Source organism: Tasmannia lanceolata, unplaced genomic scaffold (genome assembly GCF_043159265.1).
Source record: "Tasmannia lanceolata isolate RefF3 unplaced genomic scaffold, GAP_Taslan_0.1 ptg000013l, whole genome shotgun sequence".
Classification (NCBI taxonomy): domain Eukaryota; kingdom Viridiplantae; phylum Streptophyta; class Magnoliopsida; order Canellales; family Winteraceae; genus Tasmannia; species Tasmannia lanceolata.
Window position 1 is genome coordinate 3106690 of NW_027518690.1, and position 71656 is coordinate 3178345.

Genomic DNA, 71656 nt, shown 5'->3' on the forward strand with positions numbered 1-71656 from the left:
CCAAACCTTTTCGGAAAAATCCTGCAATCCAAACAGGGCCTAAGAGACTGAACAGTTTAAAAAATCTAATCATTCAGATCCTTTCAAAAATCTAATTTTAAAGTTATCAAGTATAATCCATCTATTACAGTTACTCCCTGTTAAAAAATTGCTATGCTTCTTCTCTCCCTTTTCGCCTTTTGAGGTAGGGAAAGCGTTTGATGGTATCACCCAAGAAAAGTTCTATAGTACCTAGTCTCTGAGGGTTCTACTTGACTTCTTTCAGTTTGCTTAGGCCCTCTTTGTTTTGGATTTTGATAATTGATTTCGAGTTCCAATAATCAATTTTGGACTTGAAAATCAATTCTCAAAATCCAAAAGAAACAGAGCCTACGAAAAGCAAAGTTTTACATTTTATAGTGGACTTGTTATACATGTGATTAAATGTTCTTCCCTCGAGCTCTATATTTGCTTGAGGAATAAATAATATAATGTAGTTTGTATGCTTTCTTGACTTTAAAAAACTAATTTATCATATTTATCCATCCTAATAGTAAGTTTTTTTTATGTGGAATACAATATTACATCTACTTAGCCTATTAGAATTCCAAGTATATTACCAGCTATACCTATATTATTAAGCAAAATTATTTAGTTTTTATAATTGATCAAAATATATTCCCAAATCAACAAATCCTTTTTCTTGAGTTTTATCAAATTTGACACTCCGTACCTGTGGGATTCCACACTTAAGCCCCATGCTTCATAGTTCAAATGATAAAAGTCATATTATGGCTATTCAGAGATAAACAAAATTATTTGAATATTTTAAACGCCTTGATCATCAATCATCATGGGTTTAGTAATCTCCATGAGATGGTCATCAAAGCTAATCTGAAATGCCTTTGGACGAAGGTCGGCACAGTTTATAAATCTTAGCAAAATAACTTGTTTTGGCCTTTTAAAAATAAAGAAACCAATGTTTCTTTTGTCATACCATGGAGGATTGCAATTGCTTTGAATTTTTAGGAACTGATCATGATGATCAAGTATACAAGTACTTTTCATATGTTTATATGTGTTGTTGATTCACAGAAGCAAATATGATATTCTAAGAGAAATTGTAGCCTTGTGTAGTAAATGTATGCCCAGCATATTCTGCACTTTTTTTCATTAATTGTGTCCTTTCAGAGGAAATCAGCATTAGTTTCAATGGCATTCATCGTATGGGTCTGATAAGTTTGAGATTATGAAAAATGAGTTGACTCAGAGGAGTGAGTCAACGAGTTGAATGTGAAGAAAACTTCCCAGGCAGTGTATCAGGTTTATGATGAAGACTTGATAGGTATTTTTGTGAACTCTGTTTCCTCGATTGAACTCCATTTCTCGCCGGTGACATCAATGAACCTAGCCATCACAAAAGCATACCCCCTGGGTTTTAGACAACCGGTCTGATATTTCAGCAGTGGCAACTTGTGAAAAATAACGAGAGGAAATTGATTGTCACTTCTGAAGAAATACAACCAGTCTTAAACGTAGTGATCCTAGTTTTCTTCATGCCTAAAGTATATGATATAAATCCTTTCCTAGTGTTTCTTATCTTGTATTTTATAGCTCTCTTGTACCTCAGGTTGCAGGCCCTTTTTTGTGTGCCTCACCACTATTTCATTGACAAGTTATTTCGGAATGGATGATAGAATTTTTCTTCCTTCTTCATGAAAATTTTCTACAGGATTCATTAGCCGACCCCAACTAGTTTGAGACAACGGCTTAGTTGAGTTGAAATTTGGGTCCAGCCCATTTGTTGTTATGGAAAGATGACTCTATTGTCCTGTAGTCTAGTCTTGCTTTCCAGTCCTCCGGTCCTGGAGGCTTGAAGGTTAGACTGGAATAATTGGGTTTTTCATACAATGGGGAATCAAGAAGCATCTCATCAAGATTAGGCTTATTTTCTTTCACACTGTTAAAAACAGTAGTAACCATTATTTTGGTTGGATTTCTAAACTCTTGTTTGCAAAATGTTTGCGGTTTGACACCTTTTATTTCTTTATTGTGTCCAATTTTCTGATTTCTTTTTTATTTTTCTTTTTCACGTTTTGCTACCTTGTTTGGGTGAAAGATCTATTAGTTGCTTGTGACTTCGCTTTCTTAATAACATTTCTACATTATTTAGAAAAAAAGTGTTGAGAAAATCCGCCAGGCAAATGCAATCCGATCGTGCACAAATTAAATGGAAAAGTAAAATACACAAAAGCAAGCCACAAGATGAACACCAAGATTTTACGTGGTTTGGCTAAGCCTACTTAATGGGCGAAAAACACGATCTTCCACTATGAGAAAAACAATTTACAAGTATTACAATGGATTAAACCAAAACCCACAAACCCACAACTCTTTCCTTGCTTTTCAAACCCAAGACCGTACACGAGATTAACCAGAGAAAACCAAGAGAAAGCTCCAAGAGGAACCCAAGAAAAATAAACCCGATGAAGAAAACCACTCTCTTGTTCTCCTCTCTCTCTCTCTCTCTCTCTCTCTCTCTCTCTCTCTCTCTCTCGTGTTTGCCACACCCCTCTTTTTGGCCCACACACAAACAGACTCTCCCGTTCCTACTCTTGTCGTGCTCATCAAATGTTGCTAAAGAGGAGATATTTTACTATATTGATATTTCCAAAAGCTAAAATACCCTTCTTGTTTTGGTTTCCCACTACAACCCACTTTCCTAACCAATAGAGGAAAAACTAATGGTTGGTAATAAGGCAACTTTCCCAACAATCTCTACCTTTGGCTTATTTCCAAGCCACATGAAGATTTTCCGTTGATGTCGCCACGGATCCGCTATTGCCGCAAACCACTATTGGCCTTCTGAAGTACTAGCTACACACCCTTGAATCATCCTGGTTCTAACTCCTCCCGATTCGATCAACACAATCAATGCACATGTGTAGCTGCCAACCCATTGACTCATCTAGTCAATCCTGGAGAGGGATCTTGATCCATCTTCCCCAACGCAGGTATTGTTTAACTCTCACCATCGTCTGCAACCTGAAAATCCGTCTCTGCACAACTGCAAAAGAGACCCTACACGTGCACGCACTACCACTCTGTTCCAACAAGCCATCGAGATCTTAAGAACATAGTCACCGTGGTCCCGACAGATGATATAAACAGCCACACTTCTCTCCTTTCATCAAAACTATACAGCCGTGTGTGATTTTCATGGATCTACTTGCAGCTGAAAACTTGCAACTCGTGGAGTCCAACCAGCCAAGAGATACTAGATTCTTCCATAGCTTTGGGACATATTACACCACCCAAAGTACGAACCACTCCATCAAATATTTTGATCTTCACCGTCCAAACTCCTGTGACGTCAGCCGTGTGTGATTTTCATGGATCCACATGCAGCTGAAAACCTGCAACTCATGGAGTCCAACCAGCCAAGAGATACTAGATTCTTCCATAGCTTTGAGACATATGCCACACCACCCAAAGTACGAACCACTTCATCAAAATTTTGATCTTCACCGTCCAAACTCCTGTGACGTCACAAGTGTACCCCGTCACCCTAGGACACTACACCCCCCTTTTTCTCCTGAAACGTATCAAAATATTCCCTCTTGGAGCATACATGAACATAACACCCTGAATCTAAAATCCACTCATCACGAGGAGAAGTGTGATTACCTGTGGAGACTGTGAGAACATTTCCAAACTCTTCACCTTGCTCATCCGTTACTGCCACCACAAAATTTGTAGTACCATTGTCCGCACGGTCAGCTCGCTTTGGACAATCTAGCTTGATATGGTCATATTCCTTGCAACGATAATATTGCACACTCTTTCCGTTGACCCTGGATCTTGACCTGCCTTTTTCTGATCCCCTATCAGAAGACCTTCTTCTTTGATTCCGACTATGAACAACCAACTGTAGACACCCGATTTTGACCAAGCACTAAAACTCCCTAAGTTGAGTTGAATAAAGGTCCTGAAGTTGAATAAACTCCCGAAAGAGTGGACCCAAAATGAGGGTACAAATCCCTCAAAAGGTTGACAATAGCCTCAAGGATACGCCTGCAAAATTGCATGGCAATTGGACGAAAAATGGAAAATAAGACAAGCTGAGTTTGTGCCGTTATCAAAACTGGGTTTGGGCCAATAACAGTTCCTAAATGAAGGAGATATGAGAGTGACTTTGGAAAACATGGGTGTGCTGATATCAACAACCTTTCCATTTCAAAAGACAAGTCAAGTTTATGCCATTATCAATGTTGCATTATGTTGCATTATGTTGTCTTTGTTAAAGGAAGCCGAAGGGGAGCCAATGAATGAATTAAACACACAGAGGTGTACATGTACCAATCTCCTGACCCACCTAAACCCTCGTCTATTTTCCCTCCTCATCTTCTACCTAGACTACCCCTTATGGTGTAAACAGAGTATTCACTAATGCATGAGGGGGCTGTCCAGGAGAAGTAATAGGAGGGCGAAAATATCATTTCCTCTTCAAAGAGGATCGAATTAGGGCTTCTAAAGCGGGCGAGGGGGAGGTCTTCATTTTGATGGCAAGGAAAAGATCAGAAAAAGAGCAGAGGAGAGAAGGGAGGGATTTGCGGCCACTTCTCCATCACCATCGACTACCCGATCCTGTAGCCACCATCGCCGCTCGGCCCCACCTCGTCTCGGACCTCATCAACCCACCATCACCATCACTACCGCTAAACCCTCATCTCCTCCTTTTCGAACCCATCTCAATTTTCTTCCCACCCACCATTAAAAACTACCTCTAACAGATCCAAGCTCACCTTCTTCTTCCCCAATATCCATCTCCACCATCTACAGACCCCAAGGCCTCCACCTCACCTTCAACATCAGCACAAACCTCTTTCATTTTACTAAGCCTCTCGCTCTCTTTCTATCATTCTCTGGGCAGATTCTAAGAGGAAGAAGAAAGAATAGAAGAAGGGGGTTGCGAAGAAGTAGAAAGAAGAATAAGAGGATTGGGTTTTAGGGCTTGAGTAGGGTGAAATTGCAACAGATCTGAGTTACAAAAAGGGATTTAGGGCTCTCATTTTTAGAGAATTGCAGAGGATAGAAAGAGAGGGAGAGCCACTGCCCGTCACCCCCATCGTACCCCTTCTCTGGCCGCTATCTCCATGGATTCCGGCCTCCACCACAAGCCACCGCCACCACTTCCATTTTTACAGACCTCTACAATTTTCTAACTCATTTAATCATCTCCATAAGCTCTACCTCCTCCATGTCCATCTTCTCCATCATACCCCTTTCTAATTGCCTCCATTTGCAGCCACTTCCATTGCCGCTACTCGCTATTGCTGTTGCCACAACCCATCTCTGCCTTGAAACCCATCTCTTCCACCCCCACGCCCACCTTGCCGATACCTTCGCAACCAACTCCAATCCATATCTCCTAAACCATGACTCATTTCCATGTTGAATTACCCAATCAGATCCGAGCCACCTTCCTTGTTCAACCTTACCAGAACACACATCCTAAAGCTGCAAATAAAGAGTTAGGTGTGGGCCTTCGAAGAAGAGGCGCTTGTTGGCTACTCAAAGAAGAAGAAGAAGCACGTGGGTCGCTCTCATTAACCTCCCCTGTAAGTACTTTTCAATTTGTTTTTCCTTCTTTTTCTGGGTGGAATTTTCAGTTGAGATGTTTGTTTCTTGCAATTTGGAACTGAACTGGTCATTTGATCCCATTGGATTTCTTAAAAGCCAAAATTGGCTTCTCTTGAATGGTTGAAATGCTTAGTGTGTAGGGATTCCTTGTGTGTAGGGATTTATTTTCTTACATATAGAGAGCTTACTAATCTATGAGATCTTGAAAACCAGATAAATTTATGATTTACAAAGTTTCACAATGCTCTAAAAATCATTAAAATCCTTGTTAGAAAAGGGGGTTTCTCTGTATGTTGCTGGTAGGATACAGTTTGTCCGTGAAGATTTGCTGAATTTCTAAATGTCCTGAATCAATTCCAAAAAGAGTTTCCAATATATGTTTCAAGTTACAAGTTATGGAGGCATTTGTTGATCACTTTGATGAAATTAGATATACGAATGTAAGAGGCACTAATGCTAACCATCATCTACATGCTAAGTCCATTAGGGGTCATCATTAATTAAAGGATTCCGTTGTAAAATTAATAACCATCAGTTAGGTGGCATGTGTCTTATCCTGGATTCATGCCTTGTTCTTCTAATCTTCATTTGGTATTGATTTTTGCTCAAAATTTATGGAGCAAAGAAGAGCATTAGATATGTCTGTGAAACCGAATCGAGATGGTTGATTTGTTGTGTGGATAGGAGTATTCCTTCTTGCAATATTTCTATCAGAGCAATTACTTTCTATCTGAAACTTGCTAAAATTTGGGCTTGGTTATTTCATTGTAGCCGTAGAGGTCATTTTAATAGATAATGGGTAATAATGTTGATCACCTCAGTTCTTCAGATTTAATGATGTTCACATAGCAAGACGTGTGTGTACTTAATACTCATTCAAGGTGAGTTGAAGAGAAATGGGCAAATGCACAAGGATTTAATCAAGCTTAGTTCAGCTTCATTTTTTTGGATATCATCATGGGTAGCTTATTCTTTAGAGAACCACTGAAGGACCGGGAAGTGTGGTTTATGATTAGATTGCTTAGAGTACTTCATCCCCGGTTCTCCTTTTCCCCTCCTGGATCATGTAGCTAAATTTTGTTTCTGGGTTTCTTTGATTGATTATAGGATTTTCATTGAGGCTTGTGATTGTCTTCATCGCTTGATCTTCTCTGTATAGTTAGAAACATCTCTCGGGTTCAAGGTTATGACGGAATGCTTCTTGAGCCAACCCTTCCCTTCCTGCCTTAGAGCTTTCGCAGGTTAAGGGAGTTTCTTCCTTTTTAGGGTCCTTCATAAAGTCATAGGATGCTTTCTTACTTTCATAGTCATAGGATTCTGTCCTACCGTCATAGAGTCATAGGAGTCGGTCCTACTGTCCTTAGTGTCATAGGAGTCTGTCCTACCATCATAGACTTTAGGGTTCTGCTCTATTATTATAGAGTTTAGGATTCTGTCCTACCTTCATAGAGTTTAGAATTCTGTTCACTTGTCTAGGAAGCTGTCCATTAGTCTAAGAGTTTGTCCTCTTGAGTCAAAACTCTTTTTTTAAGCAAAAATAACAAAAGAGTAGTTAGGAAATCTGTTTTCGAACTACGTTGGCTTGATCCTCTTCCACGAGGTACGTAGGCAGCTTGGGATCGTCGTCCCAAGTCCAGTCAAACCTTTTAAATAAAACATTTTCAAACCTTTCAAAACAATAAAAAATAAAAAAATACAAAACTAAAAATGGGCAAGGATGGTGATTCCTGTCCTCGGAGGCAAACCGGGGTTACCACGCCCTGAGCTCTGATACCACTTATAAGGAATTTAACCGGGTAGAACTCACCCCTAAAAGCTAGTCGTTAGAGGGAGGGTGCCCATTCCCTTATAACCCATCCCCATCCACTTCACTTATCCGATGTGGGACTATTTGCTTTTGCATGGAACCCCAACAAAAAGAAACAAGAAAAGAAAAGAAAAGAAAATTCTGGTGAATGCTGTTATATATTCAAAATTTGAATAAACTAAACTTAGGCTCAGGTCTGATTTGTGTATATTTCATTCAGAAGCTTCTTCAAGCAAGCAAAGTCCAAGAAATGTTTTGTTACTCACATAGTTATGTGGGTGTTTTTTTTTTTGAAATATGACAAATTTCATTAATATTTGAAGTGCAATCGGGACCAGAGGTCCCAGCTTGCTTATACAAATATTAAATATAAGACATCGGACACAACTGATGATTTACAAAGACCTACTTCCAGAAGAACGGATACAAGTATCCTTCGCATAAAGGAATGTGCACATTACAAATATGAAGTATTTCAAAATCCTCCCGTTTTGCCCCCGCTTTAGCCAAAGTGTCGGCCATTTCATTTGCTGATCTTCTTCGATGTTCAAGCCGCGGGTTAAGTACTCGCATTAGATCCAGTATTTCCGCTATAAGCTCTTGCAACCTCCAGGGACCCTTTGATGATTCAGAAGCCCAAGTCATCACATTTGAGGAATCACCTTCTACTATAAGAGGGTGCTGGTCGTGTTCAGATGCCCATTGTAGACCAAAGGGTAAAGTTCTAACCTCAGCCTCGTTAGAGTCACATATTCCATAGGGCCCCGAGTATGACATAACCACTGATCCAGAAGAGTTCCTAATAACTCCTCCAATCCCTGCTCTTCCAGGATTACCCAGAGAGCTGCCATCAAAGTTCAGTTTCAACCATCCCGTTGGCGGGCATGACCATTTTGGTTTAGGCTTGGAACGACTAGTTTTGTTCCATATTATTGACCACCAATTTCTTATGAGGTCACCTATTACGTAAGGAGTTTGTTTCTTGACCTTTGTCAATGAAATCATTTCAATTTTGGCATCCGAAGCAACACGAGTCACCGTTCTACTTTTCTCTTAGAAGATGCGTCTATTGTGTTCTTTCCAGATGTTCCATACTATGGCATATGGAGTTGTTGTCTAGAGATATCTGCCCATTTCTCCAAAAGGTCCTGAGCGTCATCCAGAGAAAAGGGAGCAGATCGACTAAGGCAGACCCAAGAGACCCCAAAGGCTCCGATTTCTTTTGTCCAAATATGATAAGCGAAGGGACAGTGCAGCATTAGATGGTCCAGGGTTTCTTCATTTTGGTGGCAAAGAACACACATACTGGCCATACTAAAGTTTCTTCTCTTGAGGCGATCACATGTATTGATCTTCCTGTGGATCATTGTTTATCCAAAAGCTACTACCCTTGGTGGAGCCAGCGATTTCCAAATACGCCTTACAAAGAAAGGATGACCCTCATTTAACAAAGAGAAGAAAGATTTGGCAGAAAAGTCCCCACTCGAAGAAGGGATCCAAATTCTTTCATCCTCCTTATGTTGCGAGCAATATGTCGCTTCCAGGCAAAGTAGCAGTCTCTAGAAATCTTGAATTTCATCGTCCTTGAGATCTCAATGCAGGCGAATATCGCAAAACCTTCTTCCACCCTGACCCTCTCTCACCAAATAATCCGCAACAGTCGCGTCTCGATTCGAAGCAATTCTAAAAAGCCCCGAGAATTCCAAGCAGAGTTTAGATTGGCCGCACCAGAGGTCCAGCCAAAATCTTACATTGGTACCCTTTCCCACTTTATAGCGAATTGATAGATCGAATTCCTCTTTAACAGAACAGATGGATTTCCAAGCGCCTGAGCCCTTTCCTCCCGTAGGTTTTTTGAAACTCCAATCCCCCCATTCTGAACCATATTTTAATCCTGTAACCCGATGCCATAAAGCAGTTTTCTCTTTACCATATCAAGGATTTATTGCGTAATCTAATCTTACCAATACACAGGCCTTCATTTGCCTTTGACTGCGGGACCTTGTCCCAGCTAATTAAGTGCCTTACCTTCTTCGATGTTCCGTTTCCATCCCATAAGAAGTTTCTTTACAACCTCTCAATTCTCAAAGCCACCTTAACTGGTATCTTGTACTAGGACATGAAATATACGGGTAAGTTGGAGAGGGCTGCTATGATTAATGTGATCCTCCCCCCAAAAGGAATTTACTTTTTCTTCCAGGTGGCCAATTTTCTTTCAATTCTTTCAACTACCAGATCCCATTGGGATGCCGATGGGATACCAAAACCTAGGGGCAGGCCCAAGTAGGAGATCGGGAAGGACTCTGCAGAACACCCAATAGACGCTGCCAATTGATGCACCTCTCGTTGGTCCAGATTGATGCCCAGGAGCATGCTTTTACTTAAGTTGATTTTGAGTCCAGATGCAACCTCAAACCACCTAAGGATTGTCATAACATTAGAGATAGCCTGGGGAGTATATTGAATGAATACCAGTGTATCATCTGCAAATTGGAGATGTGTTATCTCTTCTGCCAGCGATCCCACTTGAAATCCCCTAATCAGCCCCATTCTGTTAGCCCTTGTCAACAGTAGACTAAGTGCCTCCACTACCATGATAAACAAATAAGGAGCCAGTGGATCCCCCAATCGAATCCCTCTTGATGCTTTAAAGAAGCCCTCCGTTGAATCATTTGTGATGATTGAGAACGAATTTTCTGATATCAATGCTCTGACCCAATTCCTCTAGGATGGCCCGAAGCCTATTTTTTCTTGAATGAAATCAAGGACATCCCAATCGACATGATCATAAACTTATTCTATATCAATTTTGAACAGGAGACCCGGACACCCTCTTCTTTTTGCTGAATCAATAAGTTCGTTAGCTATTAAAACACCATCAAGGATCTGCCTCGAGTAAACAAAAGCACCCTGAAATTGTGAAATGATCTCCCCCATGTAGTTTTTCACTCTTCGGGCTAATAATTTGGCGACTATTTTGGGGACACTGTGCATCAGGCTAATGCGGCGGAAATCTCTTATCCTAATAAGTCCTCCTTCCTTCTTTGGGATTAGGGCCATGAAAGTCGCCTTCGCAACTTCACTAATGATTCCCCTCTCGGCAAATTCCAGAAAGAAGGCCATAATGTCCTTCAAGATCCTCCAAAAGAACTGGAAAAAAGCCATAGGATAGCCATCCGGCCTTAGGGCTTTGTCCCCATCCATGGAGAAAATAGCCTATTTGACCTCCTCCTCTGTGAAGATTCGGTCCAAATTAAGTCTCTGATCACTCGAGATTTTCTTGAAATTAAAACCCTCCATCTTCGGCTGCCACTCCACAGTTTTTGGATAGAGCCTAGAATTGAATTCCACAATTAAGGATTTAATAAGATTGGGGTCTTCAACTACTGACTCACCTTCCTTTAAGCAGTTGATCAGGTTTATCCTTCTCCTAGAGTTGGCTGATCGATGAAAGAATTTGGAATTTTTATCCCCACCCTTGAGCCACAATGCACGGGATTTCTGTCTCCATCGAATTTCTTCTCTACGCAGAATCATCTCGTTTTCAGCCAGTAGGTCCAACTGAGCTATCTGATCCTCCTCTTTGATTTCTAAGGAGGCCAGCCTATTTGAGATAACTTCTCTTCTCTAATTCGACTCTTCATCAAAGGTTTTTTGCCATTCCTTGATCTTGAATTTAAGCCTTTTCAATTTTTGACAAATAACATATCCTTTCCAACCCGGTTCCTCCCACCAGTGCTCTACCTTTTCCGCGAAGCCTAATACTTCCAAAAGGTCTAAATCAAATCTGAACGGACGAGGACCACCAGAGAAATTTGAAATTTCCAGAACGATCTGGTTGTGATCCGATTCCGTTCGAGGTAGCGCTTTCTGGGAAATGAGTGGGAAGCGTTCCTCCCATTCACGAGTAAGGAGGACACAGTCAATCCTTGTCATAACAAGGCGGGCCTGATTGTTAGACCAAGTGAACTTTGCTCCGTTGAGTGGGATATCCAGTAGTTGATGGTTCTGGATAAAGTTGGAAAAGTTCCGCATGCTGATTGTGATTCTCGATAATGTGTTCTTTTCAGATGGATATCGTATTGTGTTGAAATCACCCCCCAGAATCCAGGGACCCTGCCATGATTCTCTCAGGGAATTCAATTCTTGCCATAATTCACTTCTATCAGAGGAGCAAGGAGGTCCGTAAACGATTCAGAGCATCCATTCCTCATTGCAATCAGATGAGGAGAAAATTATGGATATCAGAAATCTCCCTTCTCTGACTTCTTTGCAACGAAATTTGCTCTCCTTCCATATGACAATGATTCCCCCTGCTGTGCCAATCGCATCCTTTGTGACCCATTCTCTCTGATTTCTTCCCTAGGCCTTGTTAATCGTAATATCTATGATCCCCATTAATTTTGATTTGATTTTTGCCACCAAATCTAACTGATTTTTAACAATAAAGGCCCTCACCGCCCTAAATTTTCTATCCTCTCTTAGTCCCCTAATATTCCAGAAGCCTATCTTCATTGGGAGCGGGAACGTACTCCCAAGGCTTCGTACTTCTTCAGGTAGAGAGCCCTCGCTGGCCAAGGATCCGCACAGTTATGTGGGTATTTTTATCTGTATCATATACTGTGATGGACAACTCTAGAAATCTCATGCAACCTCATAGGAAGAAAGACTCATAGAAGCTCCCTTTTCTTCCCTTAGAGCATTTTCTATAACAATGAAATGATGGAACAAAATTTGGAGTTTCCAATAATAAAGCAGAGTATCAGAAGAAAATGTAAAACATCCGGTAAAAAAATGAATAAAACTCTAATTCAAAATTTATTTCCATACTATACAGATCAAACGAGTTTGCTTCCATTCTGTGAATTCTCTATAATGAGCTTGTTGCCTAAAGCCATTTCTTATAAATAAAAATGTATGCTCTCTTAACAATCTGGCCAAGCAGAAAATACCCAAGAAAAGGTACTATCAAAAACCCAAAATAGGACAAAGGAAGGCTACTCAAACCCATAACTTTTCCAATAGGTGTATATGGGATTGCAATCCCAACTGCCAAAACTATAAGCGTAGAACAAATCACAGGCCACGCCGCCACCTCCTGGATGAACGGAATTTGCTCTGTTCTAATCATGTGGATTATAAGCGTCTGGATAAGGAGACCCTCAACAAACCATGCAGAACGAAAAAACACGATCTCGGACGTCTGGGCCCCATAATAGAACCAAAGAAATGCTAAGTTAGCAATGTCGCAGATAGAGCACGCAGGCCCGTTCCACAGCATGAACAATGGCAATCCTTTAGAAGACCAATGCTAGGGGATCTTTGCATAGTATTTCAATGTGACCCAGATTGTACAAAAAAAATTTTGTATGAGAATTTGCCTTGGGGTCAATGGCTCAGACCGTAAATATATGGTTGCGACAAGGAGTGAGATGATGCTACCAATGATTGCCACAAGTGACATTTTTTATGTACTTCATAGTGTTTCCATATGTAATCCTACCATGCTCAACACCGGTGGGAAGGACATTAAGGTCATTTTCGAGTAGGATTATGTGAGTAAGGTCTTTAGCCACGGACGCGCTGGAGTCAACTGAAATTCCTATATCAACGGCATCCAACGTGAGGGGTCATTTATCCCATCGCCTAAAAGTAGGGGTGTGCACTATTCGGTTTACACCGAATTAACCGACCGACCCGATTAGGATTTTCGGTTTCGGTTCGGTTACCTGTCAAATCGGTTCGGTTTCGGTTTTGGTTTCCAACGTAAATAAATACGGTTAACCGAAAAACAATATCCGTCACTATTGTTGGTCCACTTGCATTAGTTTGGCTAATATTTTTCAAGGCTTGAGGGGACTTTTGTGCCAGTGGTCATAAAAAGGAGATAGTGACGGATATGTATATTTAATTGCAAGTGGACAAAAGAGTAGTGAGTGGATTGGTCAACAGGTGAATATATTTAATTGCATTCATTCGAATTTTGAACAAACCCTCTCTCTGACACTGATATTTCCTTTTCTCCTCTCAGTAGTCAGTAATAATAACGATCATAGATTCACAGATCAATCTCCAAGTGAATTGATATGTCCACCCATTTTTTACTTGGGGAAAGCCCCCGCCTAAAAAGAATACTCAGTCACAACTCACAAGGGGGCAAGGGGCTGTCCTTAGTAAAAATAAGAGTGAATATATTACTAAATAATATTAATTTCAAATTCCTCTTTCACTTTCAACGGAGCCCTTTTTTATTTTCTCATCTTGTTCTCCTTACTCTTTGTTTAGGGTTTGTCCGCCCCCTCTCCAAGATTCCAACTCCGGCAACCTCATCTCCGCGGCCTCTGCCTCTCAAAGACTCCAACTCCGGCAACCCCATCTCCGCGGCCAACAACTTCTGGTTCATTTGCATGAGATACAATGCAGGTACAGTACTAAAGTCATCTTGCTTTTGCTTCTCAGGAAATCTTTCTTGTTGATTCCTGGAAAGAGAGGGCAAATATATCACTTTAACATTTGCACAAACTTAATTCGGTTATAACCGAACTAACCGAACAACCGAAATCATGTTTCGGTTCGGTTCGGTTAACATATAATTCGGTTTCGGTTTCGGTCATCATTTTTAAGTAACCGAAATATTTCGGTTCGGTTAGTTTCGGCTGATTCGGTTCGGTTTTAACCGAATGAACAGCCCTACCTAAAAGTCCGACCACATGTTTGAAATTTGTCTGCAAGGACTGGACCACATGGAGTTTTTGGGTAGTACGGTGAGTACGGTGACTGTTTTTACAGTATTGTGGAATGTGGTCTGGTCTAGGAGCTCAAGATCGGGGGCCTGTTATTACATGAGTGGTTCTAATGCCCACCTCTTTGCAAACTCTTATGGCTAGAGAGAGTGAGTCCCCGGTTAAGGCCTTCACCTTTACTCCCTTCTCAGCTAGATAGCAATGCTTGCTTTGCAGAGTCTTCTGGTGGGTCAAAGAAGGATACCAGACCAAGGAACACCATGTTTGATATGTCTATCTCATTTTTGCCAGATTCCTGCAACAACATTACCAAGAAAAGCCCAACCTTAATACCATTCAAAAAAAAAGAAAAAACTAACCTTAATAAGCCATTTTCTGATACCCAGTTAAAGTTTAGATATGTTCTGCCGAGGGTACTTCAATAAAAACCTTGGAAATTTGATTCTAACATGACTGGTAGTAGGTTGTGTTAATCCATAGATACACTTGCAAGATAAAGTATAATTTTCTTCAAACACTTTAAACTTGAAGACTTGATAAGAGTTTCCTCAATTTTTGGATCATCCTTAACTAAACAGATAGCCCTTCACACACGCAAGTATCTTGAACACATTGGTTGCAAACCCACATAAATGGCATAAAGCTGGTAGAAGGAAACTGCATTACTTCAAAGTTTATTTTCATAATAGATAAAGGGAAATGATTATTTGTTAATAATCTCATTCTTCTCTCGTCTCCCATCCAGGATTTTGAGGAAATCCAAGATTCTAAAATCGGTGTATCCAAATGGCCCCCTTAAGGAACATCCCTAAACTGTTTCCGTAATTCAATGGCCCATGTGTATGAGCAAGGCTCTCTCATATTAAATAATGCGATGAATAAAAAGAAAATTAGAACTTTTCTCTGCCACAAGCTGACTACACAAATCCACAAGGATAGGAAATATAACTAAATGACCATAGGACATAAATCTGTACATATCATAAATAATACAACATGCATACAAAGAAAAGATTATATAGAGGTAATGATTTTATTTCCCACACATAACCGTATTGACTCAAACTCTAAAATAAACAACCTTTCTACCACAGTCCTAACCAATGACTAGCCTCAAGAAACATGGTAAGAGATTATGATAAAATTTATTGGAAGATCATCATAATCCATGTCATCAAATCTAACTTAACTATCTAATCTACCACCCATACAATTAACGGTAAAGGTTCCCATCAAAGGTAGAGATTCTAATAAAATTCTCCAATTAAGAAATGCAATTAAAATTCGCACACAATGCTGAATAATGATGACCGATGTATGCTGAAGACGTTGACTGATATATGCTGAAGAATGTGTCTCTTGGAAGAGGAGGGCTTACGAACCTCAAGGAATGACTGCCTCAGTAGGCTGGATGGAACTCAAGTCTTTATTGATGAGTCATCATGGGCTGATTTTGAATATCTATCCTCATGTAAATAAACCTCAATGGGAAAGTCATTATGGGTCAATTTTAGCTACTGATACTCATGAAAGTGAGAATTACTCTTTCAGGCACGCACTTTCAAAGAAATGAAGTATCTCAACTGAAAAGAGTTGCTATGTTAAGAATGCTACTCAAGTGAGACAACTCAACTGAAATATGCTAAAGAAAAAAAAAATTGAAAGATAGAGAGACAAATAAGAAAAGATGAAGAGAAGGGAAACCTGGCAACTTTTGAAGGCAAACTAGCAGCATAGTGAGAAAACTTCAGGTATTTTGGCAATGTAGAAAAGTTTTTAAGGGTGTTGGTATTTTAGTAAGGACAATAGAGAAAGACACACGGATCACAAAGGGGTGCATTGTTTCGATTGTGCTTCAACGACGTCTGTTGTTGGAGGCGTGAGATCAAGGGAGTACCGTTCGACCCAATCAGAGGTCTTTCGGTCGAGGCTGTGGGGCTTGCTGGGATCTCTCTTTTCATCTTCTTCTTCAACACATTTGACTTTGGTTGTCGTTTTAGACTCTATGAGGCTCGGACTGCTTGCGGAAGGTGACACGATGTTCTTCGGGCTAGATCTAGGTTGGGTGATAGGAGGCGACAACATTGGGTGGTCGTGGCTAGATGCAGGGTTGGATACGGCTTTGGAATAAGATTATCAATGTAATTTTAGATTGTAGAGGTTGTGTGGTGGTCACACAAACTGTTAAATCGATCGTCCGCCAGAGTATGTTGTCGCTACAGTGCTGGACAGGCCGAAGTAGGAATGAGCTGCTCTAATACATGATAAAGAAGAGATTCTACTCATCTTGGTTAATTTTCATCAACAATAACAGGTGATTATATAAAGCACTTTGAGATAAAACATCGAAGATCACCCTAATCCATATTACCTAATCTATCACACTTACAATCAAAGGATGTAACTAGTCGTCATGAAACATATGAACTTAAGTCCTACCCTACCGTACGAAAAATAGGTATTACTCAGTAATATTTTTTAATATTTTATCGGCTTATTATTGTATACAGATACCCTAATCAACTCTTGCATATGCAGGCATTTTGTCAGACGTGAAGATTGTTCTCCTGTTTTGGATTGGGTGAGGAGGACCCAAGGGCAATTAAATTCAGCCTTCTCTTGACGTAAGGAATGAGGCTGCTGGAAATGAATATAGCTGTTGGCTTCTGTGAATTGCATTATTATCTTCTTTGCTTTCCCAACAAAGTTGGATTAATCTGGTAAACGAGGCTTTGCCTATAATATCTGATCAAGGTATTCTCAACGGGATTTGGCCAGAACTATGGTGGTTGTTCAGATCGATGGCTCTGTTCACATAATGAGGCAAAAGTAAGGCCCAATTAGTGTCTTCATTTAAAAATTGACTTTCTATTTAGCATTTTTCTTCTTTTAATGTCCTTGGTTAAAATGAAACGAACAAGGTATAAAATTTCTAACCAAGAGGAAATAAAATTAGCTAAAATGGTAGTTTCGGTAATACATTATTTTAAATAGTTTATTAATCAATCCGTTGTTTATTACAAACATTAAAAATAAGATAAAAAATTTCATCACAACAAAGATTGAATGCATTCATACAACATAATTTCCAAACTTAATAGAATCTAAAGTGGTAGCTCTTCGACGGGATGTACTGCTCTTTGAGCCCATTGTTTCTGAAACCAACGGAAGCACCAACGGGAGCAGAACGAGCAAGCAACGCAGATCATCAAACCAACAAGCATGAACCGAAAAACGATCAACCCATTTCTTTGATAGTGATTCAACCTTTGGTTGAACATGACTTCATCGGTATCAGTATGGTTACTGTTAATATTTTTACCTTTCTCCATCCTGTTCAAATGAAGAAAACGTATGTCATACTTTTTTGGACAAACGATATAATACTAAAAAAAATACTAAAACGTGATGTAGGTGGTGAATGCCTGTATATCCATGAAAAGCAGCGACGTGAAGATAAGGCGTTCGCCACTTACATCGTAATTTAGTATATTTTTTTGTAAGTATTATATCGTTTGTCCAAAAAAGTATGACGTACGTTTTCTTCATTTAAACAGGATGGGGAAATGTAAAAATGTTAACGGTAACCGTGCTGATACCGTTGAAGTCCTATTCAACCAAGGGTTGAATCACTATCAAAGAAATGGGTTGATCATTTTTGGGTTCATGCTTGTTGGTTTGATGATCTGCGTTGCTTGCTCGTTCTGCTTCCGTTGGTTTCAGAAACAACGGGCTCAAAGAGCAGTACATCCCGTCGAAGAGCTACCACTTTAGATTCTATTAAGTTTGGAAATTAGGTTGCATGAATGTATGCAATCTTTGTTGTGATGAAATTTTTTATCTTATTTTTAATGTTCGTAATAAACTATGGATTGATCAATAAACTATTTAAAATAATGTATTACCGAAACTACCACTTTAGCTAAATTTATTTCCTCTTGGTTAGAAATTTTATACCTTGTTCGTTTCATGGAAAATGCTAAATAGATAGTCAATTTTAAATGAAGACACTAATTAGGCTCCACTTTTGCCTCATTATGTGAACAGAGCCATCGATCTGAACAGCAACCATAGTTCTAGCCAAATCTCGTTGAAGGTGGTGATCTAGTTTGGAGGGTATGGATTAGATCTAAGAAGCTATGGCCAATTGTGGGTCCCACGATCTTCACAAGGTTAGCCATGTATGCCATGAAACTGATCACTCTAACATTTTCCGGCCACCTCGGTGACGTCGAGCTCGCCGCCATGTCCATTGTCAACACTGTTAATCACCGGATTCAACTTTGGCGTCATGGTAAGAAGAAGACATATTTGTTACCTATTCATAGAGGGAAATGATATCAGCTCAATCATAGTTTGAAACATGTAAGATAACATGATTCAGCACAATCATAGAGGGAAATGATATCAGCACAATCACCTGGTCTTACATTGTTTAACATTACAATTCTCAAGAAGCTCTGTTGTTGAAACATGTAAGATAACATGAGTTTACCCCATTATCAAAGCATGATCGTGCACACATCAATAGCCTGAATTTAAATGTAAAAATAACAAAAAATTTAAAATATTTTGAGATAACCCTTCCTACAAAGTGAAAAATATTTGTCACTGCTGTAAATACCAATTCTTTGTCAATGTAGAAGGTTTTATCCAACTCCTTTGACAATTTGATGTTCCAACTTTTTTGGATACTCACGGCCATTGATGGTGACCATGGATGGTCTAAATTCACAAGATAAGGTAATCCTTGTGGGCCACAGCTTGGTCGCGACCACATTCATGCTGGATGGCACCAACCGATCACACTCTGACCATCCCTTTGATCCATTCAAACTATCAATCCCCCAACCATAGCCTACTCCTTATTTACAAAATGCTTGTTGTTTGACACCCTCAATTTCTTTATTGTGCCCGATTTTCTGATTTCTTTTTCTTTTTCACCTTTTGCTACCTTCTTTGGGTGAAAGATCTATTAGTTGCTTGTGGCTTTTTTGTGTTCTTAATAACATTTCTCAATTGTTTAGAAAAAAAGAAACAAGAAAAGAAAACAAAAGAAAATTCTGTGAATGCTGCTAGATATTCAAAATTTGAATAAACTTGAGGTAGGCTCAGGTCTGATTTGTATATATTTCATACAGAAGCTTCTTCAAGCAAGCAAAGTCCTAGAAATGTTTTGTTACTCACATAGTTATGTGTGTGCTTTTATCTGTATCATATACTGTGATGGATAACTGAAGAGAAATCTCATGCAACCTCATAGGAAGAAGACACACAGAAGCTCCCTTTTCATCCCTCAGAGCATTTTCTACAACAATGAAATGATGAAACAAAATTTGGAGTTTCCAATAATAGATCCGAGTATCAGAAGAAAATGTACAACATCCGGTAAAAAAATGAATAAAGCTCCGTACTATACAGATATAAGGAGTTTGCTTTCATTGTGTGAATTCTCTATAATGAGTTTGTTGCCTAAAGCCATTTCTTATAAATATAAATGCATGCTCTCTTAACAATCTGGCCAAGCAGAAAATACCCAAGAAAAAGCACAATCAAAGACCCAAAATATGACAAAGGAAGGCTACTCAAACCCATAACTTTTCCAATTGGTGTATATGGAATTGCAATCCCAACAACCGAAACTATAAGCGTCGAACAAATCACAGGCCACAACCCACCTCTTGGATGAACGGAATTTTCTCTGTTCTAATCATGTGGATTATAAGCCTTTGCATAAGGAGACCCTCAACAAACCATGCAGAACGAAAAAACTTTATCTCGGACGATCTCTGGGCCCCATAATAGAACCAAAGAAACGCTAAGTTAGCAATGTCGCAGATAGAGCAGCATGAGCAATGGCAATCCTTTAGAAGACCAACACTGTGGGATCTTTGCATAGCCTTCCTCCATCTTGTCCCATGGAATTGCAATCTGACCCAGATTGTACAAAAAAAATTTGTATGAGAATTTGCCTTGGGGTCAATGGCTCAGACCGTAAATATATAGTAGCGACAAGGAGTGAGATGATGCTATCAATGTTTGCCACAAGTGACATTTTTATGTACTTCATAGTGTTTCCATATGTAATCCTACCATGCTCAACACCGGCGGCAAGGACATTAAGGTCTTTTTCGAGTAGGATTATGTCAGAAAGGTCCTTAGCCACAGACGCGCCGGAGTCAACTGAAATTCCTATATCGGCGGGCATCCAACATGAGGGGGTCATTTATCCCATCGCCTAAAAGCCCGACCACATGTTTGAAATTTGTCTGTATGGACTGGACCACATGGAGTTTTTGGGTTGGAGTGAGACGAGCAAGTACCGACTGTTTTCACAGTATCGTGGAGTGTGGTCTGGTCTAGGAGATCGAGATCGGGACCTGTTATTACATGAGTGGTTCTGATGCCCACCTCTTTGCAAACTCTTATGGCTACAGAGAGTGAGTCCCCGGTTAAGACCCTCACCTTTACTCCCTTCTCAGCTAGTTAGCAATGCTTGCTTTGCAGAGTCTTCCGGTGGGTCAAAGAAGGATACCAGACTATGGAACACCATGTTTGATTCGTCTATCTCATTTTTGCCAGATTCCTGCAACAACATTACCAAGAAAAGCCCAACCTCAATACCATTCCAAAAAAAGAGAGAAAAGAAAGCCTAACCTTAATAAGCCATTTTCTGATACCCAGTTAAAGATTAGAGATGTTCTGCCAAGGGTACTTCAATAAAAACCTTGGAAATTTGATTCTAACATGACTGGTAGTAGGTTGTGTTAATCCATAGATACACTTGCAAGATAAAGTATAATTTTCTTCAAACACTTTAAACTTGAAGACTCGATAAGAGTTTGCTCAATTTTTGGATCATCCATAACTAAACAGATAGCCCTTCACACACGCAAGTATCTTGAACACATTGGTTGCAACCCACATAAATGGCATAAAGCTGGTAGAAGGAAACTGCATTACTTCAAAATTTATTTTCATAATAGATAAAGGGAAACGATATCAGCAGAACCATGTTTTGATAATTGCACTAACTCATCTTGTCTTTTATTATTTAAAGTGCTGTCAAATGTTATTATAGTTCTCAAAAAGCTATCACAAGCCAATTAAAAAAGGAAAAGATAAGACGAGTTTGTGCAATTATTAAACATGGTAGTGCCAATATCAGTAGCCTAGATAAATGCTTCTCCCTTGTGTTATATTATTTACGAGATTGACAGAGTAAAAATGAGTGTCTTGTTGAAAACTGAGAGATCGCTAATCTCTTAAAACCAGGTCAAACACGATGTGCATCCAATGATAAGATGAGATTCAAGAAACACAAACTAAAGATATGGATAAGTAGCTGTCTATTGAGAAGTTATGGCGAGATTTGTGTATAAAAAAATTAGGGAGGAGCCAACTGAGTTATGTTTTGTCGACATGATAAGTAGGTTGGCAAATTGGTATCTGTGGAAGCTACATGAGAAGAAAGTCATTTCACAATAAGAGAAGAGAAATTTTCTAGGGGAATTTAGATTATTTTTCAGTCCCTGAATGAAAGACATGTAAGCGTAGAATTACAAAATGTTGAAAGAAGAATAAGATATTGCTAAGTGACTTATTTGCAATCACATAACAGAGAGCTGGAGTGGAAAAGAAATAGAATGGATGGAAAGGGGACATAAGGAAATTTGCACATATAAAGAGCTGTTTTCCCTGTCTAGAGGGATGTGGCAAAACATAAAGATATGCACAGAACATAAGATGTGATAGAAGGAATGGTATCAAACAAAATTACCAAATAGAATACCATTCTAAACAAAATCTGGCAGCTTTCATGGAAGTATAACTGTAGCCAGATTAATAATCTCTTGTAGGAAAAGTTGGAAAACACGGAAAAGAATATTGCACAATAAATAGTAGAGAATTTACATAGAAAGAGAAATTAATTATCTATTAATGTTACAATGATTATTTATTAATAATCTCATTCTTCTCTCGTCTCCCATCCAGGATTTTGAGGAAATCCAAGATTCTAAAATCGGTGAATCCAAACAGCCCCCTTAAGGAACATCCCTAAACTGTTTCCGTAATTCAATGGCCCATGTGTATGAGCAAGGCTCTCTCATATTAAATAACACGATGAATAAAAAGAAAATTAGAACTTCTCTCTGCCACAAGCTGACTACACAAATCCACAAGGATAGAAAATATAACTAAATGACCAAAGGACATAAATCTGTACATATCATAAATAATACAACATGCATACAAAGAAAAGATTATATAGAGGTAATGATTTTATTTCCCACACATCCATAACTGTATTGACTCAAACTCTAAAATAAACAACCTTTCTACCATAGTCCTAAGTCCTAACCAATGACTAGCCTCAAGAAACATAGTAAGAGATTATGATAAAATTTTGTGGAAGATTATCATAATCCATGTCACCAAATCTAACTTAACTATCTAATCTACCACCCATACAATTAGCGGTAAAGGTTCCCATCAAAGGTAGAGATTCTAATAAAATTCTCCAATTAAGAAATGCAATTAAAATTCGCACACAATGCTGAATAATGATGACCGATGTATGCTGAAGATGTTGACTGACATATGTTGAAGAATGTGTCTCTTGGAAGAGGAGGGCATACGAACCTCAAGGAATGACTACCTCAGTAGGCTGGATGGAACTCAAGTCTTTATTGATGAGTCATCATGGGCTGATTTTGAATATCTATCCTCATGTAAATATACCTAAATGGGAAAGTCATTATGGGTCAATTTTAGCTACTGATACTCATGAAAGTGAGAATTACTTTTTCAGGCACGCACTTTTAAAGAAATGAAGTATCTCAATTGAAAAGAGTTGCTATGTTAAGAATGCAACTCAAGTGAGACAACTCAACTGAAATATGCTAAAGAAAAAAAAAATTGAAAGATAGAGAAACAAATAAGAAAAGATGAAGAGAAGGGAAACCTGGCAACTTTTGACGGCAAACTAGCAGCATAGTGAGAAAACTCCAGGTATTTTGGCGATGTAGAAAAGTTTTTAAGGGTGTTGGTATTTTAGTAAGGACAATAGAGAAAGACACACGTATCACAAATGGGTGCATTGTTTCGATTGTGCTGCAGTGACGTCTGTTGTTGGAGGCGTGAGATCAAGGGAGCACCGTTAGACCCAATCAGAGGTCTGTCGGCCGAGGCTGTGGGGCTTGTTGGGATCTCTCTTTTCATCTTCTTCTTCAACACATGCGACTTTGGTTGTCATTTTGGACTCTTACGAGGTTTGCAATGCTTGCGGAAGGTGACACGATGTTCTTCGGGCTAGATCTAGGTTGGGTGATAGGAGGCGACAACATTGGGTGGTCGTGGCGAGAAGCAGGGTTGGATACGGTTTTGGAATAAGATTATATATGGAATTTTAGACTGGGTTACGTGGTGGTCACCCGAACTGTTAAATCGATCGTCCACCAGAGTACGTTGTCGCTACAGTTGTGGTCAGGCCGAAGTAGGAACAAGCCGCTCTAATACATAATAAACAAGAGATTCTACTCATCTTGATTATTTTTCATCAACAATAACGGGTGATTATATAAAGCACTTTGAGATAAAACATGGCAAGAGATACTGATAAGATTTTGAGGATAATCAGCCTAATCCATATTACCTAATCTATCACACTTACAATCTAAGTCAAATTCTCTTAAAATGAGCAATCAAAATCTAATCTACTCTAACAATTTTACGTTGATTTTTTGGCATTTTTGCTGATTCTTCTTCTTACTCATTTTTTTTTTTACTTCTTATATTCTTTCTTTTTCTCTTTTTTCTTCTTCCTCTTGCACGGCAAAAGGTGTGAAACTATCAGTTACTCCAAAAAGCTTAAGCTGTTGGAGATGGTGTTATTTAATCTTTTATACTTCAACACTCTCCCTCACGTGTGACCTCACTTTTTAGGGTTGGCCTACATGTGGCACATGTGGCCCCTCTCTGGGGTTAGCCATTACATGTGGATTTCTTTATACCGGGGAGCATGGCCTTTGCACTAATACCATGTGAAGCAACAAGTTACTCCAAATGCTAAAGCTCTTGAAGTAACTAAGTAGTTTCACATGGTATCAGAGCAAAGTTGCGATCCTGGAACCTGTGGGTTATGGGCCCACCACGCTTTTGCCGCGTGGTGGCAAGTATATGGCAAGACTGATGGAGAAAGAAAAGGATGCGCCTTTTATATTGTTGAGAAGTTTTTTGTATGTCTTTATAAGCTCTGATACCATGTGAAACTATGCCTTACTCCAAAAGCTTAAGGTGTTGGAGTTGGCCTTATTTAATCTTTTATACTTCAACAAGAGGGTTAGAGATGGCGTTATTTAATCTTTTATACTTCAACAAGAGGGCCCTGCTTGGATTCATGGAAAAGTTTGGAAAGGAAATATTTCTAAAATTTCCTTCTTTTTTTTTAACACATGGAAAGAGATAACATGAACAAGCCCTATTCAATTTTGACATGGAAAGACCGTCAATTTATGATAATATCCCTCCAAATTAACAAACCATAGTAAAATAATTTCCCTCTGAATGAAGGAAAGAAAAAAAAATCTCAGGAAAAACTTTGAACTTTTCCATCAGAATTTTTTTTCTTGCAATCCAAACAGGGCCTTTGGCGCCCTAGACCTGGCAAAAGTGACCCGTGCCCGCGGGTTGACCCGGCCCACCCGCAAATTTGCGGGCACGGGTCTAAGTTTTCGTGACCCGTGAAAAATCAACCCGCGGGTGACCCAACCCGCAAAAACACGGGTCGGGTCGGGTCAACCCGCGGGCACCCGCATTTTTACAGTATGTTTAAATTTTTGTGAGAATGTTATCGTCACTCACGCTGTTTGTTTTTTTACGAGGGAACTCCTCACTTTATAAAAAGTACGGTATGTCCGGCACCCTAGGATTATCCAAACCGTCCATTAGATGGGCCGTACCCTAAATAGGTTATGCTCCAAAATTATTTCCATCGGTTGATTCTAACCCTCCGATCTATAGAGGGTTAGGATCAACCCTCTAACATCAAGATTGGAGGGATAGGATCATCCTATGGAAATGATTTTTGGAGCATAACCTATTTAGGCTATGGCCCATCTAATGGACGGTTTGGATCATCCTATGGTGTGGGCCATACCATACTTTTAATAAAGTGAGTGCCCAGTAGTGTTGTTAACATTTCAATGTGATTTTTATTTTATTATAATTTGCTATCAAGCTTCTCTTTTGGTAATTTCTCGGCAAGTGGGCATTGTGGGTGCACATATACGCTCATCGAAAATGTTGGTAGCAAATGTAAAAAGGTAAAAAAAAGTAATCAAGAAAAAAGTAAAATAGCGAAACTATAAAGTGTTAAATGAAAAATTACGTAGAAATGATGATAGATTGTAAAATTACCAACAAAAATACAAATAACCTGTAGAATGTTATGACAATTACAGGAAAATTATATGCTGTCAAATCAAAATAGTGATTACAATCCCATATTTGCAGCATATTTGCGGGTGCCCGCGGGCCGCGCGGGTCACGAGAATTTTGACCCGCAAAAATGCGGGTCATTTGATAACCCGACCCGTATGACCCGCACCCGCATCACCCGCGGGTTGACCCGGCCCGGCCCACCCGTTTGCCAGGTCTACTACCCAGTGTGAAAGGATATGCAAAACACTGGCCATTCCTCTCCACAGTTATCATTAGCAGTATTCCAAATATGAATAGACTTTGTCGGATATGACACGATACTCGGTAAACACGAGCTTCTCGTGTCCATTACAGCCTTAAGTCGGTATCACATGTGGAAGAATTGGTGGAATGGCTATTTTTAATGAGTGGAAATATCATTTTCCACCCCACACACACATAGATATGTGCCCTACAGTTGGACATCAGATAATTCCATCCTTATAAAACCCTCCTTTTAGCCTTTTGACATTAACTTTACAGAATAGTCTCAACTTTTGATAGTAACTTTTTCAAGCTAAAAGCTCTAGTATATCTTTTCATTTAATTTCCAAGTAAGTTGTGATCAATCGTAAGTCATTGTTTGGTCCCACACATAGATAATTAGGTATAATCGCAACCGTTGAACCAGTTAAAGGGGCTCGTATCATCTGATCTAGATGAAATTGAAGGAAATGGACGGATTTTAAGTGTCAGTTTGAATCATTGGACCTGATTACACCCATATGGACACCTTTAGGCCCTGTTTGGATTGAACAGAAACCATTTCCCCCATAAGTTTTTCCAAGTTTTTTTTTAGAGGGACATCATTATTAGAGAAAACGGTTTCTACACACGTGTAGATAAGTTATCTACACACTAGCTTAAAATACAGTGGAGGCCCAGATTGTTTGGGTGATCCAAACCATTCCTTTGATTGGCCCTCACATAGATAGGGTGTCCACAAAGAATCAGCTCCATAGGATCATCCTAACCCTTCGAACCGTGGAGGCAAAAAATGGACAGATTTGTGAAGGTTTATACACGTTCATTTTACCTCCACAAATCGTAGGGTTGGGATGATCCTATAGAGTTGATTTTTTATGGACACCCTATCTATGTGAGGGCCAATCAAATGAATGGTTTGGATCACCCAACAATATGCCCTCTACTGTATTTTAAGCTAGTGTGTAGATAACTTGTCTACACATGTGTGTAGAAACCGTTTTCTCTTATTATAAATATATGAATTGAAAGTCTCACTAGATAATAAAACTTGAACAATGCAAACTCAAGCAATTATTGAGAAGTTTTTCTTTGCCAAACTTTCCAGAAAATCCATGCAATCCAAACAGGGATTTTACAATCCAGGATTTTACAATTTAAAACCTGCATTTTATAAACTAAACATGATTTTACAATCCTAAAATGTACAGGCTTTAGCTTATAAAATCCATGTTTTAGGCACTTCCACACATGGTAGTGCCTAATTTTAAGGATGAGTTTGGATTGCTGGAATTAGTAACTGGATTCCACCAGATTTTAGCTTTTGGTTTAAAAAAAAAATGGACGTAATCAGAGTGGCAAAAACCATATCGGGGATTGTTCCTAGGGTTGTTACTATTCACCTTGCCCTTGTGACATCCTCGGATCATCCCTCTAGTAAAGATTAATCCATTAGTTCAAACGGCATCAATGAAAATCATTTTCAATTAATCTTTCTCCCTTGATCTAGGTCAACCAAATTCATGATCAATTCCAAAGCTTCACCTTATTCCATCTTCATTTAAGAAGAAAATCATTTTCAATATATCACTTCCCTCACCCTGTATAATGATTTATTATCCCCCCTTTTTCCACAGAACACTCATTTAGGGCAAAAATTGTAGTCATAACAGAGGGGGGTGTCCCAGGGAAGAAAAGGGCGCCAATATATCACTCCCTCTCCCTATATAATTCCACCCTGTTCTCAACATTTTCATTCAAGGCCAGATAAATCTAGGGAGACGTGATGGAAAAAGAACAAGAGAAAGTTCCTTTGTTACAGCAAGAAAAAGTACCAGCTACTCTAGTAGGAGAGCAAAATGAAAAGCAAGATGAAGGTGGTGATCTAGTTTGGAGGGTATGGATTGAATCTAAGAAGCTATGGCCAATTGTGGGTCCCACCATCTTCACACGGTTAGCCATGTTCGCCATGAACGTGATCACTCTAGCATTTTCCGGCCACCTCGGTGACGTCGAGCTCGCTGCCATGTCCATTGTCAACACTGTTATCACCGGATTCAACTTTGGTCTCATGGTAAGAAGAAGACGTGTTTTTTACATCTAACCCTCTCCAGACCCCGCAATGGCCGGAGCCTCATGTACTGGGCTGCCCTTATTACAGAGGAATATGATATCAACACAATCATATTTTGATATTTTTGCTAACCAATCTTGTCTTTTAGTGTTGAAAGAGCTGTCGGGAGGTTATTACTTCTCCCAAAATGCTCTGATGAGCCAACTAAAGAATAAATGACAGCTGAGGTGCAAATATCAAAATAGGGTTGTGCTGATAACATTTCCCTTCATAGATTCTTGTCTAAACTTTAATTTCTTGATGGGTTCTGCTTAGTACCCTTAGGTTCTATTTGGTTGCAAGACAAATATTTCTGATGGAAATTTTGTTCTTAGAACTTTTGTCTTTCTATAATTTAGAGGCAAAAGATATGATTATGGCTAATTTAGAGGGATGTTATTATAAATTGAAGGTCCCTCTAAGTAAAAGTTGAGAAGGATTAGTTCAAATCATCTTTTTTATGTGTAAAAAAGTAAGAAAATTTAGAAATATTTTTCCTTTCCAAACTTTTCCAGAAAAAACTCCTGCATTCCAAATAGGGCCTTATTAAGGCCAGGAATTTTTATTTTTTTTACATTGATAAACTAGTGTCTCCCAGTGGTTAGAGGGATGAGGCTTGTGGGAGAAAGTGAGAGATTTGAGAGGGCATTGAGATGAGAGTGAGAAGTGGCTAAAAATTAGGAAAAAGCCAATCCTATTTTGAGTATAGTTTTTGGTTTCTTGATTTTTAGCCACTTCAGACCCTTCTCTCACCACTCGGAGACACTAGTTTATCATGAACAAAAAAAAAAATCATGGCAGCGAAACACGTCCTAAGGTTTAATTTCTTGATGGGTTTTTGCTAACGAGTGCTATTAAATGCTCTTCGAAACATGAATTTACATGAGTTTTGATAATGTAAATGGGTTTTGATGGGTGATTCAGTTGGGAATGGCTAGTGCTCTCGAAACGCTATGTGGGCAGGCATTTGGTGCCAAACGGGACTACATGTTGGGAATCTACTTGCAAAGAGCTTGGATTATTCTCTTCCTTTTTGCGGTCCTCCTCCTTCCAATGTACATTTTTACTACACCAATTCTCAAGCTTATTGGCCAGCCTCATGACATTGCAGAGTTATCGGGAATTGTTGCAATTTGGTTTATTCCACAACATTTCTCTATGGCTTTTCAGCTTCCTCTAAGCAGGTTTTTGCAGTGCCAATTAAAGACTATGGTTGTGGCTTGGGTCACTGGTGTAGCTCTGCTTATTCACACATTTTTAAGCTGGGTTTTTATCTATTGGCTTGAAGGGGGGCTCTTTGGTGCTGCCATGGCCATGAATATCTCGTGGTGGCTCACAGTTTTGTGTTTCTTTGCTTATTCGGCTTTTGGGGGATGCCCTCTATCTTGGATTGGGTTCTCTTTTGAGGCCTTTTGTGGGCTCTGGGAATTCCTCAAACTATCTATAGCCTCTGGCATAATGATCTGGTATATCTCTCTTGTTAAAGTATAAATGATCAAATAACACCAATTTTTTAACAGCTTAAGCGTTTGAAGTAATTAGTTGTTTCACATGGTATTAGAGTTATTTGCCTCTCCTACAACTCCTTTATATTAAAAATCCATGTGTAAGGCCACCCTAAAAAGAGGTCCCACACACAAGTTTATTTCATTGGCAAGTTCTTACAACTGAGAGAATTGAACTAATCTTGGGGTGGGTTTTTCTTCATTATGCAGCTTAGAAAACTGGTATTACAGATTGTTGATTCTACTAGCAGGGTATATGAAGAATGCTGAGGTTTCACTTGATGCTCTATCCATATGGTTAGTAGCGTTGTTCTGTTTTTTTCTTAAGCTGTTCTTCTTTGATATTAGCTGTGTTAATTAGTAATTAGGAATATTAACTTTTGATTGACAGTATGACCATCAATGGGTGGCAGATGATGATTCCTTTCGCTTTCTTTGCAGCCACTGGGTAATTTTCCACTCTTCTCTATGCCTGTCACTTTTCTAATGATGCCTTGACTGCCACGTTTAGGATTTGTTTGGATTGCCAGAAATAGGAATCGGAATGGGAATCCGATTCCAATTCTCCTCAAAATAAAATTGGGAAAATTAAAATAAAATTTGATGAAAGTTTTTAATTAAAATTTGATTCTGATCAGGGTGGAATCAGAATACCACCTCTTTGGGTGGAGCGGAGAACAAATTCCTGCATTTTATCCCTTTAATTCAGCCCCATTATGGTTTTTGCCACTCAGATTACGTCCATATTTTTAACCAGAAGCTAAAATCTGGCGGAATCCAGCTGCTAATTACAGAAATCGAAACTCATCGTTAAAATTAGGCACTGCCATGTGTGGAAGTGACTAAATATATGAGTAGTTACAACTTACAACAATATTTTCCAATGGTCACTTTCCTAGGGCCGTTTGGATACAAGGGTTTTATACTCCAGGATTGTAAAATCCTTGAATTTACAGCCTAAAACATAAATTTTATAAGCTAAAACCTAGATTGTACATTTTTAGGATTGTAAAACCATGTTTAGTTTATAAAATCCAGGTTTTAAATTGTAGAATCCTGGATTATAAAACCCCTGTTTAGATTGCGCGCGTGAATTTTCTGGAAAGTTTGGCAAAGAAAAACTTTTCAACAAATTCTTGATTTGGCATTGTTCAAGTCTTATTATCTAGAGAGACCTTCAATTTATAAATTTATAATGACATCCCTCTAAATAACCCATGACCATACCATTTCTCTCTAAATTGTGGGAACAAAGAAAAAACTTGGAAAAACGTCTGCGGGAAATGGTTTCCGTGCAATCAACCGGGCCTAAATGTGTCAATATGGGTGTAATCAGGTCCATTGATTCAAACTGAAGCTGAAAATCCGGCTATTTCCATCAATTTCACCTAGATCAGTTGATATTAGCCCCTTGATCCATGTCCAGTATGTGCGGGACAAGGATCTTGTAGTTTAACTCGTTCAACTGTCACGATTATACCTAATCAAGAAATGACTATTACTATTGATTAGGGCTGCAACTCGGGTCGGGCGGGTCGGGTTTTGGAGAACCCAACCCTACCCGAGAAATATCTCGGGTCGGGTCAGGTTGGGTTTTTTCACGTTGATGCAATTTTTTAAGGAAAATTCTTGTTTGGCAAGGCAACTCAACTCATAGAAGTAGAAATTACACTCACACTACACTTGAATCAAACAATGATGTAATTACACTCACATTACACTTGAATCAAACAATGCTCTAATCAAACAATGTTGTAATTACAATCAAACAATGCTGAATCAAACACTTGAATCAACTCAACTCATAGAAGCAGAAATTAGACTCACATACAATAACAGTGGGTGCGTGGGTTTTCACTTTTAACTTTTAACTAACAATAGAAAAAAATGTACATACTATAACTTATGTAACTCGGGTCGGGCCCCTTCAAACCCGGCTCGACCAGAGATTCATGCGGGCTTTTGAATGCTCAACCCAGCTCGACCCGAAACCCATGAAACTTGAACCAACCCAGGCTATTTTCGGGTCGGGTCGATGCGGGTCAGGTAAAACCCGGCTCGAGTTGCAGCCCTACTATTGATCACAATTCACAACTTAGTGGGAAATTAAATGAAAATGATTATTTGAGCTTTTAGCTTGAAAAAGTTACTATCAAAAGTTGAGACTATCCTGTAGAGTCACTGTAAAAAATATAAAAGCAAAAAAGTGTAATGAGGGTTTTAAAAGGATGGAATTATCTTATGTCCAACTGTAGGGCACATATATTTGTGTGTGGGGTGGAAAATGATATTTTCACTCATTAAAAATAGCCATTCCATTTGTGATACCTACTTGAGGCTGTAATGGACACGAGAAGCTCGTCTTTGCCTGGAATCGTGTCATATCCGACAAAATCTATTCATATTTGGAATACTGCTATTGATAACTGTGGAGAGGAATGGCCATTGTCTTGCATATCCTTTCACACTGGGTAGGGCAATTGCAAGAAAAAAATTTCTGATGAAAAAGTTTAAAGCTTGGGCAATGATATCTTCACTCCCTCTACATTACGCGCACGCTCCCCTTATAGCGTGATTTGACGTGAAAAGTGGGCAACTTTGACGCTTTTTGACGTCAAATCATGTTATAAGGGTAGCGTGCGCGTAATGCAGTGGGGTGAAAATATCATCTCCCAAAAGTTTTTCCTGAGATTTTTCTTTCTTTCCATCATTTAGAGGGAAATTATTTTACGATGGTTTGTTAATTTAGAGGGATATTATCATAAATTGAAGGTCTTTCCAAGTCAAAATTGAATAGGGCTGTTCAAGTTATCTCTTTTCATGTGTTAAAAAAAGTATGAAATTTTAGGAATATTTCCTTTCCAAACTTTTCCATGAATCCAAACAGGGCCCTCTTGCCGCAGAAGGATGAAGAAAAAATAGAAAAAGAAAGAATAGAAAAAAAGGAAAAAAAAATGAGTAAGAAGAAGAATCACCAAAAAATGCCAAAAAATCAACTTAAATTTTTTAGAGTAAATTAGATTTTGATTGCTGATTTTAAGGGAATTTGACTGTTGATTGTAAGAGTGATACATTAGGTAATATGGATTAGGATGATCTTCCTCAACATCTTATCATTATCTCCTGCGATGTTTTATCTTAAAGTGCTTTACATAATCACCTGTTATTGTTGATGAAAATTAACCAAGATGAGTAGAATCTCTTCTTAATCATGTATTAGAGCAGCTCGTTCCTACTTCGGCCTGACCACAACTGTAGCGACAACGTACTCTGGTGGACGATAGATTTAATAGTTTGCGTGACCTCCACACAAATACTAAAATCTAAAAACTCATTGATAATCTTATTCCAAAGCCATATCCAACCTTGCTTCTAGCCATGACCACCCAATGTTGTCCCCCTATCACCCAACCTAGATATTGCCCGAAGGATATTGTGTCACCTTCCACAACCAATCCAAACCTCGGAGTCCAAAACAACAACCAAAGTTGCATATGTTGAAGAAGAAGATGAAAAGCGAGATCCCAACAAGCCCCACAGCCTCCGTCGAAAGACCTCCTCCGATTGGGGCGAACGGTGCTCCCTTGATCTCACGCCTCCAGCAACGACAGAAGTCGCTGAAGCGCAATCGAAACACTGCACCCCTTTGTGATCCGCGCGCCTTTCTCTTTTGTCCTTAGTAAAATACCAACACCCTTCAAAAATTTTCTACATTGCCAAAATACCTAAAGTTTTCTAACTATGCTGCCAGTTTACTATCAAAAGTTGCTAGGTTTTGCCCATAAAAAAAAAGGTTGCTAGGGTTCCCTTCTCTTCATCTTTTCTTATTTTCCCCCATCTTTCAAATTCCATTTTTTTCTTTAGCATATTTCAGTTGAGTCACTTGAGTTTCATTCTTGACATAACAACTATTTTCAGTCGAGATACTTCATTTCTTTGGAAGTGCGTGCCTGGAAGCGTGCCTCAAAGAGTAATTCTAACTGTCATGAGTATCAGTAGCTAAAATTGACCCGTGATGACTCATCAAGGTCTATTTCCATGAGGATCGATATTCAAAATCAGCACATGATGACTCATTCATAAAGGCTTAAGTTCCATCCAGCCTACTGAGGCAGTCTTTCCTTGAGGTTCATATGCACACATCTTCCAAGAGACACATTCTTCAGCATAAATCATTCAACATCTTCAGCATACATTGGCCATCGATATTTAGCAGAGTGTGCAAATTTTAATTGCATTTCTTAATTAGAGAATTTTATTATAATAAATTGTACGTTGATTTTTCACCCCATATACATTTGAGGGGACATGTTAGAGTAGATTAGATTTCGATCGTTGATTATTAGGGAACCTCGTTGATTATTAGGGAACCTTGAACTTTGATGGGAGCCTTTACCTTTAATTGTACGGGTGGTAGCTTAGATAGTTAAGTTAGATTTGGTAACATGGATTATGATGATCTTCCACAAAATTTTATCATGAGCTCTGCTAGGAGAATGGGATTCCGATTTGGGGGAAAAAAGGGCTTCAATCATTAGAGCCACGTCCACTAAAAGACAAATGGAGGGAGCTCGAATCCCCATAAAAGCATGAAATACACATTGAAAAGGGTCAAATCAACGGCCATTGCAGCCCCATTTTTATTTTCCAAACGGAATCCCGTTTTCAAAGTGTTTTCCTTTTATCCTCTTACATGTTTATCTCTAAGTGTCTTATATAAGTACAGAAGTTAACCAAGATTAGTGGAATCTCTTGTTTATCAAAACTACAAAAAAAAAAAAAAAAGGCCAAAACATTGGGTTGCTAATGTTACTAATACCAGGACAACCCCAAAATGTTACCAAGTGCTTCTTGAAATGCCCTATCTCATCGTAATTTGTACTCTCTCTCTATCTTTATCTCTCACAAACACAGACACATTGATATGCTCATATGATAAACATAGATATGCTAATATGATTTCCCTTCTGATATGTTATGATAATGATAATTCAGTATAAGAGTTTCTAACGAGCTAGGCGCGGGCAATGGAAAAGCAGCCAAATTTGCGACCATTGTCTCTGTGGTGACATCGACTATCATGGGCCTCTTCTTTTTCGTTCTAATACTCGGCTTCCACGACAAATTTGCTCTCATCTTTACCTCAAGCAATGTTGTTCTCCAAGCAGTTGACAGATTATCAATTTTGTTGGCCTTCACTATTTTCCTAAACAGCGTTCAGCCAATTCTCTCCGGTGAGTCACTTGTTCCATAGTTTTAAAACTCCCCCGCATCATCGTGAGCCCATTTACAATGATTGAGAATGTCGTTCAATTTTCACCATAGAAATGCCCCATTGTTTCAGGTGTTGCTGTGGGTTCGGGGTGGCAAGCATCGGTGGCGTATATAAATATTGGGTGTTACTATTTGATCGGACTTCCACTTGGCATTCTCATGGCATCCTTGTTCAATTTGGGAGTTGAGGTAAATTGAAATGTTTCTTGCTTTATGAAGTTGATAATATATGCAGATATTCAAAAAGAACAGTGGGGCCCACTTCATAGGAATCCAAACCATTCATTTGTTGGGCATCTACCTCATAAATCATCCCCGTAGGATGATCCTAACCCTCCGATCTGTAAATGAATTCACATTAACGGTTTGGATCATCCTATCAAGTGCGTCCTACTGTACTTTTCAAAAAAAAATACTAGACTTCGCTCGCACACAACACATAAAATCTCTTTGTTGTACAACTTAATTTTGTAACATGATATAACAACAACAGGGAATATGGCTTGGTATGATTGGTGGGACTATCATTCAAACGTTGATATTGGCTGTCATCACAATTCGGTGTGATTGGGAGAAAGAGGTAACTGTCATAGTAGTTCTTCTTTGTCTTCCCATCCTTAAGCAGTTTAATTGATTTAAGATTTGACTTCCAGACTGAAAAAGCTAGCACCCGTATGGATAAATGGGCGGTTCTCAATCGATCTCAAAGGGGCCATGGAGCGGAAGCAAATAAAGATGAAGACTCGAGGGTGTCCTAAGATCCGATGATTGGATACTTTTTGAATGGGTCGGTTGGATCCCGGAAATTGATTTTATAGAGAACTTTTTTATGTTGTTTGGTTGATATCCTTCGTTTTATTCTGCAAATTGAATTATTGTGGTTTGGTTGAGATGCAAGATTGGGTTGGGTCCTCTTCCATTCTTCCAGCATGTGCGAAGATCCACAAATGGTGTGGCGGACGGCCTTGCTAGGGGGAGGGCGTGGAGAAGGACAATTTGGAACTATTCAATTTTCTCTCCCCTTGAGTCTTTCATTTGATGTGTTATCGTTTTATCTCTTTGCCATTGACCATGTCGGTCTCTTCTTTTGTTTAGAGAAATTCGTTACCATTCAAAAATAAACATGGTATTCACATATATGTTTACTGTAATGGATAGCTGTGTAGCTCTCCCTAGAGTCTTTCAAGTGTTGAGGAACAAATTCCTCATTTGGCTCACTATTTTCTTATTCTACATATTTAACCAGAGGAGCAAATTCCTCATTTGGCTCACTATTTTCTTATTCTATATATTTAACCAGAGTTAAAAGAGTAGTTTTTACTTAAATTAAAAACCCATTCTAATGGCTAATTTAGTGGGAAATATGATCTCAACCAAAGGAGATCTCAACCTCTTCAAAATGAAACTGGTGGATTTGCCAGGCAATTTTGCGGAAAGCCATTTCGCGGCTAACTTTTGCAACGGGAGACTAGCCATGTTAGTTTGAATAAGACAAAATCTGCTAAAAAATGAGCATGTGTGGTTATTCGCTCCTGCCAAATGGCTTTGAGCGAAATTGCCTAGCAAATCCTAACTGGGAATCTACTACAATAAGCTGGGATGAAAAGAAGAGAGTTTTTTCCTTTTTTTTGAAAATTGCATGAGAATTACACATCACATTTTTTGACTTTTTTGAACAAATGCACCCATTCAACTCATATAATTTCAATCTTACCTCCCTAGACATGCAGCTTCTGTGTATACCTCCTTTTAAAGAGAAAGATATACACTGTATTCCTGTGTATAGAAAGGAATACCCTAGAACAGAGCTCTTTCTCACCGTCACATTTCCCCTGTCTCTCTGGCCTTGCTCCCCATGCCATCTCTGTCTCTCTCTCTCGCTCTCTCTTCTTCTTTCTCAACAGAGCTCTTTCTCACCGTGACATTTCCCCTATCTCTCTGGCTTTGCTCCCCACGCCATCTCTCTCTCTCTCTCTCTCTCTCTCTCTCTCTCTCTCTCTCTCTCTCTCTCTCTCTTCTCATGTCTTCTTCTTCTTTCTCATGTTCCCTAAAATTCCAACACCTAAAATTCCATTTAGAACCTTTCCAACTATGCTTCCCAAATCTGTTTCCCTTCCAATTCCGTATTCCCTTTCCTACTTCTAAATGAATTGCTGCGCTGCATGATTTCAAGTTTAATGGCTTTTAAACAAAACGTATAAACAATTTCAAAACGTACTCCATTGTTTCTTTTTAAACAAAACGGATTTTAATGGTTGTTAATCCATATTAATGGCTTTCTTTCCGATTGAAATTCTAATGTTTTTTGTAAACCTTTGAATTTCAGCTTAGCCTTTCCCTTTCAATTGAGATTCTAATGGGATTTTTCGTAAACCTTTAAATTCAGGGTTAGGGCTTCCCTTTAATTTGAGATTCTAATGGATTTCCTGTAAACCTTTGAATTGCTAGGAATTTGAGATTCCATCATCTATCCCCTCTCTACTACATACTTTCAATAGCTCTGGATCTAAGGTAAATTGGTTGCAACCATAGATATTTCTATGACTTTGTTTGAGAGAGTTATTTTTTTCTTTTTGCTTTTATTCTTTAATTTCATTTTATTTTTTTATATGTTGGGTTATTTACAGGGATTTCCACATTATGATGAGTTATTTTTAGTTGATCAAAACCCAGCATTTTTCTTCTTCTTTTCATTTTGAGGTATATGTTGCTTTTGTTCTATTTCGTATTCTAATGGTCGAATTACAGGTTGTTTCTTCAGGAATTCCGAAATTGGGACTCTACTACTAGGTCAATGAAACTGGTGTATACGATTGCATATGAGGGTAGGAATTTTTCTTAGAAATCCCTGAAAGAGGGACACAATGAACATCTCCTGTGGTGTGGGGATTGTGTTTTTTTTTTCTTTAAGAATTAGGGTTTTCCAGCAATTCCCATTTCTTTAACAAATAGGGTTCTTAAGAATTAGGGTTCTTCTTTGGATTTCAGGTTGCTATTAAGCTTAACATTTGGGTTCTTCTTTTTGGATTTTCAGGTTGCTATTAAGCTTAACATTTGGGTTATTCTTTTTGGATTCTCAGGTTGCTTTTAAGCTTAACATTTGGGTTATTCTTTTTCAATTTTCAGGTTGCTTTTAAGCTTAAAACCCGGGTTCTTCTTCTTTGGATTTTCAGGTTGCTGTAAAGCTTAAAATCTGGATTCTTATTTTTGGATTTTCAGGTTGCTTTTAAGCTTATCATGTGGGTTTCTTCTTCTTTGGATATTCAGGTTGCTATTAAGCTTAAAATCTGGGTTCTTCTTTTTGGATTTTCAGGTTGACATTAAGTTTAACATTTTGAATATTATTTGGGTGATCATATTTTCTCCCAATTTGTTTCTATTTTGTTCTTTATTTGTACTACATTTTTCTTATTGTTGGTGCTTATGCCCACAGATTTAGGAATACATGCGCACTTAGTAGGACAACTGCACTATCGCTTTGAAGGAGTTATCATTTGCTATGTAGTGGGATTGTTTGCTTCTCTTTTTTGCCCCAATTTCTTCGTTCCCTTTTGATTTATTTTGACATTATTTGGCATGATTTTGATGAAATTTTATATTTCAGAGAATGTGTAAGTTGGATGTTCATATAAAAGCCAAAAGAAGATAATGACATTCCATTTTTGTAATGGATGCCTTCATCAAAATTGGGCCCAAGTTTAACTTTTAAACTCGAGCATTGTGGCCGGGCATTACAAATTATGGTTGAAGACTTGGAGGCATTCGTAGAATGGGAAATTTTATATGATGTGTGGGCATAAAGTTCAGTATTTTTCAAAAAAGTACATTATGGCCCACTTCATTGGGAGCATAATGTCCTCAATTGGTTCGATTAGGCATCTACAACTGTCAATCAGTATAGTCCCAAATGCTGATAGATGATGTTAGGCTATGATGAGCCCTTGGATGGGGTTAAATTATCAAAATTTTGGGTCTGGTGATTCCTATCTTCAAATCTTTCATTTTTCAAAAGAGCCAAAATTATGAATTGATTAAAATATAATTCATAATCCTGATTTATTAGAAATTTTTATAAAAGAAATTATATCTATCTATCTATTACTATAAGCTGGGAGGAAAAGAAGAGAGTTTTTTTATTTTTTTGAAAATTATATGAGAATTACACATCACATTTTTTGACTTCTTTTAACAAATGCACCCATTCAGCTCATATAATTTCAATCTTACCCCCCTCCTTTATGGTTTTTTAATGTAAAATTAAAACCCCATAAGAGGTCTCTCTGGAACTCACAGACGTCTCTTTCTCTCCTCTTCTGATTTTGTAGTTTGATTCTGCACTTTCCAGTTCTTCTAAGGTTTCCACAGTTAGTTTTTTCATCATCTTCCCTGTATGTGTGAGGTAAAACCCTTATGATCTATTATCTTTGTTCTTCTATTTTGGGTTGTCTCCCCTATTGTATGCTATTTTCCTGGTTTGGGGTTTTCCTCTTTTATCTTATATGAATTTCTTAGGGTTTGCAATGTAATTTTCTAAATCTGTTTAAGAACCAGTTTGGATAATCTATGACTCTCTTTTTTCTTTTTATTTTCCTGGTTTGGGGTTTTCCCCTTTTATCTTATATGAATTTCTTAGAGTTTGCAATGTAATTTTCTAAATCTGTTTAAGAACCAGTTTGGATAATCTGTGATTCTCTTTTTTCTTTTTATATATATATTTTACTTTGGTTTGGGGTTTGGGTTTCTTTTCTTTTTCGTTTTTCAGCAGTGCGGTTTGCCCAGTCCAACCAAACCCTCATCCCATTTGTATTCAAGTCCAAGCCGTGCTCTTTTCTTTTTTTTGTCAAGTTGGTCTTCTATGGGCAACCCAAATGCATTTCCCTTGCCTTTCTTTTTCTTTTTTTCTCTTTTTTTTATTCGATTTTAGCTGGTCTCTCTTTAGATTTACATTCCCTTTTTTCTTCTTATTCTTTTGGCGATTGATTACAGGAATCAGTGACTTCGGCTGGATTTGCAGAGATTTCTGCAACATGAAAGATGATTTTACAATTTCTAATCTTAACTCTTGCGAAATCTATCTCAAGGATTGGTTTCGGGCTCTCTTTGTTCATCGGCTGGGGAGTTCTCAAGTTTCATTTATTTCCGTACTTCAACTACATTATTTCCATTTTTCAGCTGGATTATGTTTTATGTTTTTAACGACTAATTATGGTCATTACATCCTGACTGTAGGGGCTGTTAAGCCCAGGATGAGGAGTAAGATATGGCACAAAAAAGGCATGCTTATGCTTCCTTGAATACATGTACTGTATAATTGTGTTTTTTGGGCTTTTCAGGCTTATAGTTACTGCATTTTAATTTTTTTTATTGACTTGGTTCTTGGCTTTACATATTTTGTCCTATATGGCTGTGGCTATTTGGGTTTCAAGTCTAAAACAATTAAAGGGCTTTACGTGGATGTTTCCTTTTCTCTATAATATGTAGAGGAATTTGTCCGACTTTTCTTACTTTGGTTTACAATTTCCAATTAGCTTCTCACTGCCATGTAATGCTCAATACGCACAGTCCTTTAAGCGAAATGCATACCACAATGTCAGATGAAATTAGCCAGCTGGATTTCGCGGAATATAATTTCAATCTTACCCCCCTCCTTTATGGTTTTTTAATAAAAAATCTATAGGGTGATCTTGACCATCCGATTTAAGAGGAATTATGGAAACATCTATAGATTGGAAGGCTAGGATCAGCCTATGGAAATGATTTTTGGGGCACAACCTATTTATGTTGTGTTCCATCACATGGACGGTTTGGATCAACCTATGACGTGGTCCGTACAGTTCTTTGTCGGCCCGTGCATCGCACTGGTTTTTTACTAGTATGTTATAATCTACCACTTGATAATGGCACGTGTAACTCCCCTCAAACAAGCATTGCCTTCACTGTTTGATCCAAGACCCTCTTTGGATTCCAAGACATTTCTAAGGGAAAATTTCTCTCTCATAAGTTATGTTCTTTCTATGATTAAGAGGGAAACAATATATTTATGGTTGATTTAGAGGGATAACATCATAAATTGAAGGTCCTAATTCATCCGGAATTTTCCAAGGGCCTACCGAACCCAAACCAAAATTGGGTTGAACCTGACCAGCTTACCCAACCCAAAAAGTCCGGTGTAGAATAGCTGGATGCCACATTAGTAGGACCTAAGATACTTCGATGGGCGGTCCAATTTGAAATCGAATTTGACCGACTCAAACATATTACAAATGTGACGGACTCAAAAAGAGGGTCCGAGCTACAATATGAAAACGGTCAGACTATAAGGATCCGAATGGACAGTGATTCGTTGAAACACCGAATCTTGAACACAATACAAAATCATTCAAATGTCCAACCAAAGGAGCTTCCGCTTTCTTTCGGCGACTTAATAGAAAACGTCCGGGAAAAAATCCCAGCCGGCAAGCTAAAACCCCATTTCTCCGACATAGACCTCCAATGAAACCCTCCACCGTTCCTTCCTCTACTACTCCCTTCTCCTCCGTTATTAACACTCTCTCTCCGAACACTTTCTCCGGAAATCCTCATTCCGCCAATCGTATAATCATTCTTCTTCTGTTTCAAAATATCATTTCTCATATTTTCCGGCAACCGGAGCGTGAATCTCTCCACGTCCTCTCCAGGCTTTATCAGCGAATGGCCTGTAGAATGCGACCGAGGGAATTTTCCGGCAATTCTTGGCCGGAAAGATCCATATCTTGGTGGCGGTGTGTGCATAGGGTTTATAACCTCCTGCGAAGAGTTTCCCTCCCGATTGCCGGCGATATTGATCACCACGTCAGCACTGGCAATCTCCAAATCGGATCCCGGCGAATCGGCGATTGCCGATTCAGATCTAGACTCTCCGTGAACAGATACTGGTGGGAGGAGATCAGATCTGCAAACAGGACAAGTAGTGTGAGACAAAAGCCATGCATCTATACAATCAGTATGAAAAATATGGCTACATTGAGGAAGTATTCGAAGAGTCTCCTCATCCTCAAACTCATTCAAACAAACTACACACTCCAGATTTCCTTTTCCTTGTTTTAGCCTCTTCACTACAGAGTATTCAAAGATCGGAAAATTCTCGATCACGGCGAGATTTAGCCCCCTAGCCGCCGGCCGGTGAGATCGTCCTCCCATATTTCCGCCGTGTGCACTGCCGTGGCCATCACCGGCACACTGGCGAATGTAAATCGAGAAGTATCCGAGTAAGAAGAATACACTAATCAAGATTATGACAATGATAGCCAAGGATGGGCTGAAACGCACGTTGATGTTGCTGAAGCCATTTCCATCCTGCAATGAATCTCCATCAGCCATGGTGAGTGAGGCTAGCTGTAGGAAAATAAATCCGTGCAGAAAAATGAACAGAAGGCTGTGATTAATTCTCTTCTCTTTCGTCATCTGAAACAGGAGCCTTGTAGGTTTTCCTAGCTGTGGGGTTTCATTTCATTTATATAGTTTTTCATCTGGACCGGTCTCCTCTATCGTGAGCCGTTGGGTATATTGCATGATGCTTTGTACGTGCACAAAGAAAGCGGAAGCTCGAAGGAGAGTCTCTCCTTATAAGGAGTGCAAGATATGCATGAATCTCCTAAAACTATCGTTTTCGTCGTGCTGATGTCAGCTTATGGTCGGGTGACACGTGGCGAGTCTTGTCTCGTTGTTATTAAATTAATTAATAAAATGTGATATTCTCGTGAGAATTTTAAATTTCTGAGAAGAGAATAGAAATAGTAGACTGATATCGGCACTACCATCTTTCTATAAAGGCACCATTCACTTTTTAAATGTTGAAGATTGTCCGTTGATTTTGTGGCCCCCAGCATTCTCAATAATGATATGATTTTATTATTTTAGAATTGCTTTTGAATTAGTTTTTTTTTATTATTTAAGTCTAAATTATGGCTTAGGAATTAGAATCACTGAATCTTGGTAGTGGCCCACTTGATTAAAGAATGGATTTGTGACACGTGTATGATTCATCCTATGTTAATATAGTAGTAACAAAATCCCTTTCATATTTAGCAAAATCTTTTTTAGATGTATAAAAGGAAAGGAAATAAAGAGTGGAAGTGAGGAGCAGATAAAGAAGGTTTAATATTTTATTAGGAAAATGCTTCAAATAAGGTTACTTTTATGCTTTTTCCTAAAAAACAATTATCGGGTCTCACTTATGCTGATTAGGGCTGCAACTTGAGCCGGGTTTTACCCGGCCCGCATCGACCCGACCCGAAAATAGCCTGGGTTGGGTTCAGGTTTCATGGGTTTCGGGTCGAGCTGAGTTGAGCATTCAAAAGCCCGCATGAATCTCGGGTCGAGCCGGGTTTGAAGGGGCCCGACCCGACCCGAGTTACATAAGTTATATAGTATGTACATTTCTTTCTATTGTTAGTTAAAAGTTAAAAGTGAAAACCCACGCACCCACTGTTATTGTATGTGAGTGTAATTTCTGCTTCTATGAGTTGAGTTGATTCAAGTGTTTGATTCAGCATTGTTTGATTGTAATTACAACATTGTTTGATTACATAATTGTTTGATTCAAGTGTAATGTGAGTGTAATTTCTACTTCTACGAGTTGAGTTGCCTTGCCAAACAAGATTTTCATTAAAAAATTGCGTCAACATGAAAAAACCCGACCCGACCCGAGATATTTCTCGGGTAGGGTTGGGTTCTCCAAAACCCAACCTGCCCGACCCGAGTTGCAGCCCTATTGCTGATAGCTAGACACTAGATTATGGATTCGGTTTTTATATGATGTGTGAGCTTGAGCTCTAATATTTTTTGAAAAGTACAGTCGGGCACACTTGATAGGAAGATCCAAACTGTTCCTTTGTTGGGCCACCACATAAATAGACTTTTATTCTATAGATCACCTCCACAGGATGAGCCTAACCCTCTCGATCTGTAGAGGTTAGTAAAATGAACGGTTTGTATCATCCTTTGAAGTGGGCTGCACGGGAATTCGCTATAAAAACTGATGGATTCAAATGGAGACTTGGGATTTAGTTTCTTGGATCTAGTCCATTAATGTTCGGATACTTTGGATCCATTGGACCATTTACAACCCTACCAGTTATAGGGGCCATAAATTGCTTTATCATTCATGATAAAAGAAGTCTTTTATGTTCATTTTTATGGAATATTCGTGGGCTTAGAAACGCGGGAAGAAAGGAGACGAACTGACGAAGAGAATTGAGTGAGTACAGGTAGCATAAAAAATCCCTAAATTTTGTGAAAAGAGCGTGCATATTTAAAAGTGTTTTTTTTTCCTGGTTTTTGGGAGAGCGTTTCGTGCTCCCCTCACTCTTTCCTGCGCATCTCCATACTGGCCCCACAAATATTCCAGGGAATATTTTTCAGGGTTTGCCAACATGGCCTATATATGCACTTTCAGTTAGGGGAGGCAATGGTTCAGTTTCACTTTGGTTTGACCCCCAAACCGAACTCAACCGAACCGAAATTTGAATCGAACCAAATTTTTGGTTCGGTTTTGGTTCGATTTGACTGCCAAACCAAACCGAACCGAAATTTGAATCGGTTTAGTTTAACCAAAGCGAAACTGAATTTTCGGTTCGGTTTTGACTCAGTTTCGATCCGGTTCGGCCAATTTTGTCACCCCTACTTTCAGTTTCCTTTTTAGCGTCCGAATAAAAAAAAGGGAGCAGTGATATTTCGCCACCCCCACCCCCCAAATGGATATTTTCCCCCTTTAACAGAAATCGTTAACTTTTAAGCCTCTTGGAGTTGACGGTGAGCCAACTCTTTGCATATCCTAACGATATCTGTTGGGCGGGGGAGGATATCACTGCCGTTTTTTAATTGACATTCATTGTAATGTTAGGGAATTGTTATCAGCACAACCATATTTATATCTGCACACACCCAGCTGTCTTTTCTTCTTTAATTGGCCTAATTGGCCAGTGAGAGCTTTTTGGGAAATGTAATAACTAATAACCTTTTGACAGCTCCTCTTGAGAAATACTAAAAGACTGCTGGTCTGTGCAAATATCAACCTAGTAGGCTAATATTATTATAATATACATGGATAATAAGCGAAAAAAGAGTGAGAGTATCAAATATTCCAAAAGATCCACGAAATTTGCCATTCAAGAGCCCACCATGGGTCCCACTTTTGGATATGAGGACAACACTTCAACTATTCCATTCAATTTAGCATGGGTCCCACTAGACTATTGTATATTAGAACCATTGAGATCTCAGACCACCGATAAAAAAAAATCTAAAGCATTACCATTGATTGTCCTGATTCAATGGCATCCATTCCCGTGGCTACATATAAAATTGATTTATCCAAACCATTCATATGAGAGACTATCATTGGAGATTAAATATCAAGTGGACGGTTCAGATCAATCAAAGGTGGGGTCCACTATGCCTAAGTGGACAAAGTCGCAGTCTAATACAATGAGGTCTTATTCTATTAAATTCCTCCTCTCATATAGTGTGTTGCCATGAAGTGAAGAATAATTTGTGTGATCACTCCATTAGCGCCGATTTTGAATAGAACACCGCAAGAGCACCGGTGCAATTGACTCCGGCGAAATTAAGGCAGTTAATGACGGAGCTCCTTATAGATTGCCATGCGTCAGAAAAAAAATAGTTTAGAGCAGTTACAGACGTTACTCTTTTGTCGTAATGTTTGCAAATGGGGCCCACTATTTCTAGAAGAAAAGACGGGAAATGTTTTGATATTTGCACAAACACAGCTGTCTTTTTTTCTTTAATTGGCTGGTGAGAGCTGTTTGGGAAATGTATCTTTAAATACTAAAAGACAAGATGGATTAGTGGAAATATCAAAATGTGGTTGTGCTTGATTTCATTTCCCCAAAAAGGAAAATTCCTAAAAAGAGAGCAAAAAGAGATGGCTGTTGGGCTTCTTACTAACAAATATGTGTGGGCCCCTTAGGCCTCATAAATGTGATCGGATGATCTAAGGCCCTTGATCCATCAAGACTAGATCAAGCTTCATTTTATGGTTCCAGTGTTCCCATAAAAAAATGGGATTTGCTAGGGTCTTCGCAACTTGTCTGTCCTATATCAGATCAGCCACCTCGTGAATGGAGACAAAAACATTCACGAGGTGGCTGATCTGATATACGACAGACCTGCTGCGAAACGCCTTTTGTGACGTTGATTTTAGCACTATTGGCAAAGATTATTTTGAAATGAGACACACTAAGCCATCTTTTATAGAAAATCAAAAGACATGAAGGCACCCTTTTACATCATATGCCTTTTTAATAAACAAGGTACCTTTCTCAATAAAAGTGTTAGCTGAGTGGAAATTTCATTTCACAGGAAAAATAATCTCTTCGAATCAATCAAAAAATAAATTTTTTTTGAAAATACCCAACAGTACTCTTTGGATGACTTCATGAGTGAGAGCCTTCAGATGTATGTGTTATCCTCTACCGGTTCCCTAATCACAAAGGCTATAAATGCCTCGATCCCTCTATGAGTCACACATTTATCTCTTAACATAACTACTAGTCTTTCCTTTTATCATTAAATTTGAAAGTAAAACCAAGAGATTCTATATGCTAAAAAAAATAGAATCGGCCCACCTATTTGAATGATCTAAACCATTGCCTTTAAATACTACACGACGGACAAGTGGAGCGCATGTTTATCAAAACACTTTGGCGCAGATATCATTTCCCAAAAAATTTCATGGATTTTTCCTATTTTATGCTAATTTCTTTGTATTTTTTACAAGAAGTTCCCACTTAAAATCTCTCGTGCAGGACCCAACTCGCCCATGAAATTATAAACCGGTGTTCCATATCCAAATTCCAAATGCAATGGATGAAAAAGTATCCGAATGTTAATGGACAGCATTGAGCCCACCAGCTGAATTCAAACTGTATCATTTGGATCCACATCCTAAGGCCGATATTATTTGAGAAAACAAAACACCAATTCTAAAGGGAAATGATACCCTCGCCCCCCTTAGGCCCTAACGGTTTCTGTTAGAATGGTTCATTGCTTGAGGATAAATTCACCTCTTTAACATTTTTCTTTGCCTTCAACGAATAATGTTGGGAGGGGGGGTGGGGGGGAGAGGATTTCATCCATCATAGGGGGAAATATCATTCCCCATTCTAAATAGGTATTTTCTTTTCACTAGTTTTTATGGATTTTTGATACTATATCTACTCAGCTACTCAATTCTCTCCCTCTCATTCCTTCTCAGCCCCCCACATGGATGGCCCATTAATATTCCATGGAATAATTTTTCATAGTTTCCAAACATTGGCTCCCTCTCTCTCTCATGTTTCTTTCCCTAAGTGAGGCATATGACACTCCAATGGACATCGGATTTTAAATGGATCATAGCCCAGACTCCAGAAAATAAGATCCAAAAAAATTCCGGATCGATCTTGACAAACATGAGAAATTATATGGTGGATGGCTGTGCAAGTGCAACACATAAATACAATGGGACCCACATAATTTGGGTGATCCAATTAAACCGTTCATTTGTTCGGTCCTGACCCAAATTGGATTTGCCCAAAAAAAATCCTCCATAGAATGTTCCTAACCCTCTGATTTGTAGAGGTTTAGTATATAAACTGATGACGCCCAAAATCTGACTGCACGTACTAGCCTGGCCGAACCTGTAATCCTACGCTCACAGGAAAAAGCGTCAGCGGGCCCGGAGTTGTGGCTCCGGACGGCCACTTCAATACACAAGTCAGAGATAGGCAATCACAGACAATGGACGATAGATAGGAGGAGGGCCAAGTCGAGTTACTAGACCAGAGAAAGAAAACGAGTTAGAGAGTTGAATTCGAATTGCCTTTGCTTGAGTGCGTAGACCCCTATTTATAGGGGTGGAGGTCCACGATCTTAAAGATATCAATCAACCCTTTAATTTAGCCCACGTGGGGCGTGATGGGTGGAGCATAAGATCGCGGAGATGTGATTTCCGATGATTCTGGGAGGAGATCTCGGACGGTGGCCTAGGCGGGATGTTTTGAATTTGAATATCGCGCCTTGTGCATAACGGTAGCCCAGATTGGTCGTATAATGGCGAGATTCCCGCGATTGTGTTTGACTCTTTTTGAGGTTCGCTACCGTACAAAGGAGAAATGTTGAGGGCGTGATTCGTTAACGAATGTTGCTTGTGGCGGTTAATTTGTCCTGATCGGGTAGTGGAGAGTGGCTTTGAAGGTTGGTACCGGATATACTGATTTTACCCCTAACAGAAACCTCAAAGGATCGGAGAGTTAGTGAAGCAGTGGCGGATCGAGGAAGCTTAGCATATGAATATGGTAGCAGAAGCTTAAGGTTATGGAGTGGTCTAAGGAAAAGAGAAGTAAAAGGGTAGTTGAAAGGATTGGAAGGGGCTTGGAAAAGGGCCTAAAAGGGAATAAGAAGGGAGGTGAAACTATTTGAAATATTAATTGCAGGGTTGTTGATTATGTAGGGAAAATCTATGGGGAACTAAAATGTGTTAGAGATGGAAAGGTGAATGGAATTGGTTAAGTTCTTGGGTAGTTAAAGAAGGAATCTTGATTGGTTAAAGATATTAAGAAACAAATGTGAATCTTGAAGGTTAAATAAGAGGTTTAAGAGGAGGGAATTTTGGGGTGGTCGGTTAGATGCATGGGTGTTAATGGGTTTAAACAAAATAGGTTGCTTTTGGGTTTCAACAAATAAGAGGGAAAACAATAGGTTTTGGGGCTGATTAGAGACGTGTTTCGGGTGTGTTTATGGGAAAGGTTAAAAGAGGGTGCAAATTGTGGTTGGGATATGACAGAAGAGAAGAAAAGGACTATAATTCAGGGGATAGTAAAGGCAATCAGACTAGTTAAGGTATATGGGTTTATGGGTTGTAGTTTCGGTCGGCCAAGGATGGGTTACGGAAAGGTTTTGGATCAAATTGGGCTGAGGAAAACTCAGTTATGCGGTTTGTATTTTAAGTGCCAGCAAGTTTGGAAGGCTTGGAATTGGGTTTGCCAATTGACAGTAAGGTGGAGTGCCATATTGCGACAAAAAAGGGTCTCGTCCCGGATATGGCTGCTTGGTTGGGCGGCAAACAACAGAAGGTTGGCTGGTTTTGCAAGGTAGTTTCCTGCACTCGGTGGTTTGAAGTTTAAGGTGGAAGTTAGCTGAAGCCATGGTTTCAAATTTCGGTTTCGGAATGCGTTTCGGTCCTCACTAAAACTGAATTTCGGTACTTTCGGCAATATTAATTAATAATGAACAAAATTGAGATTTTTGGTGTGAAATTCCTTAAATTTTGGATGAAATTTTGGGAGAAACAAAATTTCGGATTTCGGTCAAAATTTAAAACCCGACAAAAGCTAGGAAGGGCCGACTTCAATGGGACTTGGCTCTTGGTGACCAACAAGCATAAGTTTGATGTTTGATGGGGAAGAAAGGATTGAAACACAAATCTTGGTTTGCTTTGCACTCTTGATCCAAGAAGAAGGTGAAGAAGATAGAAGAATTATAATTCCTAAAAATAAAAATAAAAATTTAATCATAAAACTCAACCTTTAAAATTTGTTTACATTAACATGTATTTAAAGAGTTTTGGGTAGACAATTCCTATACGGTTTCCTAATTCTAATAAAGATCCCTAAAATTTCTCAACTTTTCTCTCTAAAACGTCTCTTAAAATATTCCCAATTCCAATAAAAGAAAGGCTATTAAGAGGAAAATTCCTATTAAACTTAAAAAATAAATTAACTAATTGTCAGGATCCTCGGTAAACAAGGACCTTAGATTATAACGCGATCCGTGGATGATCGCCAATATGATTTGGCATCCTCTTGGGCTTGATCGTCGATCCGTGTCTTATGTTTCTTGATCCGACAGTTTGAAATGGTCCAATCATGGTTCTGGAGTTCTTGGTCTTCGAACGACATAGGTTCACCAGTTAGATGATCTAAGGGGAAGATTTTTTTTGTCCACACTCTATCTATATCAGGGCCATCAAATGAATGGTTTAGATCACTCAAACAACATGGGCCCAATGTATTTTGGGGCTGCAGGTTTATGCACGTTGTCCATCATATAAATTATCGACAAACACATAAGGGCTCGTTTGGATGCCGAGAAGATTTGGATTTGGATTTCTCACATTTGCAGCCCATTTTGCACTGTGATTTGGATATGGATCAAAACCTTGGATTTCCAAATCAGTGACCGACAGTGAAAAAAATCAGATTTCCAAATATACTGCGGAAGTAAGTAATTGCAAATCCACAAATTTGGCAATATCCTTCACCCTCTTTGCTCCTCAACCTCTCCGCTCTAGTGGGAAGTACCCCTTTCCCTCTCTGTCTTGTCCAACATGAGCGGCGTATTTATTCATTTTGTATCCAAATCCAAATCCAAATCCAAATCCAAATACAAAATATGAGGTATCCAAACGGGCCCTAAGTGGATTCAATGAAGTGGAGATCCTTTGACAGTTTGACACCCCAAAATGAAGTCGTTACTAGGGGTGTAAACGAGCCGAGCTTGGCCAGGCTCGGCTCAGCTCGTTAAGCTCAAAAGCTCGGCTCGGGCTCGAACCAAGCTCGGGCTCGGCTAAGCTCGATCAGGCTCAGCTAGGCTCGCGAGCCTTACCGAGCTCAGGTTATATTATGTTCACACCCCTCATCTTCCCTGGACAGCCCTACTAGTGTAATTTGACTACTTTTGTTAAACCATGGGGGGTGGTCCTAGTAACAAATGGGGTTCCAAAAATGAAGTGACATATTTTGCCCCCCCCCCCCTTTCACTCCCTGGACAACCCTTTTAATATATAATATATATATTTAAATATATTAAATTCTTAACGAGCCGAGCCGAGCTGGCCTAAATTAGGCTCGACTCGCCGGCTCGGCTCGGCTCGTTAAGGATCCGAGCCGAGCTCGAGCGAGCCTCCGAGCCCGAGCCAAAATTGACACCCTTAGTCGTTACCCTTTCCAAGTTCCCATACCTAACTGTCTTTCGAAGCTTGGTAGTTGGAAAGAGAAGACGCATTCAAAGAGAAATAAATAAAAGCCAAGCTCTTCCTCATCATCCAATAGTCACCGTTCCCTTTCTTCCTTGTCAACCTCCAATCAAAATGCGCTCTGTAACATTATCTCTAATCCTTTCTGCCCTGCCCTACTCAGCCCACGAATGGAAATCTCAAACTTTCTCTCTTCAAATGGTGATTCTCCATCCACCACAAACACTCTCCATGAACTTCTTGTGAAGAAAAAAAGCCCCAATCCCCAAGATCCCAAGAGGGGTTTTATAGATTCTGTTTTGGATTGCTTAGGGAAGCTCTTTTCAAAAAGTGGGTAATTTTTGTGTCTCCTTTCAAAAAGTGGGTTTTTTGGTCTGTTTTGCTCTCTGTGAGTTGGTTTTTGATATGGGTTCGTTCTGTTTTTGATTTTATAGATGATTTTTGAAATGGGTTTGTTTTGTTTTTAATTTTATAGAGAAGCTTGATGGCGGGATACGGTCGAAAGAGGAAGAGAAGGTGTATACTTGGTTACATACATTGGCCCAAGCTGATAAGGACATGGTTTTCGAATATGTCCGTTCAACTGAAAGAGGTGTGTATTCCATTTTTCTTTTAGGCCCTGTTTGGATTGCAAGAAAAACTTTCTGACGTAAAAGATTTTCTTAATTTTTTTTTTGTTTCCACAATTATGAGGGAAATGATATGATTATGGTTAATTTTGAGTGAAATTATCATAAATTGAAGGTCCCTCTACATAGAAGTTGAATAGGGTTGGTTCAAATTAATCTTTTTTGGTTTGTAAAAAAAGTAGGAATTTTTAGAATTTTTTTTTCCTTTCCAAACCTTTCCATAAAATTCCTGCAATCCAAACAGGGTTTTATTTGAATCTTTTATACTGAGAATCAATCTGAATTGGTGGTGGAAGTAAATTTGATTCAAATTACATATATGAAATTCTTTCACCTGTAACATTCTATTCTGCTTCTTGTATATGCCTAAAAGAGGGTCAGGAAGCCTCTTGATTTGATCAACTTCATATTCCTTAGACTTGTAAGACTTTAATGATAATAATGGTTTTTATAGGCTAGGTTGGATCTTTATGACTATTTGAAGGCTTCTCGAAAATCATGACTGTGTTTTTCTTTTGGAGATAATAGGGGTCATTTTCAACATCAACTTCCACGTCTTCCTAATCATGATCGTCGTCAATTAAGAAATTATTACTTCCCTTGAAAATCAATATCCTTAAGAGCTTATATTTTGAATTTTTCAAATGTGCCCGTTATAATTGTTTAAATTCCGTTTTCCTTAGCTCAATGGCCCTCAATTAGTAAAACAAAATTTCTTCTCTTAAATTTTTACTAGTTATTATAGATTTGTAATCCATATCATAAATTTATTCATGTAAACTTTCACTTGAAAGTGATTTGTATAAATTTCTTTTAGGGAATCCATAATAGGTACTTATATTTAATTGGCGTGTATTGTCATTGTTATCACATATCTTGCATTAGTTTCACTTATCATAGAGCCCTCTTTCCAGTGCCAAAGTGTTATGCCATTATACAATTCATAATATAAGTTATTCATAATATAATGCCATAACACAGTCGTACTAGCTTTCGTTAGCTATTCAATTAATCAGACTCACATGCATGTAAATCTTGCATTGTGAGTGAGTGTATCGATTCATTCATTTTGAAAAGTTTACTCTTTCTTTTTTTTATTAGAAACTAGAAATTCATATAAAGTTCATGCATATCTTATGGGAGAATGTTATTTAGACCTTGCATTCTCTCTTAATGACATTCTAAATATTTAATGCAGGATTGAGCTTCAAGGAAGCAGATAGGAGACTGAAGGAAACTGGACCTAACGTTCCTCTTGATCATATCTTCCCAAGTTGGTGGCAGATCCTGCGTAATGCTTTCTTTCATCCTTTCAATATCATTCTAATTGTCTTAGCAGCTTTATCGTACCTAGCATATGATGATGCCAATGGAACCATTATGCTCGTATTGGTTTTTATTAGCGTGGGTCTTCGATTTTACCAGGTAATCTTAATTTTTGTATCACATAAATTACAACCCCCTGCTAGGTTATTTGGGTACTTTTCTAGTATAGTGGCTGCAGTTAATCAAATTAGATTTCTACAACACATATTATTGCTCTGATTATATGTTATATATAAATGTTCATTCAGGAGTTTAGCAGTTCGAAAGCAGCCATGAAGCTTTCAGAACTTCTAAAATCTCCAGTTCAAGTTCAGAGATGTGCTGGTAGCGTTGTTCAGACAGAATTGGTTGTTCAAATTGATCAGAGGGATATAGTTCCTGGTGACATTATTATTTTTAGCCCTGGGGATCTTTTTCCTGGTGATGTGCGGCTATTAACATCAAAAGATCTAGTAGTAAGGTATGGTGCAAAGTGGAATACTTATTCCACTTCTCAAAATGGGGATTATTGAATTCTTTCATGTCATACCTTCTTTTCTGTACAGCCAATTAGAATGATGACCACCATCCTACTTGTTGGACAGCCAGTCTTCGTTAACAGGCGAGTCTGGGACAATAGAAAAGATAGCAGATATCAAAGAAGATCCAACTACTCCTTTGCTAGAGCTAAGAAATATAGGCCTTATGGTAAATTTCATGTGTCAGCCAATTGTATGAATTATATTTGTGATTTTCTTTTCTTTTTATGTTACAATTTTCTTGCTTTTGATTTCGGCTACAATCAAAATTCCAGGGAACAAGTGTTGTATCGGGTTCTGGCACTGGATTAGTTGTTTCCACTGCGTCTAAGACTTACATGAGTACCATATTTTCTATGCTGGGAAAAGGAAAACCACCAGATTCCTTTGAGAAGGGTGTGCGGGGTGTATCGTATGCGGTTATTGGCATAATGCTAGTCATGGTCCCTGTAATTGTCCTCTTGGATTATTGTGCATCCGATGACTTAAGCGAGAGTTTTCTTTTTGGTATCTCTGTTGCAATTGCTCTTACCCCACAGATGCTTCCTCTCATTGTGAATACAAATCTTGCAAAAGGAGCAATTGCAATGGCCAGAGATAGATGCATAGTCAAAAGCTTAGTTGCCATACAGAACATGGGAGCCATGTAAGTGTGCGTATGATCTTCACTATTCTGATTATATATTTTGTTTTAAAAATTTCTATATTTTAGAATAGTCCCAGTTGCATGAGCTTGGCATTTCTTTTCAGGACAGTTAGTCTAATGTTTCTTTTTTTGAATGGCATGGCGAACCTCTACCGGTTCATTAATATGTGAAATGAATTACATTCTCAAGTAACAACATCCAAATCTATCAAGATATACAATATTTAAGAGAGAGGGGGGTGTTTTGTGTGTGTGTGTGTGTGGGGGGTGTTGGATGTTCTCCCCTTTACATGGGCGGTCAGTTTTAGATAGAAAGTCAGCAGCAACATTGGATTCTCTCCATACATGTGCTATTTTCCAATTTTTTTAACTTTCAGGGCATTTATCGATCGTTGTTAGGGTCAGAACTTATTTGATGTTTCAAATAGATGTGTTCAATGCTGTAAGCCTCTACTGGTGATGTGAATTAATTAGTCCAAATCTAAGTTAAGAATGCCCATTTGGTTTCAAAGGCTCTTACTAATCCATTGGGACCAAGATGTTGGGATTCAAAGTAGTGAATCATAAGAGTATATGGAGATGCATGTAATAGATGGCAAGAGATTCCCTTGTCATAATTAGGTGGATGAATCGTAGTAGCCCCGCTACTTAGAGGTTTGCGGACATTATTGAAGAAATTCAGGAGCATTTGGAGTGGCATTCTATTACATTCCAGCATGCTAGGAGATCAACCAACAATGATGTTGATCATTTGGCCCGAGAAGGATTTGTCAGAACGATTTGAGCTCTTTGACCATCTTCCTCCTTGATTTCCTTATAACTATAGACTTTTGATTGTTAGTTTCTTGGCTTAGATGTCTGATATTTTTCGTCTTTTGCATTGACCATCTCTGTTTGTGGGGTCGTTTCCCCTTTAATATTAATAGATATCATTGCTATTAAAATAAGATCCAAGAGCTAACTAGAAAATGATACTTTGGTATGCCATTAGTGTCCTCAGCAGTTAGACCAGAGATAGCGACAAGAGGGTTAAGAAAATCCAGAAAATGGTCAATTACAGTAGCAACGAAAGCTCCATTATTGTTGACCAGTGAACCATCTAGTTTCCCACTATAGATATACGACGAATGATCCATTGAGAATTCTGCAGTAACAATGTAATTCGCTCCAAAATAATGAACCATGCTTGGGAAAGCATTTGCTCCAGTAATCCAAAAGTTAATTAGGCTGATCTCACGGAAACCCATTATTTCTCTGAAGATTGTGTTCTTCTCTCTCTCTCTTTTTTTTTTTTTTTGGGGGGGGGGGGGGGGGGGGAGGGGGCGCTCTTTCTGCAGAAAATACCTCGAGACAACTTCTTCAATGTAGAACTTTCAAGAGGGCTACCCAATATTATGTCTTTAACAGCACAAAAGAAACTAAATACCATGTCATGTTCTTATGCCATGCTACAGAAATTATATGGACAGCAATCAACAATTGGTTTGTGGTTCCTCACAGCCAGGTCTCTACCTTCTCGGATCTTTGTATGGTTTGGACTTGTAAATTCAAGATCTGCAATTAGAGAAGAATATTTTCTTGGTGGATCTGTTGCTTTACGTCATAGAAAATCTAGAAAGCTAGAAATGAAGGTAAAATTCCTGGTGTTAAAGTCTATATCAAGGTTGCCAGGGTGGGATTCGATTCGGGATTCGAAAGCGGGATTCAAAGGCTCCTGGGATGGTTGGAAGCGGGAATCGTGGGTTTGCCAGAGAGTCGACGGAGATTCGTCGGGGATTTGCCGGGGATTCGCCGGAGATTCGACGGGGAATCGCCGGGAGTCGCTGGGGAGTTGGGATTCGCTAGGGATTCGCAGGGAATCGCCTGGGAATCGGGGTTCATATAAAGTGGGAATCGAGGTTTTCATAAATTGGGAATCGGGGTTCCGACGGAATCGATTCGGGATTCCTCAGAATCGGGGAATCGAATCGAATCATGATTCCGATTCGTGATTCGAGGAATCGCGAATCCCCACCCTTAGGTACAAATCCTGCTTCCCTGGTCTATATCCCATATCTTTACAGTGTCAAAAATTAGAGATTTGATATTGCCAACATGCAACATAACATTAGGAAGACGGATATGAAACTTTATGCTTATTTGAAGGATAAACTCAAGATCATCATCCCTCCCTGCTTACATAAAAATTCATTCAGGTAAATTGGATGATTCCCAATTTTTGTTGGATTATAGTAAATACTAACGGTTCATTTAATTCTGGCCTCAAAGTTACTAACTGCAGGGGTATGATTAGATCGAGATCAGACAAGCTTCAGCTTGGATTCTCTGCTTCTTGGGCACTTTTTCCATTTGGACAAACGAGCTTTTGGCTGTATTTTATGGCATTTTATCTTTCTCGACAGCATTTTGGTAGGGTCTGTATGTGGATAGAGTGTGTGAATCTGATTTTTTTGTTGTTAATGTCATGTTTAGGAAAACCAAAGTTCCTTTGAACATGACCGTTATTTTGGAGAGAATTGCATCATTGCTGCAGAATTCTTAAAGGATTATTTCTCATGTATATAGGGAGGGAAACTAGGTGATTAATGAAGCTTCCGCTATTTGTCATTGATTCTTTTCTAGAGTTTCTTAACCCTCTTGGTGCCATATCTAGTCTAACTACTGAAGATACTAATGGCATGCCAGAGTATCGCTTTTCTAGTTTGCTTGTGGAACTTTCTTTTTCAATGGCAAAGATATCTAATAATATGAAAGGTGAAAATACCCCATAAATTGAGATAGTCAATGCAAAAGAAGCAAAATAAAAGACATATAGCTAAGAAATTAATAATAAGAAATTTATATTTATATGAAAAAAAGGAGAAAGATGGTCAAAGAGCTCCAATCGGGTCCTGACAAACCCGATTCGTGCCAAAGTTGTTGACTGATCTCCTAACGTGTTGGAATATAATAGAATGTCTCTCCAAACGCTCTTGAATTTCCTCCATAATGTTAGCAAATTTCCAAGGAGTGGGGTTACTACGATTCATCCATCTAATTATGTTAAGGTAATGTCTTTCCACTATCAATCAGTCTAAGTCTCTAGTGACAGATAATTGGATACCATACAACACTGCTCCGCTGCATTGGAGTCCTTCACCCAAATCAGACCGGAAAAAGCCCATTTGGCGAGAATAGCCTCATCTCTAAGGATTCCCCCAACTCCCACTGGCCCTAAATTAGCAGTCATAGACCCATCAAAATTTAATTGCAGCCGGCCTGCAATTGGCTGTGGACATTGGGGTGCTGAGATGTCTAACTTCTCCACACTAGAGAGCATACCTCTTTCCAAAACCTTCCAGAGCTGCTGAAAGCATAACTAGAAACACCTCTGAACCAAGGAATGACTCTAGCCCACCTTATGGTAAGCGAAATCTACTTCATATATTTGTAGAAGGGGCTTTTGACTTTGCTCTTGAATGCCCAACCATTCCTTTCTTTCCATATTACGCTAATGGTCGCAAGCAACACTAATCTTCACAGGATTCTCCCTTTCCTTGGCCATGGGGGGAACCAAAAGTAAACTGTCGTTTTGTTTCTTTTTATTGAACTGGGAGAAGTTGTAAGAACTAGGGGCATTCACCATCTTCCCTTCATTAACATTGGTACTTTTCTCTAGTTTGCGGAATTCTATGCTCTCCTTGGTATAATACTCTTTTCAGATTGGTGGTTATTGAATTCTATATAGTATATGCATAAGCAAAGTTTGAAAAATAAAATAAAAAGAGAACGGGATTTTTTTTACTTCCCTGAACAACGGAGTATATGACATTCCAGACCAGATAAAAGTGACCCCTTTTGTATTTGGGTTGGGTCTAGAAATCAGGTTTCCTTGGAAAATCGAATCAATGCTCTGCATGTTGAAAGGTCGACTTTTAGAGGATTTGCAACAAGGTCACAGGTATGTTTTTGAAGGCAATTCATTGGTCAGGGCTTTGGTAGAAAAGTTGTTTATTTTAGAGTTTGAGTCAATACGGTTGTGGATGTGTGGGAAATCAAATCATTACGTCTATATAATTTTTTTTTCTTTATATGAATGTTGTATTATTTATTATATGTACAGATTTCAAGTCCTTTTGTCATTTAGTCACATGTCCCAACATTATGGATTTGTGTAGTCAGCTTGTGGCATAGCAAAATTCTAATTTTCTTTTTATTCTTCACATTATTTAATATGAGAGAACCTTGCTCATATTTATGGGCCATTGAATTTATTGATATCTATATTGGATATCTTTGCCTGCCCAAATTCTCATTGAGCTGGTGAAAGCACTCTACAACATGTTTTTCTTCTTGACCGGAGTAGGAATACTAAAATATTAATATTAGTATTGTAATTTCTCAATACATGTCAACTTAAAATGAACATTTTTTATATTTTTTTTAATAATTTCAATACCAGCGGCAATTTTTAGGAGTCTCATGCCAATCTGTTTGCTCAGAAGAAGCCTTTCAGTTCTAATTTGACATTCTATAGTTCACCCATTATTATCAACATATACTAGTTTACATGTTGACCCGTTTCCTTACGTATGTTACACATCCCCATGTCTTGTAAATTTGAACTACCTGACTTTGGGATCTTAGCACAATTATCAGTTGTCATTTTTTACGGTTTCATGCCTATACCTCACTTTTGATGGCTTGGTGCCTTTTCCTTGAATATTTAAAAGGGCATTAGAAATGTTTAATTAACTAGAGGTTGCTAATTGTGTTTTCCATCATTTTTTACATAAAAAAATTGAGTTAACCATCTTTGTTGTTTTTCTGTTGTAGGGACATTTTATGCATGGATAAAACTGGAACACTCACAATGGATCGTGTTGTAATGGTTCATCATATTGATAGCTGGGGCTTTCCCCAAGAAAGGGTTTTGCGGTTTATATTCCTTAATTCTTTCTTCAAATCTGAATTGAAAAATCCTGTGGATGACGCAATTTTGGCATATGTTTACACTAGTGGGTACAGGTTTGAACCATCCAAGTGGAGAAAGATAGACGAGATTCCTTTTGATTTTATAAGGAGAAGAGTGTCTATTATTGTAGAAACGGATTTAAATAACATACTTGAAAGAAATGGTCCTTGTCTTGATACTAATAGATTTATGATTACCAAAGGAGCACTTGAAGAAGTATTAAAGATTTGTAGTTATGTTGAGAATATTAGTGGAGGCATAACGTTACCTCTCTCTGTAGAAGAGCATCAAAGAATTCTACGTATGGGCGAAGAACTAGGTAATGAAGGATTGCGGGTGCTAGGGATAGCAATAAGAAGGATAAGAGTGGTACGTGCTCATCCCTTTTGATGTTTACATGTCGATGATTGATTTCAATCTCTACCAACTGATTTATATGTTCCATTAATAGTTTCTCATCTTTCTATTTCAGTAAGTTCCGATGGATTCTTTATTTGAAAGTTCAAAAGAATCGAAACAGATACTTTTCTAATTAACTGTTAAAGAATAAAGTAGACAAATATGGAGTTCATCTTTGCTTCCAGAGCAAATGTATCATTGTAGTTTACTCCATAGGTATGTGTATATCCATTTCCTGTTAGTCTTGTCTTGATCCTTTTAATTGACCCATTAGTACTGTGTTTGACCGTGAACTCCCACTTGCTCTCCACTGGTTCTTTTCCCTTAGTTAAGTCAACCATCTCCCAAGTGTTATTTTTCGACGGCGCCTTCATCTCTCCTATCGTTTCGTTCCTTCCATTTGGCTTGGGATATGACCTCTTCAAACACTACACAGAGCAGAGGAAACAACATATAAACAAAGGTATGCCATGAATTCCTCCTAGAGAGCTTGATGCCTTGATGTTGTGGTCAAGAATAGTTCACTAGTAAATAGTTCACTACAAGAGATAACAATACTCCATAGGTCCGTGTATCATTGATGTTGTGGTCAAGAATAGTTCACTAGTAAATAATTCACTACAAGATATAACAATACTCCATAGGTCCGTGTATCATTGTTCATATGTTCCTCTTGGAGTTTTCTATCAGAGCAAAGGTATCATTGTAATCTACTCCATAGGTTTGTGTATATCCTTTTGCTAGTAATCTTTCCTTAAATCTTTTAGCTGACCCATTAGCCTTGTATTTATCATGAACACCCACTTGCACTCCACTTCTACTTTTCCCTTAGGTAAGTCAACCCCAAGTGTTATTTTGCAACGATGACTTCATCTCTCCTATCATTTTGTTCCTTCCATTTGGCTTGTGACATGACCTCTGCAAACACTACACGGAGCAGACACAGGGGAAACAACATAAAAAGGCATGTTATGAAGTAGATAAGGAATCATAGGAAACAAAACCTACAATGATTGGTGATAGAATGTTTTTAGGTCTTCAAAACCTAGGCAAAAATTTCTGCAAAAAATACCGCTTCCATTCAAAATTCTATACAAAGTAATACTTTGATGACTGATTGCTTCACAGGTCCATACGGTTAGAGGTGCAAGAAAATGAAAAAATAAAAATAAAGGGATCTATTTTCCGCTCCGATACTAAGTAGATGAATATTAATAAGAAATAGGGAAATGGTATAAGAACAAGTGAGAAAGAGAGGAGAACATAAAAGTGGGTAGAAGAAGCTATTAGGGTCTGCTGACCCTGATTATATTATTCATATAATTTCAAAATATTACTAGTATACCCCTGAGATATAAAGAATTTCATAATGCTCCATATTTCCATGTTTACATAATGATGATTGATTTCAATGTCTCCCAATTGATGCATGTTCTCTGATTAGTTTTTCTTTCTATCGTAGTAAATTACGATGGTTTCATAATTTTAACAACCAAAAGGATAAGAAATATATACTTTTCTAATTAGCGTTTACAGGTTGCTACGATTCCCAAAACGCTATAAACAGCCAATCAGAAAACTGCTTGCCTATTATCAAACCAGGAAACAAACTACATACAATCCATCTAAATTGTAGATTTTTATCTTGATCCTTTTATATCAGCAAGATTTACTTTTGAGTTTCTCTAGATTAATAATTCATCCATGCACTCTCTGGGCATATGGCTTATGTGATTTCATTTTAGTTCTATAAATTATGTTCAGAAATAGTAGGGAATAAGTCTACTATTTATTGTGTTGTATTATTTTCTGTGTTTTCCAACCTTTCCTACTAGAGATTATTAGGCTGGCTATACTTCATGAAAGCTGCCGGAGATTTTGTTTAGCATGGTATTCTCTATGGTATTTTTGTATGATACCATTCCTTCTATCACATCTTCTGGTCGGTGTATATCTTTATACTCTTTTGATTTTCCTGTCATAATTTATAACATTCCAGTCTTATATACATCTCGCTATTGAACGGATTGTTGCATACAATTCAGTTAGATTTACTCAGAAATCAAAGCAATCTTCTAATACTTCTGGATTATTGACAATTGAAACAGAAGGATCTTAGCCTTAGGCCACATAGATATGTGTGGATATGGGAGACAGCTTATTGTCTGCAGAGTAATTGAGGATCTCAAAGTCCAGGAGACAATCGAGTTTGTCCACATCCTTCATTTTTTAGAGTTTGGCCACATCCCTCTAGAAAGGGCAACCAGTTCTTTATATGTGCAAATTTCCTTATGTGCCCTTTCCAACTATTCTATTCCTTTTCCACTCCATCTCTCTGTTATGTGGTTGCAAATAACTCACTTAGAGATATTTTCTTCTTTCAACATTTTGTAATTCTAACCTTACATGTCATTCATTCGGTGACATTGAAAAATGATTTAAATTTCCCTAGAAAATTTCTCCTCTCTTAATGTGACGTGGCTTTCTTCTCATGTAGCTTCCGCAGATACCAATTTCTCAACCTACTTATCATGTCAAGACAAAACATCATTTAGTTGAGTCCTCTTTCATGTTCTCATACACAAACTTTGCCATAACTTCTCAATAGAAAGCTTATTAATAATATAACATAAGGGAGAGGCATTTATTTAGGCTACTGATATTGGCACTACCATGTTTTAATAATTGCACAAACTCAGCTTGTCTTTTCATTTTTAATTGGCTTGTGATGGATTTTTGGGAACTATAATAACCTTTGAAAGCTCTTTAAAAATAAAAGACAAGATGAGTTAGTGCAGTTATTAATACGTGGTTGTGTTGATATCATTTCCCTTAATCTGTTATGAAAATAATTTTTGAAGTAATGCAGTTTCCTTCAGGAATGAATATAGAATAACTCAATAAAGTCGACCAGCTCTGTTGCATTTATGTGGGTTGCAAACAATGTGTAAAAGATACATGTGAGTGTGAAGGGCTGTCTGTTTAGTTATGTATGATTCAAAAATTAAGGAAACTCTTATCTAGTTTTTTAAGTTTTAAGTGTTTTAACAAAATTATACTATATCTTGCTAATGTATCTATGGATTAACACAACCTACTACCAGTCATGTTAGAATCAATATCTAATATTTAACTGGGAATCAGAAAATATCTAATATTTAACTGGGTATCAGAAAATGGCTTATTAAGGTTAGGCTTCTCTTTGTAATTTTGTTGCAGGAATCTGGCAAAAATGAGATAGACGAATCAAACATGGTGTTCCTTGGTCTAGTCTCCTTCTTTGACCCACCAAAGGACTCTGCAAAGCAAGCATTGCTTCACCTAGCTGAGAAGGGAGTAAAGGTGAAGGTCTTAACCGGCGACTCACTCTCTCTAGCCATAAGAGTTTGCAAAGAGGTGGGCATCAGAACCACCCATGTGATAACGGGCCCCGATCTTGAGCTCCTTGACCAGACCACATTCCATGACACTGTCAAGAAAGTCACAGTACTCGCTCGTCTCACTCCAACCCAAAAGCTCCATGTGGTCCAGTCCTTGCAGACAGCTGGCAAACATGTGGTCGGATTTTTAGGCGATGGGATAAATGACTCCCTTGCATTGGATGCCGCCGATATAGGAATTTCAGTTGACTCCGGTGCGTCCGTGGCTAAGGACCTTTCTGACATAATCCTACTCGAAAAAGACCTTGATGTCCTTGCTGCCGGTGTTGAGCGTGGTAGGATTACATATGGAAACACTATGAAGTACATAAAAATGTCACTAGTGGCAAACATTGGCAGCATCATCTCGCTCCTTGTCGCAACTATATATTTACGGTCTGAGCCATTGACCCCAAGGCAAATTCTCATACAAAATTTTTTATACAATCTGGGTCAGATTGCAATCCCATGGGACAAGATGGAGGAAGATTATGCAAAGATCCCACAACGTTGGTCTTCTAAAGGATTGCCATTGTTCATGCTGTGGAACGGGCCCGCATGCTCTATCTGTGACATTGCTAACTTAGCGTTTCTTTGGTTCTATTATGGGGCCCAGAGATCGTCCGAGATCGAGTTTTTTCGTTCTGCATGGTTTGTTGAGGGTCTCCTTATGCAGACACTTATAATCCACATGATTAGAACAGAGAAAATTCCGTTCATCCAGGAGGTGGCAGCGTGGCCTGTGATTTGTTCGACGCTTATAGTTTCGGCTGTTGGGATTGCAATTCCATATACACCTATTGGAAAAGTTATGGGTTTGAGTAGCCTTCCTTTGTCATATTTTGGTTTTTTGATAGTGCTTTTTCTTGGGTATTTTCTGCTTGGCCAGATTGTTAAGAGAGCATACATTTTTATTTATAAGAAATGGCTTTAGGCAACAAACTCATTATAGAGAATTCACACAATGGAAGCAAACTCCTTGGATCTGTATAGTATGGAAATAAATTTTGAATCAGAGCTTTATTCATTTTTTTACCTAATGTTTTACATTTTCTTCTGACACTCTGCTTTATTATTGGAGAATCCAAATTTTGTTTCATCATTTCATTGTTATAGAAAAGCTCTGAGGGATGAATAGGGAGCTTCTATGAGTGTTTCTTCCTATGTGGTTGCATGAGATTTCTCAAGTTATCCATCACAGTATATGGTACAGATAAAAGCACCCACATAACTGTGAGTAACAAAACATATCTTGGACTTTGCTTGCTTGAAGAAGCTTCTGTATGAAATATATACAAATCAGACCTGAGCCTACCTCTAGTATATTCAAATTTTGAATATCTAACAGCATCCACCAGAATTTTCTTTTCTTTTCTTGTTTCTTTTTTCTCTCTCTAAATAATGGAAAAATGTTATTAAGAAAGCGAAGCCACAAGCAACTAATAGATCTTTCATCCAAACAAGGTAGCAAAAAGTGAAAAAGAAAAAGAAATCAGAAAATTGGCCACAATAAAGAAAGGGAAGTGATATTTATGCCCCTTTTGATCACCAGGGACACCCAGCGCCAGGGTATCAATGACTAAATGGGGGCTAATGTACTTGACGTCAGAAGAATCTAGTGGATTTGATTGCCATGTACACTGGCGCTGGGTGTCCCTGGTGATCAAAAGGGGCGTAAATATCACTTCCCTAAAGAAATAAAAGGTGTCAAACAACAAGCATTTAGCAAACAAGAGTTTAGAACTCCAACCAAAATAATGGTTACTACTGTTGACAGAAAATAATCATAATCTTGATGAGATGCTTCTTGATTCCCCATTGTCTGAAAAACCCAATTATTCTATTAAAGTCTGACCTTCAAGCCTCCAGGACTGGAAGACTGGAAAGCAAGACTAGACTACAGAACAATAGAGTTATCTTGCCATAACAACAAATGGGCTGGACCCAAATTTCAAAAGTAAGAAAAATTCTATCATCAATTCCAAAATAACATGTCAATGAAACAGTGGTGAGGTACAGAAAAAAGGGACTGCAACCTGAGGTACAAGAGAGCTATAAAATACAAGATAAGAAACACTAGGAAAGCATTTATATCATTTACTTTAGGCATGAAGAAATTAGGATCACTATGTATAAGACTGGTTGTGTTTCTTCAACAGTGACAATCAATTTCCTCTTGTTATTTTTCACAAGTTGCCACTGCTGAAAAATCAGAATGGTTGTCTAAAACCCAGGGGGGTACTTCTGTGAGGGCTAGGTTCATTGATGTCGCCGGCGAGAAATGGAGTTTACAAAAATACCGATCAAGTTTTCATCATAAACCTCTAACTGGGACACTGCCTGGGAAGCATTCTTCATATTCAACTCATTGACTCACTCCCCTGAGTCAACTCAGTTTTCATAATCTCAAACTCAACAGACCCATACGATGAATGCCATTGAAACTAACACTGATTTCCTCTGAAACGACACATTTAATGAAACAAAGTGCAGAATATGCTGGGCATATATTTACTACACAAGGCTATAATTTCTCTTAGAATATCAGATTTGCTTCTGTGAATCAACAACAAGTATAAACATATGCAAAGTACTTATATACTTGATCATCATGATCAGTTCCTACAAATTCAAAACAATTGCAATCCTCCAAGGTATGACAAAAATAACATTGGTTTCTTTATTTTTAAAAGGCCAAAACAAGTTTTTTGCTAAGATTTATAAACGGTGCCGACCTTCGTCCAAAGGCATTTCAGATTAGCTTTGATGACCATCTCATGGAGATTACTAAACCCATGATGATCAAGACATTTACAAATATTCAGATAATTTTGTTTATCTCTGAATAGCCATAATATTATTTTTATCATTTGAACTTTGAAGTATGGGGATCTTGTTTCCCTCCAGCCATGGTCTCCAATTTTAAACGCTGGCGCAAGGACCGTGAAATTGAGTTTCTATAACATTCCTCTTCATGCCTGGTCCCTCTCTACAGTAGAAACCCTCGGCCAACATTTCGGTCAGATCTTGGATTCCCAACTGTCGGGTAGCCATGACCATTGTATAGAGTTCGCTTCTGTTAAAGTCTTAACGACTTTATGGAACTGCTTAACATCTTTCATAAATATCATGGTAGACTCTATGATTTATCCCATTGGTGTTAGGTTGGTGGAGGAATCATTAAAGACCTTAAAGGAAGTGGAGGCCCCGGTTGACTCCCTTCCAGTGGTTTCGGAGGCGGGGGCCCGCGTTGACTCCCCTCCGGTAGTGGAATGGCCGGTGAATGGGAGCCCTCCGGTAGTCTCTGAGGGCAATTTGGTCATTTCAAAAGGAAAACAGCCGTTGGTCCCACCTACCCCTGATTTTGAATTTTCTGCTACCTCGGGAATGGCCATCCAGCCAGCAGCCGTGCAAAGTTCAGTCCATTCATTGAAAGGGATATTGGTCAGGCCAAGAGAAAAATTTGGTCAGAAGTCCTTAAAAGCTAAATAGAGTATTTGTATGGGGAAAGGTTCGAGAAAGGATATATCTGACGGCAGCTTTCAACCTGTGTCAGTTGAAAACGTTGTTAAGATCAAAACTCGTTTCTTCAGAAAGAAAAAAAAAGTTCAGCTTCCAAATATGTTTCGAAGAATACTAACAGTCGGTTGAAAGAGGCTGGTGCATTAAGTTCAGACTCTTGGCTCAAAAACACATACTCATGTCATAAAGGGTGAGGGGGTATTGATTGAGGAAAAATATTTATCAGCCACAAAGTGTGTTTTGTCTCTTTTTAAACGAAACCTCTTGGGCTTCCGTAAGAGAGAGGACCCCAAAGACCTCTCCTTATCTTCAAAGTTTAGTTCTCTTTTGAAGGACTTTGATAAACCTTTTAGGCCTCCTCCTCCTCCATTGGTTTCTTCCTCCTCTTCTTTTCTAAGGATGTGGGAGGCAGCTTTGTTTGAGGTGGGTGATCTGCAGTTTCTCCGTGACTTAGAGTACGATGAACATTTGGCTTCGAAAGAGTGTTCGACACCTAAGGAAGTTTCGATGAAAATTTTGAAACAACAATGGAAGCAATTTAAGCGGGAAGCTTTGGACAACAGAGAAAGATTCCTTTTGATGTTAGGAAAATCAGATCCAAAGGAAGTTTTTGTTCAGATTTACAATATGGCTTTTTTCCAAAAGGCCCTAGCTGATGGGCGTCAGGCTTGTTGTCAGCGATGGGAGGACATTAAGGTGGCAGTGATAGATCGGCTAGAAAAAATGTCGAATGCCCCTGAAAGTGTCTCTCAGGAATCAAGGGACACTCTTGACAGGGAAGTCAGTCTTGAAATCCGGAATCGGATAGGCATTGTGGAAGAAATGAAGGAGGCAAGTTCAACTCCTTTGAAATCTTTGGACTTGGAAGAAGATGTTGTTGTTCCTCGAGAGGAAATGGACGAGTTACTTGCAGTAGGTGATTTTTTTGGAATAGGTTTCGATGAAGACCTGGATGCTTCTGAAAAGTTATTTCGCTCTATGGCAATTAGGAATTTGATGGAAAGAAAAGAGGTCGTAATGGAGAAGGAGTTTAAGGGGACCAAGGGTAACAACCCTGTATAAAAGACTTCCGGCCTCAAAAGAAGAGGAAAGAGGGGAAAAAAAAAGAGGGGGCAGTCAAGAAGAAGGAAAGAAAAATAGATAAAATAAAGCAGTTGGAGTTAATTTCTGCAGTTTTAGATAATGGTTATCCGGTGGGAAGTTGCTTCCGTTAGGCTTGTGAAGCCTTGTTGGTTGGGGTTGAATTCTTCTTTGGTTTTCTTCGAGCTGATAGTGGCTACTTTGAAGCTTACCCTGAAGGGAGTTAATAGTCTTTTGGAGTTATTTAGATGGTTTTAAGCTTGTTTGATGTTAGTGATCTTGACAATGTCCAAGTCACAGGTTTTTGGTTTAAATAGCAACTGCAAATATCGGCCTATATCCTGAAGTTCTCATTCCAATTGTCCTAGCTTGAGAGAATCTGTCTTTCGCCAAGAACTTCCTTTCAGGACTCTTGTACCTGGTCTTTTTCCTCTTGGACCTGTATATCTGTTTCAGGTTTTCAATTTATTAGGTTGGTTTCTATTATCAGATCTGTGCGAACAGCTCTTTGAAGGGCACAGGGGAAGGTATACAAGGTTTTTATTTTATAATGTATGTTACCTGATGAAAGGAAGTAAGGGTGATGGGCAATTGTTTTTTGTATTTACTAGTTGGCCTTCGGTATGCCCGTGCTAGCACCCTCTATTAACATATTGTATGGCAGGATGGGACTCCTGGTCCCAAATGCTAGCTTTATATTAATGAAATATGTCAATTTTCAAAAAAAAGCTTTGAAGTATGAGGCTTAAGTGTGGAATCCCACGGGTACGGAGTGTCAAATTTGACAAAACTCAAGAACAAGGATTTGTTGATTTGGGAATATATTTTGATCAATTATAAAAACTAAATAATTTTGCTTAATAATATGGGCTTAGCAGGTAATATACTTGGAATTCTAATAGGCTAAGTAGATGTAATATTGTATTCCACATAAAAAAACTTACTATTAGGATGGATAAATATGATAAATTAGCTTTTTATATTCAAGAAAGAATACGAGCTACGTTATATTATTTATTCATCAAGCAAATACATAGCTTGAGGGAAGAACATTTAATCACATCTATAACATGGAGTCCACTATAAAATGTAAAACTTTGCTTTTCTAAGGCTATGTTTGTTTTGGATTTTGAGAATTGATTTTCAGGTCCAAAATTGATTATTAGAACTCAAAATCAATTCTCAAAATCCAAAACAAAGAGGACCTAAGCAAACTGAAAGAAGTCAAGTAGAACCCTCAGAGACTAGGTATTATAGAACTTTTTATGGGTGATACCAACAGACGCTTTCCCTCCCTCAAAAGGCAAAAAGAGATAGAAAAAGCATAGCAGTTTTTTAATAGGGAATAACTGTAATAGATGGATTATACTTGATAACTTTAAAATTAGTTTTTTGGAAAGGGTCTGAGTGATTAGATTTTTTTAAACTGTTCAGTCTCTTAGGCCCTGTTTGGATTGCAGGATTTTTCTGAAAAGCTTTGGAAAGGAATTTTTTTACAGAATTTCTTGTTTTTCCATTGTGTGATTACACATGAGAAAAAAAGAAGCGTAAATTGCCGTAGTTCAATTATCTAGACAGACCATCTGTTTATAATGGTAACCCTTTAAATATGCCATCCACATATCATTTCCATCTAAATTGTGGAAACGAAAATTTCTCCTAGGAAACAATTTCCTCAAGAAACATTTTTCGTACAATTCAAACGGGCCCTAACTTCCGTTTCTTTTGACTTCTTTTGACATAAAATTGGCTCAAAATAAATTTTAGATCTGTAGAGGTTTCTATATGTTTCAATCCCTCTAGGATGCTTGGAGGGTTAGGATCATTGTATGAGGTATGCATATAATTTTTCTGGCACGACCCACTAATGTTAAGGCTGAACAAATGAATGGTTCAGATCTTCAAACCAGATTGGCCCAACAGATTGATTTTTTTAGGCAGTAATTATTTCCATGCATCTCCGATGCCAATGTAACTGATCTGAAGTCTCTCTTTCAATTTTAGTTTCTTCATATCTTGCACTCCTTCCTTTTTAGTTTGTTGTTATCGTGTGCTAGTAACTCTCTTTCCTTTTTAGTTTTGTTGTTATCTTGCTGGATCACTCCATCCTTTTTTATTCTCTCCTAGTAAGTCTCTTTCTTTTTTAGTTTGTTGTTATCATGTGCTAGTAACTCTCTTTCCTTTTTAGTTTTGTTGCTATCTTGCTGGATCACTCCTTCCTTTTTTTATCCTCTCCTAAGAAGTTTTAGTAATTGCGAATCTCTTCTTAAAGATTGGGGGATTTTTTTCCTTAAATCTACAAGGAATTCTTGCTGTATAAAAGGAGGTGGGGAATTTTATTTTACAAGGATTTAAGAGAGAAGTCTCTAAACGGTTGGGGTATGGGTTTGAAGGAAATGTTTTTGCTACTTTTTGTACTACTTTCTCTTGGAAACAGTGGCAATGGAGTGGAAGGAAGAGGGAGCATAAGTCTGTCGAAAGAAGAAGATTTGGAGATTGAGAGGCAACTAAAAATTATCAATAAACCAGCAGTCAAGACCATTAAGGTATAACAGCTAGGTCGACCAAATCACCAGATTTTTACTTTTGAGTTATCTTATTAACATTTAAAAAAAAAAAAAACAGTACTTACTGGTAATCTCTCTCTCTCTCTCTCTCTCTATATATATATATATATATATATATATAGAGGAAAGTGTTTCTACTCGGTCCCCTAGATAAGCTTATCTACTCCTCCCTTTAAAAAAATACAGTGGGCCCACGCTGTTTGGATGATCCAAAGCATTCATTTGATAGGTCTTAACATAGATAGGGTGTGCCCAAAAAATCAGCACCAAAGGGTCATCCTAGCCCTTCGTTTTGTTGGGCACACCGTGTCCAAAATGGACGCATATAAACGTGGACGTTTATATGTGTCCATTCTGGGCACCACAAGGCACTACAAAACGAAGGGCTAGGATGACCCTTTGGTGCTGATTTTTTGGGCACACCCTATCTATGTTAGGACCTATCAAATGAATGCTTTGGATCATCCAAACAGCGTGGGCCCACTGTGTTTTTTTAAAGGGAGGAGTAGATAAGCTTATCTAGGGGAGAGACTAGAGACACTTTCCTCATATATATATATGAGGAAAGTGTCTCTAGTCTCTCCCCTAGATAAGCTTATCTACTCCTCCCTTTAAAAAAACACAGTGGGCCCACGCTGTTTGGATGATCCAAAGCATTCATTTGATAGGTCCTAACATAGATAGGGTGTGCCCAAAAAATCAGCACCAAAGGGTCATCCTAGAACTTCGTTTTGTGGGGCACACCGTGTCCAAAATGGACGCATATAAACGTGGACGTTTATATGTGTCCATTTTGGGTACCACAAGGCCCCACAAAACGAAATTCTAGGATGACCCTTTGGTGCTGATTTTTTGGGCACACCCTATCTATGTTAGGACCTATCAAATGAATGCTTTGGATCATCCAAACAGCGTGGGCCCACTGTGTTTTTTTAAAGGGAGGAGTAGATAAGCTTATCTAGGGGAGAGACTAGAGACACTTTCCTGTATATATATATATATATATATATATATGAGAAAACTGTTGATGCGCTTAAGCTCACAATTTTTTTGGTGCGCTTAAGTTGTTATAACGCCTCCCATTCGTTTAAATGTTTGGGTCCCGCTTAAGAGCACCAATGGGAGGTGTTATAACAACTTAAGAGCACCAAAAAAATGGTGCGCTTAAGCTCACCAACAGTTTTCTCTCCCTCTTTCTCTCTCTCTCTCTCTCTCTCTCTCTATATATATATATATATATATATATATATATATATATATATATAGAGGAAAAAGATTGTACGCTCGACCGTACCTAAAGTTAGGTACAGTAGAGTGCCAAATCACATGGGTCCCCCATTTTTGGTGGGCATCTAAACCATTCATTTGCAAGGCCCCATCATAGATAGGGTGCATACCAAAAATCAGCACCATTGAATCATCCTAACCCCTCCAAAACTGGAGGCCAAAATGGGCAGATTTGTGGACAAACACTGTCTGTCCATTTTGGCCTCCACAAATGGATGGGTTAGGATGATCCTATTGAGCTGATTTTTGGTATGCACCCTATCTATGATGGGGCCTTGCAAATGAATGGTTTAGATGCTCACCAAAAATGTGGGACCCATGTGATTTGGCACTCTACCGTACCTAACTTTAGGTACGGTCGAGCATACAATCTTATTCCTTATATATATATATATATATATATATGAGCAAACGGTTCCTACACATATGTGTAGAGAGTTCTCTACACACTAGCTTAAAATACAGTGGGGGCCCACATTGTTTGGGTGATCCAAGCCATCCATTTTAAAGGCCCTCACATAGATAGGGTGTCTACAAAAAATCAG

The 71656-nt window shown here is 38.5% G+C and overlaps 4 protein-coding genes and 1 long non-coding RNA gene across 8 annotated transcripts in view; 4 read left to right on the forward strand and 1 right to left on the reverse strand.

Annotated features, from left to right (window-relative positions):
* The first annotated feature begins 4430 nt into the window (after positions 1-4430).
* LOC143889529 (uncharacterized) lies at positions 4431-18694 on the forward strand. 2 transcript variants are annotated; one of them, XR_013254849.1, is made up of 4 exons: positions 4431-5600; positions 13715-13852; positions 16711-17001; positions 18220-18694. It is a non-coding gene; the product is annotated as an uncharacterized LOC143889529 (long non-coding RNA). The 2 variants fall into 2 exon arrangements; XR_013254848.1 differs by having other exon boundaries at positions 4442-5600; positions 16711-18694.
* An 8911-nt stretch (positions 18695-27605) lies between these two features.
* LOC143890695 (protein DETOXIFICATION 27-like) lies at positions 27606-38447 on the forward strand. Of its 2 annotated transcripts, XR_013255213.1 has the most exons (13): positions 27606-27931; positions 28895-29436; positions 29686-29772; positions 29867-29923; positions 34471-34709; positions 34820-34938; positions 35243-35329; positions 35403-35536; positions 37198-37260; positions 37498-37574; positions 37784-37829; positions 37923-38016; positions 38183-38447. XR_013255213.1 is itself a non-coding variant. In XM_077395378.1 (8 exons), exons 1-8 carry the CDS (start codon positions 27644-27646, stop codon positions 35505-35507), a joined length of 1524 nt encoding a protein of 507 aa, XP_077251493.1. In that variant the 5' UTR covers positions 27606-27643; the 3' UTR covers positions 35508-35884. The 2 variants fall into 2 exon arrangements, 1 of the variants encoding a protein (XP_077251493.1); XM_077395378.1 differs by lacking the exons at positions 37198-37260; positions 37498-37574; positions 37784-37829; positions 37923-38016; positions 38183-38447 and having other exon boundaries at positions 35403-35884.
* A 2518-nt stretch (positions 38448-40965) lies between these two features.
* LOC143890712 (E3 ubiquitin-protein ligase ATL6-like) lies at positions 40966-42271 on the reverse strand. 2 transcript variants are annotated; one of them, XM_077395393.1, is made up of 2 exons: positions 42058-42271; positions 40966-41680 (listed from the first exon to the last, which is right to left on the reverse strand). In XM_077395393.1, the coding sequence occupies exons 1-2, from the start codon at positions 42099-42101 to the stop codon at positions 41125-41127; spliced, it is 600 nt and encodes a 199-aa protein (XP_077251508.1). In that variant the 5' UTR covers positions 42102-42271; the 3' UTR covers positions 40966-41124. The 2 variants fall into 2 exon arrangements, with proteins under 2 accessions (XP_077251508.1, XP_077251507.1); XM_077395392.1 differs by having other exon boundaries at positions 40966-42263.
* An 8535-nt stretch (positions 42272-50806) lies between these two features.
* On the forward strand, positions 50807-63690 carry LOC143889530 (uncharacterized). Its single transcript, XM_077393775.1, has 8 exons — positions 50807-51094; positions 51240-51356; positions 52592-52818; positions 52968-53179; positions 53304-53406; positions 53513-53883; positions 58699-59206; positions 62456-63690. The coding sequence occupies exons 1-8, from the start codon at positions 50935-50937 to the stop codon at positions 63587-63589; spliced, it is 2832 nt and encodes a 943-aa protein (XP_077249890.1). The 5' UTR covers positions 50807-50934; the 3' UTR covers positions 63590-63690.
* A 5955-nt stretch (positions 63691-69645) lies between these two features.
* LOC143890578 (protein neprosin-like) overlaps positions 69646-71656 on the forward strand; it is a 10008-nt gene continuing 7997 nt past the window's right edge. The window contains exon 1 of the mRNA XM_077395297.1: positions 69646-69803. Coding sequence (XP_077251412.1) covers positions 69654-69803 — 150 coding nt within the window. The 5' untranslated portion in view covers positions 69646-69653. The remainder of the gene's footprint in view (positions 69804-71656) is intronic.

Coding starts and splice junctions, on each gene's coding strand:
- LOC143890695 (XM_077395378.1), top strand. CDS start 27,644: ATGGAAAAAGAACAAGAGAAAGTTCCTTTGTTACAGCAAGAAAAAGTA. Junction 29,437..29,685: donor GCCTCTGGCATAATGATCTG/GTATATCTCTCT, acceptor TTCATTATGCAG/CTTAGAAAACTGGTATTACA. Junction 29,924..34,470: donor GCTTTCTTTGCAGCCACTGG/GTAATTTTCCAC, acceptor ATGATAATTCAG/TATAAGAGTTTCTAACGAGC.
- LOC143890712 (XM_077395392.1), bottom strand. CDS start 42,192: ATGACGAAAGAGAAGAGAATTAATCACAGCCTTCTGTTCATTTTTCTG.
- LOC143889530 (XM_077393775.1), top strand. CDS start 50,935: ATGGAAATCTCAAACTTTCTCTCTTCAAATGGTGATTCTCCATCCACC. Junction 52,819..52,967: donor TGGGTCTTCGATTTTACCAG/GTAATCTTAATT, acceptor ATGTTCATTCAG/GAGTTTAGCAGTTCGAAAGC. Junction 59,207..62,455: donor CAATAAGAAGGATAAGAGTG/GTACGTGCTCAT, acceptor ATTTTGTTGCAG/GAATCTGGCAAAAATGAGAT.